Source organism: Scardinius erythrophthalmus (assembly GCF_964197995.2).
Source record: "Scardinius erythrophthalmus genome assembly, chromosome: 8".
NCBI classification, from domain to species: domain Eukaryota; kingdom Metazoa; phylum Chordata; class Actinopteri; order Cypriniformes; family Leuciscidae; genus Scardinius; species Scardinius erythrophthalmus.
In genome coordinates this window covers 1477803-1535302 of record NC_138228.1, presented here as the reverse complement: position 1 = coordinate 1535302, position 57500 = coordinate 1477803, and the positions used below count along the sequence as shown (strand labels likewise).

Here is a 57500-nt window from a genome sequence, read left to right as displayed (position 1 = left end):
CTCGCTCTCTCTGGGGGGTCTGAGGGCCTCCGCACTGGATCTGGGGCCCCAGGCGGGTCTGAGGGCCTCCACACTGGAGCATCTCAGAGAGAAGCTGGAGAACGAAGCGCCGGAGAGGAAGATGATCCGACTCGCTGAGGAGCAGCAGAGACTCATGCATCAGGCCTTCCAGCACAACCTGATGGCCATGGCCTCGCAGAACCTGCGGCTCGGGGCCCCGGCCAGGGGTCAGTGTGAGGGCCGAAGGGGGGTGTGTGTGTGTGTGTGTGTGTGTGTGTGTGACGCACTGGTGTGTGTGTTAATGAGTGTTTGTTTCTGCAGAAGAGAAGCAGGATCTGGCCATGAGTATTTCCTCCACTGGAGCAGCGAGTATCAGCGTGTCAGTGGAAGTGAACGGCATCATTTACTCAGGTTTGTGTGTGTGTGTGTGTCTGAGAGAGAGACTGAGACTGAGAGTGTGAGTGTGTGTCTGAGAGACAGTTTGAGCGTGTGAGTACGGCATAATTTACTCGTTCACTCCAGAATGCATTGTGTGTATATACACTCACCTAAAGGATTATTAGGAACACCTGTTCAATTTCTCATTAATGCAATTATCTAATCAACCAATCACATGGCAGTTGCTTCAATGCATTTAGGGGTGTGGTCCTGGTCAAGACAATCTCCTGAACTCCAAAGTGAATGTCAGAATGGGAAAGAAAGGTGATAAGCAATTTTGAGCGTGGCATGGTTGTTGGTGCCAGACGGGCCGGTCTGAGTATTTCACAATCTGCTCAGTTACTGGGATTTTCACGCACAAGCATTTCTAGGGTTTACAAAGAATAGTGTGAAAAGGGAAAAACATCCAGTATGCGACAGTCCTGTGGGCGAAAATGCCTTGTTGATGCTAGAGGTCAGAGGAGAATGGGCCGACTGATTCAAGCTGATAGAAGAGCAACTTTGACTGAAATAACCACTCTATACAACCGAGGTATGCAGCAAAGCATTTGTGAAGCCACAACACTCACAACCTTGAGGCGGGTGGGCTACAACAGCAGAAGACCCCACCGGGTACCACTCATCTCCACTACAAATAGGAAAAAGAGGCTACAATTTGCACAAGCTCACCAAAATTGGACAGCTGAAGACTGGAAAAATGTTTCCTGGTCTGATGAGTCTCGATTTCTGTTGAGACATTCAGATGGTAGAGTCAGAATTTGGCGTAAACAGAATGAGAACATGGATCCATCTAGGGATGGGACGGTATGAAAATTTAATATCACGATACTAGTGACCAAAATTATCGCGATTATCAATATTATCACGGTTTTGTTAAAACGAGATGAAAGTGTTCAAAAAGAGTTGATGCTCACACTGAAGACATTTCAACAAGTTTTATATTTGAAAATCAACAAACAACAAATAAAACAAGCAGCTTTGCACTTTTTAAAGCATTTCCTTCCTTATAATGACGGTCGTCAATAGCAACGCATTATAAGACCGCGCACATGCATTGTAACGGCCACCTAGTGTTAAGTAGTGTTCATGACATGAATGTGGATGTGCCTTTAAGATAACTTCTTCTATGGTGTACGTTATTGTATGCATGCTGTTTTTATGTGAGCGCGCACGCACAGTGAGAGTGAGATTGATCACGCAAAGAGGATGACCGTCCACTGCTGACCGTTGTTTTATTATAATGTGTTTACTTCCACTTTGATTTGTAACGTGTTTTAGAGTTTTCTTTTCCCTTTTAACATTCGCTCTTCGACATGTATGAAGAGTGTGCTTAACTGAGAGAAAACATCTATAAAAGTCTCGTGGAACTACCAGTTCATTTGCACTGTCTTGTATTCTTCATCTGGGCAGACTTCAAACTCTCTGACAGACGTTACAACATGTATCGCAACGGACGCGCTCTCTTGTTTCATTCAAATACAACTTGCCGTCTTGCGTCTCCGTTTGACATCTTACGCCCGTTTCACACATACTCCGTGTGCAGTGCATTTGCGGTGCGTGTTGCAGTGCGTATGCAGTGCAGGAGCAGCAGGCGCAATAGTGCTTTCACATATGCTGCGTTTGCAGTGCGTAACTGATTCGCTGCTGTTATACCACGAATACATACTCACTATTTGTAGCCTATTTCAAATCCAGAAGTTATCAGCAACTTTTATTTAAAAAAAGTTTTTTTTGTCAGCATTGCGATTCTCTTTGTACACATATACACTGTTTAATAGACGTATTCACGTTTAAACACAATTTAAACAACATATTATTAAAAGCATTACTTCTATATAATTATATAATAAGTTGCTCAAGCAAGTGGTAAAAATGTTTTACCATGTAGGATACTATTAAAATCGCATAGCCTACATTTTAAATTAAAACTTAAAATTGACAAAAACAGCAGACTCATACCCTTGCCTTTCTTTTGCATAATTTAAATCTTTATACAATAAATCTTGCATGTCACTAATAACTTGTTTTTCCACCTCCACGAATGAGACGAGTGTTGTTCATTATGTTGTCTTATTGAAGTAAATGGTATTTTCCCTTGATTTACCCCGGTCTTAACGTCTCAGCATTCCGATTGTCTTTGTACGCATATACACTCTTTAACAGACGCACGTTTATACACAATTTAAACAACGTCAGCCTATTATTCAATGGATTACTTTTACTTATATTAAGTTGCTCAAGCAAGTGGGCAAATATTTAACCATGTACTTTATATTAAATCGCAAACATTTTAAATTAAAACTTAAAATTGACAAAAACAGCCGACTCTCATGCCTTTTCTTTTTCATTTAAATTTGAATACAATAAATCTTGCATATCACTAAGAACTTGTTTTTCCACCTCCACGAATGAGACAAGTGTTGTTCATTATGTCACCTTGTTGAGGTAAATTGTAGCTTTCCTTGCTTTACCCCGGTCTTAAAGTGAAAAAAAAAAGTATTTAAATACATTTATGTTGAGATTACTAAATTTTATTTAATTAATCGCATTTATGGTGAAATTGCTACATTTTTAGGTCAATCTGCGTTCATTTTGACCACGAAACATGCACTGTCACTTTAATTCAGCGCGTGCAGCACAGCAAAAATAGACTCGGTGCGGAAACGATCGCTGCACTGCTGTATACGCACCGCAACTGGAACGGATCGCCGGACTGCATCCGTGTGCAGTGTGAAAGCTCTAACCTGTTAACATGGGTACGGAAAAAAATACGCACCGCATACGCACTGCAAATGGAGTATGTGTGAAACGGGCGTTAGACATCTTGTCTGAACGATTGTTTTGTACGCTGTACATGATTTAGGCTATAAAAAGGTAAGAAAACATTCATCTCAATTCAATATGCCCGTAATTATGTGGTAAAAAAAAAAATCGGTGTAATAAGTGTATAGTGAATATAAATTGTTATCCCTTAAATGTCACTCTTAATAGTCTTGAACTTGTTCGTTCGTCTTTGGCTAAGCCACTTGCTGCGAATATTTCTTTGCGGAAGCCTCACGTTTATTGATATAAAATAGTTCAGTTTAAAACAAAATTTCATTCCCAATTATTTCCCAGACGTAGTTTTGGTATTGAGGTCAAACTTGCCTTGCGTTCGCTACAACAGTCGGTGATGGTCACACAAGACGACTAGGCAGATCTGAAGTTATTGCAGCGACTTTTTCTTGTTCCCTCAGGACTTTTGTTAAAGCCAAAATATGACCACACCTCAGAATTGGTTCTTTTAAAAGGCTGAAAAATCTCCCGAGCACGGTCACTGCCTTCCGCAATTCCTTCTTGAATAAAAAAATAACATCGCGCCTGCGGCTGCGTCAGACTGTTGCTGGCTGAACAGGATCTAAAATCGCGATAATCAAACACGGTTTTAATGATAATTAAATTTTAAACGATATTACTAACCGTCAGTGCATTTTATCGTGGTTTATCGTGAAACCGGTAATCGTCCCATCCCTAGATCCATCATGCCTTGTTACCACTGTGCAGGCTGGTGGTGGTGGTGTAATGGTGTGGGGGATGTTTTCTTGGCACACTTTAGGCCCCTTAGTGCCAATTGGGCATCGTTTAAATGCCACGGCCTACCTGAGCATTGTTTCTGACCATGTCCATCCCTTTATGACCACCATGTACCCATCCTCTGATGGCTACTTCCAGCAGGATAAGGCACCATGTCACAAAGCTCGAATCATTTCAAATTAGTTTCTTGAACATGACAATGAGTTCACTGTACTAAAATGGCCCCCACAGTCACCAGATCTCAACCCAATAGAGCATCTTTGGGATGTGGTGGAACGGGAGCCTTGTGCCCTGGATGTGCATCCCACAAATCTCCATCAACTGCAAGATGCTATCCTATCAATACGGGCCAACATTTCTAAAGAATGCTTTCAGCACCTTGTTGAATCAATGCCACGTAGAATTAAGGCAGTTCTGAAGGCGAAAGGGGGTCAAACACAGTATTAGTGTGGTGTTCCTAATAATCCTTTAGGTGAGTGTATATTATATATATATTAAGTTCAGTACATCACTATTAATCTCATTTTTTGAATTGTGTATTTCTATGACAGGAACTCTGTTCGCGCAGAAGTCGGCGTCCGCGGGTGTGTGTGTGTCTCACGCTCCTCCAGCTCGACCCTTCTCTAGCTCCGCCCCCAGCCAAAGCCCCGCCTCCTCCTCCCCCAGGGGGCGGAGCTCCGCGGAACCATCCACCAGCGGCTCCCCGTAACCCGAGCCGACCGCAAACTGTTGCACAATCAGTACCTCATTCTCTCCTGTCGACTTCGGCTGTCCGCGTGTTTAGAAACATATTACGGTTTTCGCACACGTACATCGACACATATGCATAACATAACATCGCTGGGCCTCGTTCACGAATCACAAGTTAACCGTTCAGAAACACTCTTACTGTAAAACCTCACAATCAATTCAATGCAACGTAAGAATGGATGTGTGAACGGTTTATACTGAAGTTTGTGCTTGTGTTTCATGAACGACGCCCGGCGTTTAAGAGAACGCTAAATACAATCAGAACGTTCAGCCAAACGACGGGCAGGTTTTACAGAACTTGAAGATTTTTATTTAGAGTGTGTTTCGATCTGTCTTCTGATTGTTTTCGTGACTTTTTTTCCTGAATGAACTTTTTCTCTCAAGTTTTCCTCATTTTACATTCATACCTCAAGCATTCAACGTTACGGGAATGTCTTTTACCTCAGGATCTGTAGTTTAGGCCTTTTCTGAATGAGTTTTTATTTTGTTTTTGTTTTGTATCGATTTGAATTCGTCAGAATCAAAAATGCTGACGGGACCTCACTGACTCTCTGCTATGCATCCGTCTGGACCCGGGGACGGGGTCGCTAGGGAAGAGGAAAATCCCGGGATCTTATATAAGGTTCTCTCAAGCGTTTGATGATTTCAGAGCCGTCTGTCTCTCAGAACACAACAGTCTATACCTCAGAAACCAGCTGAATGTGTCAGTCGATGTTTGAACGAGCGATCGGCCCGCTGTGGATCTGCTCATGTTTATTTCATCTGCATCTCAGGGCAAGTTTTAAATATATATGGGTGAATCTCATGAAATCAACAACAACAACAAAAAAAATCAAATATTTTATAAATCATATATATATATATTAGTGCTGTCAAATCAATTCATCATGATTAATCACATCTGTGTATATACACAAACTTTTATGTTAGAGATGCGATTAATCGATTTGCCAGCAATAATATATATGTATGTGTTTGTGTGTGTATATGTATTAGTGCTGTATATGTATAAGTGCTGTCAAATACAACAATTGCAATTAATCACATCTAACATAAAAGTTTATGTATATACACAAACTTGTTAGATGTGATTGATTTGAAAGCAATTATATATATGTGTGTGTGTGTGTGTGTGTATATACACACACACACACACATATATATATATACACACACACACACATTATTTATTTACAAACTTTTATGTAAGATGTGATTAATCACAATTAATTTATTTGACTGCAATTATATATAAAAATATTCTATAAATTATATATATTTGTGTGTATGTGTGTATGTATATATATATACACACATACACGCACATAATTACAAACTTTTTTGTCAGATGTGATTAATCACGATTAATCGATGTGTCACAAATTATATATATATATATATATATATATTCACAAATACAGTATGTAATTTTATATATATATAATATATATTTGTGTGCATGTATGTGTGTGTGTGTGTATATATATATATATATATATATACACACACACACACACATATATTATATAATTACAAACTTTTATGTTAGATGTGATTAATCACGATTAATTGATTTGATAGCACTAATATAATATAATACATTTTTAAAGAAAATTCGTCTCATTTCATGTCATTGTCATGATAATAGCCTCACAATTTAAAAGTCCAACATTTTCCTTATGCAAAATATAATTTCTCATTTCTTTCCGCTGATTTTGGATCAAAATATCATGTTTTTCTCAGAGGTTTCATGAGATTCACCCATGAATGGTGTGATGAGGTTCTCCATCAAATCATTCCACAAACTGAAGCAGAATCTCTGCGTGAACATCCTCTTTATCATCCAACCTCACGTTTGCTCTCCGTAACTGGAGGGCGTCTCTCTCAGGAATACTGTGATGTTTTTAAGTGAACTCATTATTTTTAAGATGCTATGAATATAATCACTCATGAAGCGTTGTTGTGAAATGTGGAGATTTACACTACGTACCTCATGCTGCCATGATGACGGGAAGCAAACGCGCTTCCCGAATACTGTGCGGAATCTGGAATGCTGGACGTGAATCCCTCGATTCTTTCTTTTTGTGTCTTTGTTTTTTTTTTCTCGTGGCAAAACCAAACAAACGTGAACTGTTGCATTTGTACAATCAGGTGGCCAAACCTGCTCACCTTAACCAAACAAACTGCCTTCAGTTCCTGCACAGCTAGATACCAAAGACCAGGTCAAAGGTCACCTGCATTATATTATTGATGCGAGTGTTTCAGTGTCATGAACGTTTGTGATCGACTCCTTGAAGATCTTCTGGGGTGTGTTTCCCGAAAAAATTGTTAGCCAACTACGGTCGCAAGTCCCATCGTTATCGGCAGTTCAACGAGTCTGTGTTTCCCGAAACCATCGTTATAACCAGAGCCCGTCTACGGAGAGCCTGGCCACTCCCTATTAAGTCCTATTGTACCGAATTGTGGTTGTAGTTCCACCAGAGCTCCACTGGGGGCGATCGCCCATGAGTGCAGAATGAATGGGAGTCTATGGGGCTAGACGGCTAAATGTGTCTCTTTCACCCGATTGCCGTTGAGAAATCTCAGATTTGATTGTAGGTTTTGCAAGTTCAACATGGGTTATAGGTCGAAAGTTGAATGAACGAGTACTTGTGTCCTTTCGATTTCTTACAGGTTGAGTTGTTGTTGCCCATGACACGCTAGCATTCTGCTAATGAACGCTGATTGGTCAGTGAAGGACTGATTACGACCAGAGATACCGCTTGATGGCATCGTGTGTGTGTGTGTGTGTATTTTCGGTCTTTTTAAACAACAAAAGAAAAACTCTTCTAGCATGTGTGTTTGCATGTGTCGGCTGTGTTGTCGATGCCTCGAGAGAAAAGAAAGTGACTGAAGGATTGCCGTAAAGCAGTATCTCTGGTCGTACAATGTGTATGACGTCATTGACATTTTAAAAGACTTTTTAAAGCAAATAAGTGACTCTAAAAAATCTAACACCCAGCAGTGTGTAATTTCTTTGCATCTCCTTTCGAATACAACATTCAAATTACTAGACAAAAAATGATATCCTGAGGAAAGTGGATTTTGAGGGGTATAGCGCCATAGACCTCCATTCATTCTGCACTCGTCCTGTGAGCGCCCTCATGTGGAGCCAGAGTGGAACTGCACTCGTCCTGTGAGCGCCCTCATGTGGAGCCAGAGTGGAACTGCACTCGTCCTGTGAGCGCCCTCGTGTGGAGCCAGAGTGGAACTGCACTCGTCCTGTGAGCGCCCTCATGTGGAGCCAGAGTGGAACTGCACTCGTCCTGTGAGCGCCCTCGTGTGGAGCCAGAGTGGAACTGCACTCGTCCTGTGAGCGCCCTCATGTGGAGCCAGAGTGGAACTGCACTCGTCCTGTGAGCGCCCTCATGTGGAGCCAGAGTGGAACTGCACTCGTCCTGTGAGCGCCCTCGTGTGGAGCCAGAGTGGAACTGCACTCGTCCTGTGAGCGCCCTCATGTGGAGCCAGAGTGGAACTGCACTCGTCCTGTGAGCGCCCTCATGTGGAGCCAGAGTGGAACTGCACTCATCCTGTGAGCGCCCTCATGTGGAGCCAGAGTGGAACTGCACTCGTCCTGTGAGCGCCCTCATGTGGAGCCAGAGTGGAACTGCACTCGTCCTGTGAGCGCCCTCGTGTGGAGCCAGAGTGGAACTGCACTCGTCCTGTGAGTGCCCTCATGTGGAGCCAGAGTGGAACTGCAGCCAGTTCAGAAGCCGGAAGTTTACTGAGAGTGGAACTTCTCCCCTTATTAGACATTCTCTGATTATAACGAACATTCGCAAACAGCATCGCAGAGTTGTGTTTGGAGCGACAGATCTCGACCTGTGGTTAGGAGAAGAGTTAGAAGAAGAGACTCAAATCCTGATCTTGAGTCAAATAATCAAGCGGACTTTCAGTACAATCTGTTTCATCTAGAATACATACAAATGTCATTTACGTCTTTTAGTTTGTCAAGAGATTTGAAGTGTAGTTTCTGAAGAGTCTATGATCGAATCTGGAAATAAAGCAAAATAACTAAGAAAATGAGAAATATTCCTCAGATGAATGTCTGTAATTTATAGTAAAACATCTCGCATTAATTCGATCTCAAACAGATTCATTAACAGTAGTTATTACTCCAACACCTGCGTGACATCATTAACCAGCGCGGCTGAACAACCAATTTGAGACAATACGGTTTCGGGAAACAGTCGAGACTATAGTTGATTTCTTCAGCGAGTTACGCTCGTGTACGGGAAACATGCCCCTGATCGAGTCTGTTTTAACAGGTGTGTATCATGATGATGTAATGGGTGACCAGGGAATGACCAGTGCATTAAAACACACATACACGCGTGTCTGGTCAGATGATTGTGTCCGGTCTGGAAGAGGTTTGAAGGCCATAGTGATGTGCTCTCTCTCTATTCTCAGGACACTGATTCCTCTGTTCCAGCTCTGATTCTCCATGTTTGCTGCAGCTCTTCTTCTGTTTGAACTGGATTAAAAACCAGATTGTGCAGATTCTCTCTCCTGTTTTATTGTGACTGTGTCTGATTGCTTTAAAATGCTTCAGGTTTTGTAGAGCCATAACAGGTTTCCAGCGTCCAGTCAGTGGACCATCAGAACAGGTTTTTAACACCAGATTTGGTCTCTTCGTTGCTGAATATATGGCGACTCCCGAGGGTCAGAGACGAAACTATTCCTGTCAAACAAACAATGTTAAACTCAAGAGATACTGGTCCAAGAACAGGTCTAGAGTCTGAATCATCTACTTAGGGAATCGTCAAATTTAAGGGCTGTCTCAATCGTAAAATACTTAGTGTGCACTGAAACGTTTGCTCCCTAAAATATCCCACAATGCAGCATGAAAATCAGGGACCATTTATTCTCGCTATGTTCCCTTAATAGAATTTTTTAAGTGTGAGTCAGACATAAGAACTCAATACACTGCATGACACATGATTTTTGTTGTTGTTGTTCAATTATATTTTAGCATAAATATAAATAGCCTAATCATCCTCAGCTGATTGAGACGCAACCTTTAACGGTCAGGTCACGTGACGCCCGCAGCCATTTTATTAAGTGCACCTGCAAACGTTCACTCCACTTTATTTAAAATTTCTCGACATAAAAGTATTAGTCACATCAATTAATATAAAAACACAACAAACAAAAAAGTACCCATGTAAGGGCACATAATGCTGCGCCACTTAACGGGCTAAATAATGTTCACGTGATGTCAGGCAGATTTTCTGCGGCAAATTGGTTTGCACTCTTTCAGCTGTTTCCATTAACCGTGATGAAACACATTATTTTATATGACGCCGAGGGAGACTTTGAGCCATTACCAGTCGAAGAATGAGCTACAAATAGGTAGGACTATACTTTAAACATGTGTGTGGTGTTAGAAAATTATCTTGATTTTGCGCGCCAAAGCCGTGCAACATGGTCACGTGGTGGAAAAATAATTGTCCTCAGAAATTAAAATGGAATAAAAAAACTATTCTCATAACCTCAGAATATTTGAGAGTTTTAGTCTGGAAAGTGTGTAGATGATGCTAACTAAAGCCCAAATCAGAAATGAGGCTTTTGTAAATAATAATAACATAAGTCGAAATGACATGGACCTACTAATGTTTGAGAGGAAAAATCTAAATAGTTAAAATTTCACTTTTGTTTATTTCATAATTACTTGTATGTCATAACTTCGACTTTTTATGTCGTAATTGACCGATTCTTCGTCATTCTCAGAACTTCTGTCATTAACATTAAAAAGCTTTGAAATTTAGCCTTACCGGAAACAGTCAATCGGGGGGAAATTGGGGTAAGGAGCTTTTTATTTTTTCAAATGATGGATGTTGGACCTAGTTATGAGTTTCTTAAAGATATATTTTATTAATACGTCTATCTATATTTCTGTTATCGACTGCTTGAACTGAAAGAAATGAGAAATGTTCTGTGGTTTTCATGTGGAAACGAGTCGAGTGACTCAGTCCTGTTGAACCTCGAGGTGGCGCTCGTGCACAGCGAGAGACACGTGATGTTCAATCTGATTTTTGTGTGAAGTTGTTCAGCTGTAGTTTTTATAGATTGTATTTTTCTCTTGTGACAGCATCACTCAGGAGGAGATTTGTTGCACATTTTTAACTCCTCTTTTTTTTTTCTTTTTTTTTTACCGTATTTAACTCTTAAATATATAACTCGTTTGTCTTTTCTTGGTTTAAGTTCCTAAACCTTCTCTGTGACTTCACACATTGGGTTTGTGCATGTTTTCTATAATGTTGTGATCATGACTACAATGCAACCTTGTTTCATTTTAATTAAAAGTTAGGTCTATATTTAGGAGAAATCCCATGTAAATGCATGTGAACTTTGTGTATGTTAAAAGTTTAGCACTTTACCACAAAAACAAGGTAAACATTGAGTATGGGGCTTTAAACTTTAAGATAAAGGTTTACTTTATATCTTCAGTGTTTTTTTTTTTTTTTTTTTTTTCAATATGGCTTTTATTTTAGATTCATGTTTAGGTGTGTGTGTGTGTGTTTTGTGTGTGTGTTTTCTTTTTTCTATTTCAGTTTCATGAACTTCTTGACCACAGATTGTGAAACCCCATAAGGGAACCATAATAGCAAATCCATATGACTCCATAATCGGTCCGCTTTGTGCAAGGAACACAATCTTGACTTCAGCTTTTGTCCTCCAGTGACACTCTAGAAACTTCAGTACCAAAGGCTTTTCGATGTCAACCCTGGGACTGAATCCATGAAGCATTTTCAAAACAAACAAACAAAAAATTCTTATTTTATTGCATATTCTAGCTTAAAGTTAAGAGTATTTTGAATTCCTGCAAGGAAAGGCAAGTATATTTATATAGCACATTTCATACACTACGGCAATTCAAAGTGCTTTACATAGAAAATAAGTACAAAATAAAAGCAAGTGAAATTAAAATAGTTGAATTAGAGTAAAATGAATTAAAGTAGTAAAAAGATGAAACATAGAATAAACTTCTCATCTGTCAAAACCGGTGTATCTTATTTGGCGTCTTTCAGTTTCCCCAATGAAGTGGTTTATGTTTCTCTCTTCCCCAATCCTCAGAGCCATTCCAGTTCAGAGTCAAAACGAAGAATACAGTCAGTCGGACGTACAATGTTTTTATATAAAAGTACTTTTTTAGAAGATAAAACTGAGGAATTAAAATTCTTGAAAAGATTATTCTTAACTATCGTAAATCACTATTTAGTAATAACTTATATTAAAGTCCCCCAGTCAATCATTGTATCCCTTAAAACTCCAAAATTACATATTTAAAAATGTCTTAATGCCTTAAAATATCTTGAATTGTAACTCGACACCCTTGCCTCATTTAGTATGCGCGGTTCTATGAATATGCAAATGAGCCCCGCCTCCACTCAGGAATACTCAGCAATGCTGTCGACTTATGAATTTACACATGGTTTGTCTTAAAGCATATTAATAACACCACATAGACACATAAACAACATTAAAAGCTGGATTTACACCACAGGGGGACTTTAACTCTTGTGCTGAGAGTCCTTCTCCTACTTTGGTGTTCCTGTCTGCACAAACCGAAACAACTGCAAAAAGTGATCTTGAAACTGAAAGAGATGTGCCCGTCAGAACAGCGAATCTGAAGAGTCTCGGCGCGAGGAATAATCCATTATTTATCAGCTTTAATATATCGCCAAATTCTCTTATTGGGCTGATAACGATAACATTAAAAATTAACATATATCAGCCGATACCAATATAGTGACATATCGTATCGTGCAGAACACAACTTCAGCATTAATTAGGTAAAAAAAGAGATTGTATTCTACTAGCAGCAGATACACTGATGCCTGTCAAAAAAAAGAGGGAGGAGTCGACTAATCAGTGACACACACTCACACTCACACGCACACCAACACACATACACACACACACACACCAACACACACTCTCTCTCTCTCTCTCTCTCTCTCTCACACTCACATGCACACCAACACACATACACACACACACCAACACACACACACACACACAAAAAGTCAAAGTCAGCTTTATTGTCGATTCTTCACATGTTCCAGACATACAAAGCAATTGAAATTACGTTTCCCTCCATCCCACGGTGAAGACAAAAACATGTAGTTAAAACTAGACTAGTAAAAAAAAAAAACTAGACATAGCTAAAAACTATATAACTATCACTATATATAGGCATCAATAAAATAGACATTTAAATTACAGTTTTTCTCGATTGTTTACACACATTTTCTGAAAGCATGCCTCATATTCTCAGAACTCTACACACAAATCCAAAAACACACACACAATGGGCAAAACCCCTCAATTCTCCTGCAAAATGAAACTTTACATTCAAAACAATGTTATTTCTTCTCAAAATGGTATTTTGTTTTCAAATGACACACACAAACCATCATATGAATAGACATTTATAAGAACCAGTTGAACACTGATGTGCTCAGAGTAAAACACTTCTTCTCCATTCATCATAATGACTTAGGCTTTTTTTTGTTCAGTGTTACACTTTCTACAGACAGTACATACATAAGTGTGTTGTAAAATATCTGAGAATATTGTTTTTATACTCAGAACACACAAATACACGGTAATAAATATATTTTATTTTTCCCACAAAAACAATGCACACAGTGTACATCCCAACCAACACAAAGTTGTAGGGGAGAGCGGGGCTCAAAGTAACGCTTTTTGACTTTCTCAGTTTGTGTAAATCTACTTATGGTTCAGAGTATTTATTTTTTCCCACATTAATTTCCCACATGTCTAGTACAATTGTGGTTTTGTTTTATTAATACAGTATATACTTTTTTCTTGATATACCCTCAATCGGCCATAGTGATATACCCCGAAAGAATGGAAGTGAAATGTGACAACATGCCCCATAGGTGGGGTACATTGTAACATGTGTGGGGCACATTGTAACATGACATATGACAGCTTAAAATGTTATCTGATCTAATAAAAAAAAAATACAAAACAAACTAAAATATTTTCTAAATAAAATACAATTAAAAAACTTTTTCATATAAAATAATGGCATTTTTTAATAATTAAATATAAACTCATTTTTGAGTTTTGACTACGAACACAGGAAAACACAGCTATACAACACATAGTCCAAACCAAATAAATAATTAGTAATTTCTGAAAATTGACTCTCAGTCTTTATTCACCTTTTTCTCAATAGAATTAATAATAGTACAGAATATAATAGCATATTTCTAATAGGGGCACATTGTAACGCAGTGTGACAACATGCCCCCGCCTGCACAACTGGGATTTAAACCCTGCTAGTGTCTTCTGCTAGTTAGCGAAGCATTAAAGAACTATCTCAACTGTTAAATAACATATTGGAGATTAAAATAATATCAGATTTGTCTAATTTTAAATAAACACAAAAAATAGAGATGAAAAATTAACTTAAGTAAGAAATTTACTTTTGCTATGGTTTAATAAATGTCTATGGATATCTTCCAAAAAATAAATAATTTTGGCGCAATTTTTTCTCTATATAGTGTTGATATGGCAACTAGTAAATACACAGAGTTTCGTCATGCTAGCATGTGTGGAAGTATTTAAAACAAGCGTGTTACAACAACTAGCCCCGTGTTACGTTGTGCCACGCGCTCCCCTACCCACAGTGGTCTACATACAAAACAACAGAAGAATTTACTGTATACAGTTACAGTAAAAATAAAATCCAATGTTGGCCTCCATTGCTCCATTGAAGAGCTCACCTGTTGAAGAGCTCACCTGTTGAAGAGCTCACCTGTTGAAGAGCTGACCTGTTGAAGAGCTCACCTGTTGAAGAGCTCACCTGTTGAAGAGCTCACCTGTTGAAGAGCTGACCTGTTGAAGAGCTGACCTGTTGAAGAGCTCACCTGTTGAAGAGCTCACCTGTTGAAGAGCTGACCTGTTGAAGAGCTGACCTGTTGAAGAGCTGACCTGTTGAAGAGCTGACCTGTTGAAGAGCTGACCTGTTGAAGAGCTCACCTGTTGAAGAGCTCACCTGTTGAAGAGCTGACCTGTTGAAGAGCTGACCTGTTGAAGAGCTGACCTGTTGAAGAGCTCACCTGTTGAAGAGCTGACCTGTTGAAGAGCTGACCTGTTGAAGAGCTCACCTGTTGAAGAGCTCACCTGTTGAAGAGCTGACCTGTTGAAGAGCTGACCTGTTGAAGAGCTGACCTGTTGAAGAGCTCACCTGTTGAAGAGCTGACCTGTTGAAGAGCTGACCTGTTGAAGAGCTGACCTGTTGAAGAGCTGACCTGTTGAAGAGCTCACCTGTTGAAGAGCTGACCTGTTGAAGAGCTGACCTGTTGAAGAGCTGACCTGTTGAAGAGCTGACCTGTTGAAGAGCTGACCTGTTGAAGAGCTCACCTGTTGAAGAGCTCACCTGTTGAAGAGCTCACCTGTTGAAGAGCTCACCTGTTGAAGAGCTGACCTGTTGAAGAGCTGACCTGTTAAAGAGCTCACCTGTTGAAGAGCTGACCTGTTGAAGAGCTCACCTGTTGAAGAGCTGACCTGTTGAAGAGCTGACCTGTTGAAGAGCTGACCTGTTGAAGAGCTCACCTGTTGAAGAGCTGACCTGTTGAAGAGCTGACCTGTTGAAGAGCTCACCTGTTGAAGAGCTCACCTGTTGAAGAGCTCACCTGTTGAAGAGCTCACCTGTTGAAGAGCTCACCTGTTGAAGAGCTGACCTGTTGAAGAGCTCACCTGTTGAAGAGCTGACCTGTTGAAGAGCTGACCTGTTGAAGAGCTCACCTGTTGAAGAGCTCACCTGTTGAAGAGCTGACCTGTTGAAGAGCTCACCTGTTGAAGAGCTCACCTGTTGAAGAGCTCACCTGTTGAAGAGCTGACCTGTTGAAGAGCTGACCTGTTGAAGAGCTGACCTGTTGAAGAGCTGACCTGTTGAAGAGCTGACCTGTTGAAGAGCTGACCTGTTGAAGAGCTGACCTGTTGAAGAGCTGACCTGTTGAAGAGCTGACCTGTTGAAGAGCTGACCTGTTGAAGAGCTGACCTGTTGAAGAGCTGACCTGTTGAAGAGCTGACCTGTTGAAGAGCTGACCTGTTGAAGAGCTGACCTGTTGAAGAGCTCACCTGTTGAAGAGCTCACCTGTTGAAGAGCTGACCTGTTGAAGAGCTGACCTGTTGAAGAGCTGACCTGTTGAAGAGCTGACCTGTTGAAGAGCTGACCTGTTGAAGAGCTGACCTGTTGAAGAGCTCACCTGTTGAAGAGCTCACCTGTTGAAGAGCTCACCTGTTGAAGAGCTGACCTGTTGAAGAGCTCACCTGTTGAAGAGCTCACCTGTTGAAGAGCTGACCTGTTGAAGAGCTCACCTGTTGAAGAGCTCACCTGTTGAAGAGCTGACCTGTTGAAGAGCTCACCTGTTGAAGAGCTCACCTGTTGAAGAGCTCACCTGTTGAAGAGCTGACCTGTTGAAGAGCTGACCTGTTGAAGAGCTCACCTGTTGAAGAGCTCACCTGTTGAAGAGCTGACCTGTTGAAGAGCTGACCTGTTGAAGAGCTGACCTGTTGAAGAGCTGACCTGTTGAAGAGCTCACCTGTTGAAGAGATCACCTGTTGAAGAGCTCACCTGTTGAAGAGCTGACCTGTTGAAGAGCTCACCTGTTGAAGAGCTCACCTGTTGAAGAGCTGACCTGTTGAAGAGCTCACCTGTTGAAGAGCTCACCTGTTGAAGAGCTCACCTGTTGAAGAGCTCACCTGTTGAAGAGCTCACCTGTTGCCCTTTTATGCTAAAGCTCTGATTGCTAATTGTAAAACTGTGTGACGGGTGTTTGCCCATGTGAAGAGTCAGTGTGTGTATCTGAATGGCAGTGTGTTCCTTGAGAAAACGAGAGATTTTCTGCATCTTCTAGACGGCCTAGTGACTGAGGGGAGAGAGTTCAGCATCCTAACAGCCTGGTGGATGAAGCTGTTGTTGAGTCTGGTAGTGCGGAGTAGGGGCTCCTGTACCTCTTCCCAGATGGCAGGAGGCTGAACAGATTGTGAGCTGGATGACTTTCATCACTCACAATTGTGGTCGCTTTGCGGATGAGGCGGGTGGAGTATATATGTCTTTCAGGGAGGGGAGTGGCGCACCAATGATCTTTCCGGCTGTGTTAACTATAAACTCACTCACACACACACACACACACACACACACACACATACACACACACACACACACCAACACTCACTCTCTCTCTCTCTCTCTCACACACACACACACACACACACACACACACACACCAACACTCACTCTCTCTCTCTCTCTCACACACACACACACACACACACACACACACACACACACACACACACTGAATTCTAAATTTCTAAATTGTTCATAGAATTCTAAATGCTGATTGTTCTACTTTATTGTTCTGTATGCACATCTGTGATGATTCACGGTAAAAATCAGAAATGCTTTGTCTATACAGTGAAACAGCTGTCATGCCAATAAAGCAGAGTTAGAGCTGAACTGAATATATCGTGCATCTCTAGTCTCTGTAGAACAGAATTCCGCTCACAATCATGTGAACTACAGCTGGGCATTACTGTCAGTAAATGTGTGTGTCTGCGGTCAAAATGAACCGCAGCTTATAAAAAAAGGAAACGCATTGTGACAAGCGTTTCTGGAAACCCAGCAGATGGTGCATCACTGTTAAGAGTTCAGTGTGTTTAGACCCGCATCAGTGAAGAGAGACTCAGATGTTTAGTCACATCCTGTGTGTTCATGTGTCAGTTACTCCATAACCAGGGGTTAAAGTTGGCCGGAGCGGTCCGGGAAGCGTTCCGACACGTCAGATAAATTAATAAATAAATAGATTCAAATCAAATCATTCTCATCAAATTCAATAATAATCATCATTCACCAATTCAAAACTGAATATCACCCCCTGGCCCCGCATTCACAAACACGCGTTATGTTCTCAGTCACGGTTCTCCGTTTATATACTGTCTATGCGGTTCTCCTGTCTGATTGAGTGCGTCCGTATGAAGGACTAAAAATGACAGAACGAAAAATAAATAAATAAATAAATAAAAGTAGAAATAAATAAATAAATGCAGAAATAATTGTAAAAATAAATACATTTTGGTAATATAAATGGCTATTTCTGTATTTTTACATGTATTTATTTATTTATTTATGCATTTCTATATGTATTTATTTATGTATTTATACATTTATTTATATATTTATGTATTTATATATTTATTTATTTATATATTTATATATGTATTTATTTATACATTTATTTATTCCTACATTTATTTATTTCTGTATTTCCACATTTCTACATTTATTTATTTCTGTATTTCCACATTTCTACATTTATTTATTTCTCTATTTCCACATTTCTACATTTATTTTTCCCTGCGCATGTATGCTAATTGACCAATGGCTAACCACGCCCCCTCCACTCACTCAGTCAACATTCGGTAACAGGCGCTTTGGCAGCTGTCAGTAGGAAACATTTCACAGGAGGCAATTGATGATTTTTTGGAGACAGAAAGATTATATATCATCTCGATGTCACCAAAAGGGCCTTAAATATGCATCGGAGGGTTATATTAATAATTTTATTGTTGAGAAGGTCGATAAGCTTCAGCTCCAGAACAAAGATTTACAGTTCACAGTGTAAACGTTATAGTTTGGTGCTATTTCGCTTCAAATGCTCGCTTTATACGCGCGTCCTATTCGCTTTGGATTCAAAATGTTCAAGCGTCGAACTAGACGCGGATACGCGCGAATTTGACGCCCTATTCGCGTTTGGTGGGAGCGCAGAATAATGGACAGTGGAGGGGGCGTGGTTAGCCATTGGTCAATTAGCATACATGCGCAGGGAAAAATAAATGTAGAAATGTGGAAATAGAGAAATAAATAAATGTAGAAATGTGGAAATACAGAAATAAATAAATGTGGAAATACAGAAATAAATAAATGTAGGAATAAATAAATGTATAAATAAATACATATATAAATATATAAATAAATAAATATATAAATACATAAATATATAAATAAATGTATAAATACATAAATAAATACATATAGAAATGCATAAATAAATAAATAAATAAATAAATACATGTAAAAATACAGAAATAGCCATTTATATTACCAAAATGTATTTATTTTTACTATTATTTCTGCATTTATTTATTTATTTATTTCTACTTTTATTTATTTATTTATTTTTCGTTCTGTCATTTTTAGTCCTTCATACGTCCGGTTCACGCCAGCGATTACTAATGCGTGAATGCACTCGCGGGGGTTGAGGTTCGATATTCGCCGGACATTTGTTTTCCCTTGTAATATATTTTATTATTTATTATTATATTATATTTATACCTGAGAATGCTTTGACGCGTTTCCACAGCGCATGATGCCTAACCCTTGTGTTATGTTGCGGGTCAATTTGACCCGTTTCTTTTCTAGTTGTTGGAAATATTGGTTAACCTATGTTTTTTTTCTTGATATTCTGTGACTTTTTCTCATTTATCATCATGAACATGCATGCAAAGTTTCAACATGCTGGTGTTTTTTTACATATACAAACAAAATTACTATTAGTACGTTCGTGATGTTTGTGGTTCAATTTGACCCGCATATTTTAACGCTCTGAGGCAACTGTATGGACCCAAAATAATAACATTTCTTGGTTATATTTTATTTTATTTTTTTACTTCCTTATGAAGCTAAAAAATTAGGTTTTCCACACTTATTTCAATACAGAAAAATATTTTGTCAGCCACAGATGGTAAAAAATACCTATCATTTATTTTTTTCAAGCTACCTGAAATAATATTAAACCTTTTTTTTGTGTGTGTGTTTTTTTTTTCTCACATTTATCATCATGAACATGCATGCAAAGTTTCAACATGCTGGTGTTTTTTTTTTTTTTTTTTTGACATGTATACAAACAAAATTACTATTAGGTTTGTGATGCTCGCAGGTCAATTTGACCCCCATAGGCAGCTATTCAAAAGCAACTGTACAGACACAAAATAAAAACATTTATTTTATATATGTCATCAACTCCAGTTCTAAAGTGTAAGTGTATCTAAAAGTGCTCTAACCCAAACCAAACACAAATCTAAATCGTGGGGTTCAGAATTAATTGCAAATTACAAATGAAAATCTTTGACAGACACAGATTGTAAAATAAGCTCTCATTTATATATTCAAGATATCTGAAATATCTTGAGACTTCGACATAGACAGCAGGAAAAATGAGCTCAGATTAATTGTTTAATTGTTCAGTTATGATGTTCTAAGCAAAAAAAAAAAAAAAGTAAAAAAAAAATGGATATGCAAATATATATAAATATAATGTATATTCAAATTTTGTCAAAACAAAACAGTTTTAAAAAATGGTTAAAAAACATTTTCATCAAATCATATCTTCAGATATATATTTTTGGAATATTTGACAAATATTGATATTAAAAGTTTACAGTTTGTACCTGAATCTTTGTTTTTTTTTTCATAGTGTGATTTTTGAGGAATTGTATTGAATCCAATGCGGGTCAATTTGACCCGAACCATACGGGGAGTGCACAGAATTCCAACATAACACAAGGGTTAAGGAAATGATTCATAAAACATATAAATATCAGTTGAGATGTTTACTTCGCTGACAGATGAAAATGAAAAGACTATCAGTCAAAGTTCAGCTTTAGGAGGGGAAGAAATAGGGCAGGATGAGGAGACTGAGGGAAATAGAAAGATGAAGATGAGGAGAGAGCAGGTATTGACAAATAATCTAATGACAAGGTATGCCCCCGAACCCCCCTAACTACCGCACATTTGAGTCCGTTTTGGACTTCCCATTTTTGTTTAAATTTACATTGTGAAAAACAAGGTTGTGTTCCATATTGCGGTGATACTCGGTGCCACAGTGACACTCTTGTCCCAAAAAGTATTGCTATACCATCATACTCAATGTTGTCCCACGGTGAGTCATTTCCCCGTTGCACCGACACAAAATCTGAGGGTTCCCCCACCTGACAAATCCCACTTTAACCACTAGCCTAACATCTGAGCTTTTCAAGTCTCTATTCCGAGGCCTTTCACAGAAGCACTGATCATCATCACCACATGTGAAGACATTCATTCCAGTGGAAGTTCTGTTTCCAGTTTCGTGACCTTTAATGCTGGGTGTGTTTGACCTTCAGTTCCTCAATGCTCATGTGCAGTGACTCTGGTGTACAGGTTTCTCCAGTTATCTGGAACATTTCACATGAGGAAGTTCACAGTGCAATACACATATAAATATATCAGGAAGTATACAAGAGAGAAAACAAACATATGTGGCAAATTTACATGGTTCTATACAGTATATATATAAACCAAGTTAGTCACATCACAGTGGTTATTAATCCATTCATATCTTTCACTCACAATAAATATGACTATCAGTCGCATCTCTCCATACAGACACACTCGAGACATCAGTGTATGATTGAGCGAGGCGTCGCGTTACACACTGATCACCTGACTCTGGACAAACACAGAATAAAACTGAATAATTCAACAAGTATTTAAACACTTTACAATCAAAACATCTGAAGTGATGAAAAAGACGCGTGACACTAGTTGTGTGTCAATCTTCAACACTTTCTTTACAAAACCCGAGAGTTGAATTGATATTTCATAATGTATGACATTTAGACATTAGGAAATAATAAACACTTTAACTGCTGTCGATCTCTGACTGATCCAATCAAATCCTCTATAGTTTTATATACATTTAATCATCGTAAATGAAATTGTTAGTCTTAAGTTAACACAATAAATAACAACGCTACACATGGAGTCAAACGTTCAGACACATGATTGTTGATAAACTGGAATAACACAACTGGAATGATGCGATCAAAACATGAAAACTCTAATATTTGAGCTTTTTTGTCTAGATCTGAAAAGCTCAGTTATTTTTATTCATTTAATTTTAGTCATTTTAGTCATTTGTTTAGATAAAAAGGGTTTTTAAGATCAAGAGTATGGGGCGCCGTTTGTAAAGCGGCTCACGCTGAAAATAACAGCAACATTTTGTCACATTTAGCTTCAAACAATGTTTAAAAAACTGGTATGAATTTTTGACGGTCACTTTTTACCACATTTACAACAATATTTGTCAACTTAGAGATATTTTAAATAGTTAAATCTAAATATTAAATGTTACACCTAAATGTTAAATGTTAAATCTAAATGCTAAATCTAAATCTAAATGCTAAATCTAAATCTAAATGTTAAATCTAAATCTAAATGTTAAATATAAATCTAAATGTTAAATCTAAATATTAAATCTAAATCTAAATGTTAAATATAAATGTTAAATCTAAATCTAAATGTTAAATCTAAATATTAAATCTAAATCTAAATGTTAAATCTAAATGTTAAATCTAAATCTAAATGTTAAATCTAAATGTTAAATCTAAATCTAAATCTAAATGTTGAATCTAAATCTAAATGTTAAATCTAAATGTTAAATCTAAATCTAAATCTAAATGTTGAATCTAAATCTAAATGTTAAATCTAAATCTAAATGTTGAATCTAAATGTTTGGGGTGAAACTAAGGCTGCGTCCGAAATCGCATACTTTGTGAGTAGGTACTACATTTAAATTAGAACGTACTTCGCGACCGTTAAAAAAGTACGTTCTATATAGTATGAATACGGGTAGTATGAATGGAGTCCGGACGTACTACATGCGCCATGTTGGTATTGTCACGTAACATGCGCGGTCACATCAGCGCGAAAATTTAAAGAGCCCGTTCCACTGACTGCACCAGAGCAATGTTTTTAGTTGTTCTTTCCGCTTTCGTCTGCGTTTTTACGTCGTTCGTGCTCACAATTCAGAGTCGTCGCGGTCAGTTGCTCGCACACACACAAACCTGTGAACAATGAGAGAGGTTGATTTTTGGTAAGGAAAAAGTAATTTATTTGCTTGTGATATTGCCATCAATGAATAAACATGAATGAATCAATAATATGCGTGTGTTTATCTCTGTCGATTCATTCATAGATGGCAATATCACAGTGTGTGTGTGTGTGTGTGCATATATATATATATACACACACACACACACACACACAGTGAACAATAGGGTAACACACTCGAGGTCAGATACAATACACACACACATTCATTCATACATACATACATGTGTATATATGAAGACTTAAGACGTAAAAGAAAAGAATTCTTCTAAAATGAGCATTTTTATCAAACTTGTATTATTTAGGTTCAGTAATTTCACTTTAATGACAATTAATAGGTCCTTTTCATTGCCATTAAAGTGAAATAACTGAACATAAACATACAAGCTTGATAAAAATAATCAAACTAAAAGAAAATTCCAGATGGCACTTAGAGGCTTTTACATTAAGTATTCATATATATGTATGTGTGTGTGTGTATAATATATATATACACACACACACATATAAGAAATGGAGCATATACAGATATAATACATATAAATAATCCAACACCGAAAACAAGTGTCTTGTCGATTCAAATCGTATTCTAAAATAAACTATGAACACGTTTACAGATTGTGAGCCCTACAACGCCAATTCTTCATCTATATTTTAAAGATGGAGCTGACCTCCACCCCTCACGGTAGTCCATCCAGTCACTGATTGCGACCATGGGTGGAAAAAAAGGCCATCGAGGTGCTGGTGCTCTAGCTACACATCACATATTTGAGCTTAATTTTTTACAAATTATTTACTTTAAATTTAGGTAGGAAAAATTAATGTGGAAATCCAAAAATTGCCCAGGGTGTAAAGTTCTCATCTTGTACACATGCTTTTAAAGAAACAGATTTTAAATTATTTGAAAGTGATGCCCAACAAATGAGATTGTTAGTAAGAAAGTCCCTTTAGATCTTTAGAAACCTGTGAAGGTTAACTTACTGAAGCTGCTGACGTTGATTTTCTTCCCTCAAGATGACACTTTAATAAAAAAAGTTTTAAAACTTTTGCTTTTGGTGGTGCTTTAAGCTATATTATACTACTTTGTGCCAAAGTTTTGTGATTTTGTTTTAAACTTTTGTATTCTGTATCCATTTAAAAGTTAAATAATATACAAAAATAAAGCAAATACATTTTAAAGGTGTCTGGGGTGTGTGGATATTTCTCTTCAGTGTGGCACTATTTTTCAGATATACCTGCAATTTGCTTTTCAAAAACAAAAAGAAGAAAAAAACATCTGGAATCTGTCACAAAATAAGTGCACACACAACACCCTTTAAAAATATTAATTACTCCATGCCACATATTAAATACTTTACAACTGACCATCTAACTACCGGTACTGTAAATCCCTGGGAATTAAGTGTTTTGTAATAAAACTTGCTAAAACAGCATTACAAAATGAACTTACTAACAAATAAATGGAAAGAGAGTGTGTAACATTTGTTTTCTTTATTATAATTTTTTTTTAGCAATTTCTAAAAGCTGAAGGAATCTTTCCTCTCTCTCTCGTCGCTCTTTCTTTTCTTTCCTCCCTTTCATTAGCCACTCTATAAAGAACACAGGTGTGGTCATCAGCCCCTGCAAAATCAACACAGAATTTAACATTAGTGATGAACCATGCTCAATCTATATTATTAAATTAATATTAATGTTGGACAAGTTGAGGTACACTTGATTACAGTAGCTTGCTTTGTAGCCAACACATATTACATATCAACACTGGTAAAGAAGAAATAAAACCGTTGTAAAATTAAAAAAGAAAAGTTTTGTAACCCTCTCATTTATCTGAGAAACAACGTCGTTGTTTAAATAAAACAGTGTTAACTGACAGACATTAGCTCGTTCTGTTCGGCAATAATAATAATGATAAAATTGTCATTTTGCAGCCAATTCACAAACTTGTACCCTCAATTTACATTATTTAAACTTTTAACAAGTCAATCGTTTACTTGTATGACGTTAAACGAATACAATTTAACCACAAATAAACAAAAAGTGTGTTGTAAAGTACTTACACTTGAAAACAGCCGCGTCTCCGTTTTCCGCCATTTTCAAATATAACGACGACAACTCCTCTCCCGTGGCATCATGGGATAGTAAAGTGTCCATCGTATGCGCACTTCAGAATCTCGCCGGATGTAGTAGGTCATCCGGGTACTTCTCGCCTACTGTTTTTCGAATTCTATGATTTCGGACATACTACTCTGCTCGCGTACTGTTTTTCGCATACTATATAGTAGGGAAGTATTCGATTTCGGACGCAGCCTAAATATTTAACTAATATGCAAATTCAAAATGCCGGTAACAGGAAGTGCCAAAATAAAAGCACGAGGTGGTCAGTGTGTGTTTATAGCATGGTTTATAGTGTCAAATAACGAATAAAAACCATCTCATCCGAGGAAATGGACTCTTGGACATAGATTATCGTGATAATAACTACCTAAAATAATAAACACGTTTGGAGAAACTGTATTTGAAGAGTAGGCTAGTGTCACTTTTATGAAAAGTGCGGGACTTATGACCTGTAGCCATAATAGCCAGCCACTAGGGGGCTCACTTTGACTGAATGTCATGTCATTACTCTCATCACGATACTCTACAGTTTCTCCAAACGTGTTTATTATTTTAGGAAGTTATTATCGTTATATTATATTATATATATATATTATTATTATGAGATGGTTTTTATTCGTTATTTGACACTATAAACCATGCTATAAACACACACTGACCACCTCGAGCTTTTATTTTGGCACTTCCGGCATTTTGAATTTGCATATTAGTTAAATATTTAGTTTCACCCAAAACATTTAGATTCAACATTTAGATTTAGATTCAACATTTAGATTTAGATTTAGATTTAACATTTAGATTTAACATTAAGATTTAGATTTAACATTTAGATTTAGATTTAACATTTAGATTTAACATTTAGATTTAGATTTAATATTTAGATTTAACATTTAGATTTAGATTTAACATTTAGATTTAACATTTAGATTTAGATTTAATATTTAGATTTAACATTTAGATTTAGATTTAACATTTAGATTTAACATTTAGATTTAGATTTAATATTTAGATTTAACATTTAGATTTAGATTTAACATTTAACATTTAGATTTAACATTTAGATTTAGATTTAACATTTAGATTTATATTTAGCATTTAGATATAATATTTAACATTTAGGTGTAACATTTAATATTTAGATTTAACTATTTAAAATATCTCTAAGTTGACAAATATTGTTGTAAATGTGGTAAAAAGTGACCGTCAAAAATTCATACCAGTTTTTTAAACATTGTTTGAAGCTAAATGTGACAAAATGTTGCTGTTATTTTCAGCGTGAGCCACTTTACAAACGGCGCCCCATACAAGAGGAACACAAATTGAGTGTCCGAATGTTTGACTGGTAGATCACATGACCGAAACACTGCTGATCATGAACATAACAACAATAATCTCTCCACATCCTGTAAAAAATGATGTGGAATCATCAGATCCGAACGGATCCTCTCCCACATCAACCTTGTGTGTTCCCATACTCTTATGACTGATGATCAACTCGACTCTTATGATATTGCACATTTTATATACTGTATATCTGGTATATGTTGGAGTATTTACCCTGTTTACTTAGAAAAGTCCAGGGGTCTCATTTATAAAGCGTGCGTACACACAAAACGGGTCTGGAAACGTACGTACGCCAGTTCCCACGCAAAGGTTGTGCTCTATAAAAAACAAACTTGACGGGGGAATGTGCGAGTGAGCCGAGTGTACGCACATTCTGGAGACAAAGGGAATTGGCGACACCGATGGTGAGCTGGAGTTAAGTGTCTTTTTGGTCACTTTTAGACAGAAAATCTAAAGAAAATTAAACATATACAGAAAGATAATACAAATATAATTTCACTCACCAAGCCACTTGAAGCAAATATCCATCCCTTCTTAAATGTCCGCGGCAGCGAGCGTGTTGAGCCGTTTAGTGAAACTGACGCAAATAACAGTTTAAATAAATAAAATAATGATTTAAACTATGTTTTACTTCTGATATAAACATTTAGATTAAATATGCCATTCAAATTATGGAGTTAAACACTTAAACATGAAATCATTACTGAGAAGTTACAACATTTTTATATTCAAATTCAGTCAATAGAAATATTTGTTGTGGATGCGATTGTTTTTGAACACTTTTCCTCTGGCGTGTTTTAATGTTTTAACCACAGAGATAACTGCTTATCATGATAATACCAGATTGTCTGAGAAAATAGTTTCGTGCAAATAATGCCCAAGGCCTATCTGTTTCCATTAAAAATATAAATCAATTAAAAATACAATTCGGCAAGTGGAAAAGATGAAATGTATTTTACACTTTGATTTATGTATTCAAAAACAAGCCAAGGATAGGCAACTACTTGATTTTTATTAATGTAATGTGTCTTGTACCGTTAAACGTTATTACGTGGATGAATAATCATATGCAAATGATATGCAGATGAGGATCTGCATAGTAAAACTAGGCGTTGTAAGCTCCATATATGGTTATTTCGGGGAGGAGACGCTTGTACGCACAATCTTCCGCTGACTGGGATTTATAAAGTGAATTCAGCGCAGGTTCTGGTGTACGAACGCTTTTATAAATCTGAATTTTTTTTGCGTACGCCATTTTTGGCTTTCGGGCGCACGCACACTTTTAGTAAGGTTCCTACGCACAGTTTTATAAATGAGACCCCAGGTCACATGAGTGATTCATCAGTGCAAATTATTATAAATACAAAAATATTTAAAAATCTTTCATCAGAATGTAAGAATAGAAAAAGCTCTGGCAATAATAATCAATAAAATTAATATTATTAATCATTGTCCAGATGAACAATGGCACTTGTCTTTCTGGATCCGAGTTCTTGCGTCACTGATCACTGTATTCCTGTTCCTCAGCTTTTGAAACTCTATTGTATAAAGCGCTTTAGAAATGAAGGTGAGCCGATCTGACAGGAACTTCAGGCTGAGATGATACTGTCAAAGGTGTAAAACAGGAAGTGACATCACTATGAGCAGAAGTAACGGCACAGGAGTGAGGCGGTGAGCGTCTGAGCGGCTCATGCGCAGCTGGTATTGAGCGACGGTCCTGTTATAGACGTCCTCTGAAGACACGCACGTGTACCAGCCTTCGTGAGTCTCGTTCATGCGCTCGATGAGATACAAGCAGCCCTGATCCGAGCTAACACACTCCTCGCGCGCGCTCCCGTGCCGCCAGTGGTACGTGGCGTGATGTGATGTCATCGGGCACAGCAGGAAGTGTCTAGAGGACTCCGGGACACGAACCACTCGCGTCTCGCCACTTAATTCAGTCCTTGAAGGCTCGGCTGAAGGCATCTCTGTGGAACAGACGTCATGTGATTTAGCTTTCTGATGAATTGACATAAACGGATATTTCTGAAAACATTTCATTCTTTTACAAAACCTGTTAGCTGGCAATCTAGATAGCAATCCCAGAATGCACCACAGGTTCAGAGATCATATTCATAATTCTGAGATGATGAATGAAGCTTGTTGATTATAAATATAGTTCATTTAATACCACACGCAGAAATAGTTTAACTAAATGTTTTATTTGACTCATTATTGTGGCGTTAGCATGTCAGACTCGAATGCAGGGTTTCCCAAATCTAGATTTTGATTAATCGTTTTATAAAATGTGGTCGATTCCATATTGATTTTCAAAAGCCACAAATTGATTTTTATATATAGATTTATCCCATGTAGATTCAGCGCACGTGTATCAGTATATTAGATCTGTGCATTCGTCTTAAAGAGACAGCAGCCTAATATTCCTGCTGCCGTCTCTTCTGTTAATCAAACTAAAAAAGACAAAGTTTTTGTAACTTCAACAAGGATTAACCTTTATTTAATTTGTACAGTGAAGATTATATGCAAGGGTTAATGCCCTTCGAGGTGTCCATTGTCAGGTATTAATGAACCTCCGCCGAAGTCCATTAATACCTGACAGTGGACATAGATATCATATAAAGGCTAGATGTCTTAAGGCGGAGTCACTTCCGGCATCACCGGCGGCCATCTTAGGACAGGGCTCTGTGAATTAAGGTGAGTGAGCAGCACGCACACAAATCCTCTTATCTCGCTGAAATCTGGACGGATTTACAAACGGTTTGGTTTCTTACAAACGTTATTAACGTGGCTATAATTCTGAATGCTTAAACATTTTGAACATAATTATTCATATGGATGCAGTATAATAGCTACATCTCTGACGTTTATAACAAACCAAACAGTTTGAAAATCGGTAGAAAATTGAGCAAGTTATGGTTATTTAAAAGTACATGCACCATGTTATGAGTGAGCGAGCACCCTGTGGTAAGATGGCCGCCGTGTGAGGATGTCGAGCTCCATTGGCCAGCAGCGCGGACGAGACATCTAGCCTTTATATGATATCTATGACAGTGGACACCTCGAAGGGCATTAACCCGCTTATACCATGGTTACTTGCCAAATAACACATTTTTAAAACATTCGATTATATTTTAATTAGTTTTACAATCGAAATCTGAAGTTTTTACAAACAATAACTTGGTTTTCCTTGTTTTTTTTTTTATCTACTAGGTGTCCTATCACTTTTTAATGGACACCCTGCAGCCAATCAGAATCAAGTATTCACCCAGACCATGGTATAAACAGTGTTATTTTACATGTGATTACTTTACTCAGATTCTGTACCTGAAAACCACAATTAGATCTGCCTGGAAAAACCTTTAAAGCACTGATTATTTCAGTTGTTTATTTGTGCTATTGTTTGTAATTTAATTATCTGTCCTTTTTGTTTTTTAATAATCTTTGAAATTGATATTAGTAAGTTTTAGCTGTGGCATTGAAATTGGAATCGAGAATCATTCAATTTTGCTGGTATCTAAAATTCTGGGTGTCATAATCTTATTGCAATACAAGGATACATTATTTTATTCATTCATATTTTTTTTTGTGGCGGGGGTGAAAACTGACTCGGATTGAGATCTTGTGAATCGGAACATCTGAATCGATCCCCAGCCCTAATGGTTAGCATAAAACATTGGTTTAGCTGTGACGTAGACCACAGTCACGACCCCTAGACTTCCTGTAGGTGGGCTGAGTTCATTTGAAATTCATTTAAAAGTGAAAAGCAACTCATCATCAGCACCACAAATGTCATTACAGGGAAAATCCCAGAGCCAGACTTACTGCAGTCGTGGGGGTCTTTAGCTCGGCCTCTGTGGAAAACAAGAAACATCACTGATACTTCCATAAAAACTGTATTTTGCATAGATTTTAATGATGCCGTGTGGGTTTCAGTTGTGTGTGTGTGTGTGGGTGGGGGAGTTGTGTTTCAGTGGTAGAAAATATGGAAATGAGTGTAAATATATTAAAATATGTATTCTGTGGTTGAGTTGTCAGAGTAGGTGAAGCGCTGCAAACAGGTTAAGAGTTTTTTCAGTGGTTATAGTGTGGTTTCAGAATGATTCAGCGTCACTTGATCTGCACACTGCAAGTCAGACAGCATTTTCACTAGTGCTCATAATGATATGAACAAACCTCAAACACTAAGGATGAAACTTGAGTGTGTAACTTATTCTGCAGATCAGAGAAACCAGTATGAAACCACCGCACAACCACCCAGAACACTCATTACATTTCTTTCAATATATCATTGGACTACTATGAGTTTTATTAAAAGGTTTGTGGAGCTTTAGGTATGTGGCCATGCTAAGTGTTACATCTGTTATCAGAAAGGAAGCAGAAGTGTGTGTGTGTGTGTGTGTGGGTGTGGGTGTGTGTGTGTGGGGGGGGGGCTTACTTGGCCTTGATGCACTGCGAACCGTTCCAAACACAGTAGGGGTCTCGAGATAACATGCACTCGATACACTCCTCTCCGTACACACCACATGTCTGCAGGTCAATCTGAACAACCTCATTACTGGAACTCACGAACAGACGCTTCTGAGAAATTAAACAACGGATACATTAGTAACGCCAATGATACATTTATGAGATTAAAAAGAAAGAACCAAATTAAGACACTAACAGCTGAGCGCTCTTCAGGGATCTCTACTGGGGACGCAACAATACGTATATACAGTACGATATATTTGAAAGCCGATAACCGATATATTGGCCGATAAATCTATATCCAAATTTTATATAATTTTTGAGAGCCTGATTACAAAAACAAAAGTCTCCCCATTAAAAAGCCACGCCCCAAACACAATTATAATGTTCTCATGATAATTTTATGTAGCCGATATGATAGACTTGCACATGTTGCACTGAACTGTATTTTCCTTTTTTGAAGTGATTCCCAGGCCCGGAGTGGGTAATCGGGAGAATCGGGAGAATTCCCGGTGGGCCGCTTCACTTTTGGGCCGGTCGAGGAAAGGTTTTTTTTTTTTTTTTTTTTTTTACATTTCAATGTCACGTTAGTTACATAGGCTACACACGTTTCGCATTCTGACACCGCAGCGCGCAGCCTCTGCATGGGTTGTACCATGTGAGGGAGTTCTCCCCTCCTATAGAGTTGGTTGGTTCCATAGTCCGTCTTTCCCAAAACGTTTTCTCAGGTAGGCTACCGCGGCACCACCCGCGCCAACCGATAGCTGGGCCGGCCCTGCAGTAACGGAACACGTCAGGGAGGATGGATGGGAGGAAGAGGCCAGGAGGTATGGAAGCTTTGTTTCCGCCACAGAATAAAACATTTTAAAAGATAATTGTAACTTTTTATCTCACAATTGCGAGTTTACATCTCTCTGACTTTATTTCTCAGAATTGCGAGATATAAAGTCAAAATTGCGTGAAATAAAGTCGCAATTGCGTGTTATAAAGTCAGAATTGCGTGATATAAAGTCGCAATTGTGTGTTATAAAGTCAGAATTGCGAGATATAAAGTCAGAATTGTGTGAAATAAAGTCGCAATTGCTTCTTAAAAGTCAGAATTGCAAGATATAAAGTCAGAACTGCGTGAAATAAAGTTGCAATTGCTTATAAAGTCAGAACGGCAAGATATAGAGTCAGAATTGTGATATAAAGTCGCGTTATAAAGTCAGAATTGCGAAATATAAAGTCAGAATTGTGTGACATAAAGTCGCAATTGCTTATAAAGTCTAAGTGAATTATTATTTAACCTTTACATTATTTGTTATTAATACAAACTACACAATAGTAAGAGCTGAACTGTTGCTTCATTTATCCAATTTAGAAAAAGTGCTAATTTGGAATTCCAATAAAAGGAAAAAGTGGGCCGGTCTTGGGCCTGAAACTCCCGGGCTGAAAAGTGGCCCCACTCCGGCCCTGGTGATTCCAATCATAATTCAAGCCATTTAAACCCATCATGTTGAACAGTGCGCATCTGAAGTGTCTTAGCTGAAGGAAATAATCCATTATTTATCAACTTTACTATATATCAGCCAAATTTTCTCATCAGGCCGATAACGATAACATTAAAAATTAGCATATATCGGCTGATACCGATATATCATGCATCCCTAGTATCTGAATCTTCAGAGTTATTAAAAGCAAAATAAAACGGCTATATTATATTAACAGTGAGCTCAAAGTATTGGATGTTCGTACATCATATATACGGTATAATCACCTACAACAATCCACTGAATAACATTTTGTTCAAAGCAACTCGCATTGCATTCAAAATATGAATTTGATCAGATTATTCATCCCAAGACCTTGATGATGATCTATTGTTTGAGACTGTCATCATTCTCCTCCTCTTTTACTTCAGCATTTAGGTGCTTATGTCATGTGGAAGTGGTTGTTTTGTGTGTCGTACCTCAGAAGTGTCCAGAAGCATGCCGGTGATGTGTGTCCCGTGTGGAAACGGCTGATACTCCGCAATCACAAAAACAGGCTTTTCCAGGACTTTATGGACCCGTCCACTCTCTGTGAGAGAATAAGAACACTTTCAATATAACAACAGGACTGTTATCTAACCCATCTGTCACAAAAACATCACACACACATCTCTATATGGGAAGCATTCAAGATACCCGACTCCAAATCAGGTTTGAGGTTACATGTTGCTTTTGTATGAAATAATCGGTTGCCTAATTTTAGTCACAAGGCCGGAGTGACTGCGGTTACACACACTGTGTGGCAAAGCATCTGTTTTCAGCGTGAATGCCGCGAAAAACACACAAAACACATCTAAAACGAGCTTTGCGATTCACTGTACAAATAGATTTTACAAGAAATCTGAGGTATATTTTTACAGACTGACGAAAGATACAGAACAGAGAAGCAAATGAATTCACAGAAACTGGATCCCGGCAGAGAAAGCTGGATTTGCAGTTTCATTGTGTGTCAATATGCTGAATTAGGGGTAAAATCATACACTATATATTGTATTGTTAGATATTGTATTGACAACTCATCAATTAAATGTTTACCAGCGTATATTCTGCATAATTGGATGTTTTTAAATAAACACTGACAAAAACTACATAAGTTTTAGGGCTAGATGATATAATGATATATATAACATTGATATGAGTGATCACATGGATTTACACATATATTGTGTTTATATAAAGCGTTCACAGGCTAATTTGCTTTATGTATTTCCCCGGTGTGGAAATCAGGCTCATATAAATGTGAGGAAACACGATTCCTGCTGCATGTTAATATCCATGATCACTGGATCTTTGGTTAGCTGTAAGGAACACTATATCGAGTCCAACCTTTAATTTAAACTGATAATCGTTTGTTTTACACGCATTCTCTCAGTTTCTCCTCTATTAAATCCAGTCGCTCAGCAGCTCTTCTGCCACTAACTAACACCTAGTTAGACAGCTCACTAGGGTTTGAAACTATTAGACTGCATCACTTTGATAAATCATACTACACTCCTCACACACTTATTGTTTAGTCAGCCTCAGTCTTCTGACTAACACTACATTATCAATGATTCATTACATTTTTCTAGCATTTACATGTCCAAGCCTTTTCCAGTAGAGCTGGTCATAACTGTGAAACTGATATGAGTTTAAATCAACATGAGCTGCATTTACAAGCTATTTATCTGCTCAGGTGACACATGAACAGGATGTTCAACGGGAAGCAAGTCATAAAAATAAACCGTCTGATAGACTAATGACTCATGAGCCAAATCATCTTAAAATCCCCCCGTAGTCAAATCATTTTAAACTCATCTTTGATCACTAAAACTACATATTGAAATGTTTTTTCCTTGAAAAAAATGTCTTCATGCCTTAAATATCTTGAATGTAACTTGACACCCTTGCCTCATTTAGTATGCATGGTTCTATGAATATGTAAATTAGCCCCGCCTCCTCTCACTTCACTGTAGTTTGAAGGAGAAAATACAGTCTTTTCCACTCTTTTACTAGTAATTAAAATAATCTGACATTGATTTTGAGAATGTCTTCTTAAACAGGCGTGCTTCTTCTGAACCATTAAGATATGTTTGTGGGAGTTCTGTATGTGGAAATGATGCGCTTGTACACATTGCGCTGGAATTGTAAGATAAGCTGTGATTAATAAAGAGGAATGCATACTGAAGTTTTATAAATCGCTCATGGGAACATTTCGAAAACTGTTGCACGTTCACATTCAGGATCACTATATACACACACCTTTATACTTGAGGACCTTTGGCCGGTTGTATAAAATGCTTAGACTAGCCTTAAAAGTTATTCATCTATTTTTTCTTTCTTCAAAACTGGAGCTTCCTTTTTAAAGCCTTTTACATAAAAAGGAGATCGGTCTAATTTGAATTGGAAAAGTAAGACTGATTATCTCTTGTCTAACTGCTAGTTGGTCAAACTAGTTCTTAAGACACGGGGCCCTATTTTAACGATCTGAAACGCAAGTATCAAGCGCGAAACGCAAGTAACTTTGTGTGCGGATCTAAAATGTGTTGGTCTGAAGTCGCTTCATTACTCATAGGTGTGGTTTGGGCGTAACGTGAAATAAACCAATCAGAGCGTCATCTCACATTCCCTTTAAGAGCAGGCGCGCTTGTTCCATGGCGGATTGCTATTATAACGGCGGATTTGCCAGGAGCGGTTCACAGCCGAGGAGACCGACGTTCTCGTCAGGGCCGTAAAACACAGAGAAGTGACATTGGGGATGGAGAAACACACCCAGATTAGCTTCGGTTAAACAGGCGTATGATAATTTGGGTAAATGTGTAAGCTAGATTTATGACTATTTTTTCACATCTTCATGGACACAACAATGATTTCCCTCGTGTGGAATATTTTTCTTTGTAATTATGTATGGTTTGCAAACATGTGAACTGCTGCGTCTGTGTAGATGAGAGAAGCAAAGTGTGTGTGTGTTGTGTTGTGCACACGCTACATTATGGCCAAGCATGCGCCCTTAAAATAGCATCTGAACGCGCCACTGACTTTAGACGAGGTTTCTCCTGGTCAGTGGCGGAATTGTTTTCTGAAACTGCAAAATAGCACCAGGGAACGTTTGCGCTGGAACACGCCTCCTCTTTTCCCTGAACCGCCCCCGGGAGCGCAAGTTCATTCCCGAATTTACAGACGTGCGTCTGTGGAGGGAAAAGTCCGCTGTGCGTCGGGTGCAAAATAGGAATGAAACGTGCGTCGTGTACAAAGTCAATAGCGCTGTGTGCGAGATAGGGCCCACGGTCTTAACATAGAGTTTATGCTTCTGAATCGTAAAGGTTGTGTCATCTTAAGTGACAGATTCACGTACCTAGAGACAGAAGCAGGACGGTGTCGTGTTGTTCTCGGTCCACCTGGATGTGTGTGTAATGGTGGTGTCTGAACAGCAGGGGTCCGTTCTCTGGCATCACCCAATCCTTCATCTCGGGACGCACCGGCATGAACTTCAGCACCTCAGCGCTCAGACTAGCACTGTTATCCACACACTAAAAGAACGACGAGTAGTTAGTTAGAAGGAATGGGAAAGATAACCGTGACTGATATTTAATCAGAGCTCAACATTCGGTTCAAGACTGTCATTCAGAATCTCTAGCAAGAATTGAAGTGATGTATGCTATAAAACCCAGACTGACTGGATTACATCATTCAGTTTATGAGATGTGTAGTTCGTTCATTCCCTCATAAAAGACAGCACAGAGTCTTGTGGTTTGGTTTGGTTTATGTTTCAGAACTCTAGAATGAATCATGTACTGTAGTAAAGTTCCTACGGGGAAAGGACATGACAAATACTCTGTTGCTGAAGAAGAAAAGCAGATATTGTTGAGCTCGTGACAATATTATGGAAGCTTGTTTCCGCCACAGAATAAAACATTTCAAAAGATAATCGTGACTTTTTATCTTGCAATTCTGAGACAAAAAGTCGCAATTACCTTTTTATTTTTTATTTTCCGTGGTGGAAACAAGCTTCCACACAATATTGACAGTACAAGTCAAATTTAATTTGTATTGGCCTAGCGCTTTTCCCAATAAACATTCAGAAATTCAAGATGTTAATGTTTATTATACCCTAATATCTTCATGCCCTATAGTCGCATTTAGCAGATTAGAGTTGGGTGATAATATAGTTCTCTTTTTTTTTTGCGATTATACAAGCAGTATCGCTTCAGTGACGGCATAATCCTCACCGTTCCCGGCCGATGACCCGCAGGAACATTGGTGGAGTTGAATCCAGAGGAAGCGAAGATGGTGCCGATTTTGGTCATGTTATAAACGCACACAGCACTTATGTTCCTGTAAATAGAGATGCAGAGCTTCACACTTCACACACAACTTCTCTTTTCTTTCTCAGTGTTTGTGGAACTGTGTCAAATGACAGACATCAACATGTAAATGTCATGTGACTTCTCGTCAGTCATGTTAGCATTTTACACTGATGTGAAAGACTCGATTCTAATCAAAGTTGATTCATTTGGATATATATATATTTTAGGGACAGTACAGTAAAAATCTCAATTAATGTTGTAAACTTTACATTACTATAATATTAAAGGTTAAAATGAACAACTGATTTGTATATGACGTCACACGCATAACCTCTAGACCGCGAAGCATGCGATAGTGTTTGCCTTACCAATAGTTTCTGAAAAGCGCATATATTTTGATGTCGTCGTCTGTTTGTAGTGTGGCCACATCTATCAGCTGACTGAAGTCATGCCCTCTCCCACAGAGCAGACGGGCGTAGATCATCGAGGTCCAGCTGTTCTGAAGGTAAGCCTTCGGACCGCCACGGTCATTCTGAAACACATCGACTTCGGGTCAATATTCAGTGCATATGGACTTGTTTATGGTGTTTTGTGCTTACACTGTTTATAAAAAGCAATATGAACATTCAGTTAAATATCGGTTGTGTTGCACAGAAGAAATGGGATTGAGTCATATGGGATTGGACTGATGATGAGGGAGAGTAAATGACCACAATTAAAATAAGTTCTGTGTGTTTTTTTTTTTTTTTTGCAGCACTCTGTGATTGCCAAAAGGCCTGACTTGCACAATATTTCTCAAATGATCTAATGCAATCAATGCAATTGAAACGAGGACCATAAATCTACAGCAATACCCTGATTTCATACGGAACAAGATTTAAAGGGGTCATGTGACGTTTCTAAAAAGAACATTATTTTGTGTATTTGGTTTAATGTTTAATGTCTTTACGCGGCTTTAGGTTCAAAAAAGTCATTCTTTTACACATACTGTGCTCTTGTTGCTCCTCTATGCCCCGCCTTTCTGAAACGTGTCGATTTTTACAAAAGCTCATCGTTCTGAAAAAGGTGTGCTCTGATTGGCCAGCGATCCAGTGCATTGTGATTGGCCCAAAAATCTTAAGCGTTTGACTGAAATGTCACTCCCATTTCCATATTTGGAACATCAGCTCCCGAAGCAATAATGACAGGTGATGATGTCAATCCGAACCCGAATCTGAACTGGAAAATGTAGATGACCAACTTCGCCAGCGCGACCAGATCGTATCAGATTGGCAAGGTTTTGTTTTATTGGGGACATAATTACTTGATTTTAATGACTTGTACTGTATTTTATTGCATCGCGTCGCACTACGGGTGTGAGAACACCATGTAAACATGAAACTATGTCTGCATTTGTGATCGTAGAAACGACAAGCAAGCGCTACTCTATACTGCTCAAAACTCGCGTTTGAATAGTCATAGCAAATTCTTAAATTAAATACTTACAGGCAGTGTCTGTGAGTTAAAGCGCCAGAATGTATTCGCAAAGATGTATTGCCCCACTTTCTAACATCCGCCTTTGTGAACAGCTGGCCTTGTTCTCTCGCAGGATCTGGAAACAATCCTCCGAAAAATGCGCAGCACACAGTCGAATATTGTGGTTGTACTGTTCTGGGACAGTGTTATAAATAAAGCTTAACTACTGTTTTGTAATTGTGTCCTCTTTTGGAAGGGCAAACAAAGTAGTTTGGCTTTCGAAGCGAAAACCACAGCGTCTCCACGACATGGCGGCGCCGGCGGCAACAACACAGCGAGACGCGTCAAAATCGATCAAAACCCACAGCCAATCAGAACAGCGTGTGGGCGGAGTCAGCCAATCAGAACAGTGGGTGGGTGGAGTCAGCCAATCAGAACAGCGTATGGGCGGAGTCAGCCAATCAGAACAGTGTGTGTGCGGAGTCAGCCAATCAGAACAGTGTGTGTGCGGAGTCAGCCAATCAGAACAGTGTGTGGGTGGAGTCAGCCAATCAGAACAGCGTATGGGCGGAGTCAGCCAATCAGAACAGTGTGTGTGCGGAGTCAGCCAATCAGAACAGTGTGTGGGCGGAGTCAGCCAATCAGAACAGTGTGTGGGCGGAGTCAGCCAATCAGAACAGTGTGTGGGCGGAGTCAGCCAATCAGAACAGTGTGTGGGCGGAGTCTCGCGCCACCAGAGGGTAATCTTGACGGCACTTGCAAGAGCATGGATAAGTCGCTGCATAATCAAATTCACAAATATTACACCATTTAAACATTATTAAAAACACATAGGCGACTGAGTTACTAAAACAATCTTTGCCAAAGAAAACACTTGTTTGTTCACAGTTTGAACGTTCTTGATTCCATTTGTTTAATTTCAAGATCTGAGGTGAATTATCCACTGTTGCTTTTACAGCCACAAAGCTGGAGCACTAAATGATATTCAGAGTCACATGACACGCTTTTAACATTAAATAAAGCACATAAACAGCGCCTGAGATTATCATCGCCACACTTTGTGTTTGTTGTTCCAGCGCGACGTCAGAAAAATAGAAACCGTTTCTACAATAGAATCGTCGCGTGGATAGGACAAACTCTCTGATTAACATGGAGAAGAACCTTTATCGCATGTCGTTGCGTGTAGTTAGGACACTGTGTAAAAGTTCCGCCTTCTTTCTTTGCGTATACATCTGAAACTCTGCCCCACACACTGACGTAGATTTGCGGAGGCGTGTTTGAACGGAGCGTTTTAGGAAGGCGTTAACTTTTATAAAGCACATCTCTTTCGGTTTGACAGCTTTGTAACTCTGCAGATCTTATACTTGCACTAACAGCTACACAATTTTTTTTTTTTTTTTTTTTTTTTTTTTTTGTGTGATATAACACTTGACGTGTCATTAGCACCAGCGTTTATAATTAGGCTGTATAAAATTTCCCTTTAGCACAAATGTGGGTGTGAGATACTGAGAAACATCTTTACATGCAGGTGTCAGTTCGTCGTCTATTAAAATAGGTGAAAGGATACAGAGGACATCCAGATACACACACACACACACACACACACACACACACACACACACACACACACACACACCAACATCAGGCTGCATTTAATGCTGTTTACTGACTGATATCAAATCTGGCAAATCTGGGATTATTTATAAATGTGAATTTGACTGAGAAACTGAAGTGATACTTGCACTGTTCCATAACAATACTGGCAGCCTTTCTATAATTAATTTTTTATATATATCTTATGTACACTACGTCTACCAGTCAACAGTTTTGGATCGGTAAGATTTTTATAAACACAGCCTTGGTGAGCAGAATAGACAAAACATTAAAAAAACGTAGCAATCCAGAACTGTTGACTGGTAGTGAACATCTGAAGTCAATTTAAAGTGCAATAGTGTTCTGTAATCGGGACAGACAGATGTCATTGGGCGGTTTCTTTAGATTTTCTGTTAAAGGGATAGTCCCATCAAAAATAATTCTGTCATTATTTACTCACCATGACTATCTTTCTCCTGCAGAACACAAAAGGAGATGTTTTAAGAGTGTCACGTAAAGCCCCATGATTAGGGTCCACTGTGGTTTTGGATCATATCGACGCTCCTTTTATGGACAAATTATATTTTTCAAAATCTTTTGTGTTCCACTGAAGTCATACAAGTTTGGGAGAGTAAATAATGACCATTTTGGGTGGAGTTTCAATTAGATAAAGTTAGTAAGAATGCAGAGTTGTTATTTGTAATTATTGCGATAATCCAAGAGACATGATAAAAGGTTAACAAGAAATGCACTGTTGATTAAAATGCTAAATTTGATATTTCATTGTGACTGTAAATGAATATTCTTGGACTTGGTGCTGAAACCCAAAGCACAGGACAATAGAGACACCAGAATAACAATATTCATGATTCTGAAGCTGAAAATACTGAATTATTGTAGATGAATATGTTTGCACTCTTTCACTGACTAGATATATTTAAAATAATGTCGGCCACTTTTTACTGGTATCATCAGATATTTGGGATTATCAGGACCCACAAATATTCCCCCATTGCATTATTATACATTATATTCAACATTATATATAAATAATTTAATGTAGTACTGACACTAAAACTCTGAAAACTTTTCTCACAGTCATTTTAATTTGGGTGAACTAGCCTATACACAATACATGTTGCATTTTTGTATTGTGATATATTGTTAAACCCCTATTGAGATTCCTCATATGGTAGAAAAACCCTTAATGGAGTTATGTACAGGTCAGGGGGAATCTCTAATTGCATTATCACTAATAGTTGACAGCCTCTGTGTGACCCTGGACCACTAAACCAGTCACATGGCGCACAGGTATATCTGTGGCCAACAATACATTGTATGGGTCAAAATGATAGATTTTTCTTTTATGCCAAAAATCATGATATTAAGTAAAAATCATGTTCCATGAAGATATTTAGTACATTTCCTACCGTAAATATATAAAACATTTTTGCAGCACAAATGTGGACTTTAAAGGTGATTTTTTTCAATATTTAGATTTTTTTTTCACCCTCAGATTCCAGATTTTAATTTACTCAGCTTTCAAATGATGCATACATCTCAATTTCAAAACATTGAACATATGACTGGCTTTGTGGGCCAGGGTCATGGCTTTAAGCACGTCCGCTGTACAACTCGATCACACACAAATAAAACCAGATCTCGAGATGTTTCGCTGTGCGTTTCTGCTCACCTTGCAGCTCTGAGAGACTCGAGGAATCCACTGGTCAGATTCGCCATCTTTACCTTTGTGTTTCTCAGCGAAGAAGGAATAAACTTTGTCCTCGTATTGGCCTTTCCCGGAGATCAGCTTCAAGTACTTTAACTCTAAATGAAAGGAAATGAAAAACGGCACGTTTCAGAATGAATCTCGTTTCAGAATGAAACTCATTTCAGTGAGAAAGTGAAAGGCTCACTGTGGCAATGAAACCGTTTAGATATCAGTAGTATTGGGTTTAATCTGATTTCTCACCCGTTTGAGTCGGCTGAGACCAAATGTTAGAATTTTTGTCCTTGTTTACCCTGTACAATCCCATCTCAGACTTAGTGAAGTACAGCATATCACCTGAAAGGTAAAATAAAGACAGAACGTGACGTCACGTGTAGCATGTGATAAAAGCAAATAATGCATTACTGCCGCTAGTCAATCATATTGAAAACAAACTCTTTAAAACCAGTTTGAAAGTTGAGAGTTGTGTGAAAGTGATCTTGGACCGTTATACAGCGCATGTTACTCTAAGTCTAAACTTCATTTTCATCCACATAAAATTTTATATGGTGTCCACCCAGACTCCTTGGGCACAAAAATTATCCAATATTTACTCACCGTCGTCAAGTCATCCTAGGTGTCTAGACTATCTTCTTTCAGCCGAACACAATCAGAGTTATGTTAAATAATATCCTGGCTCTTCCCAGCTTTATAATGGGAGTGAATAGTGCATGAGTTTTTGAAGCTCCAGAAAACAATCCATCATAAAATTAATCCACACGACTACAGTGGGTTAATAAAGGCCTTCAAAAGCAAAGCAATGGGTTTTTACAAGAAAAATATCCATATTTAAAACTTTATAAGGTACAAAACCCATGGTTTCGCTCCAGAAGGCCTTTATTAACCCACTGGAGTCGTGTGGATTACTTTTATGATGGATGGATTTGTTTTTTGGAGCTTCAGAGAATTAGGGCACTATTCAATGTCATTACTGGGAAGACCCGGGATATTATTTAATATAACTCTGATTGTGTTCGGCTGAAAGAAGATAGTCTGGACACCTAGGCTGGCTTGAGGGTGAGTAAATTATGAGATCATTTTCATTTTTGGGCGAATTATTTCTTTAACACCAAGTATTAAACTTCAGTGTGTAACTCAAACCAAAATCAAATCCAGCTTTTAATGTTGTTTATGTGTCTATGTGGTGTTATTAATACACTTTAAGACAAAGCATGTGTAAGTTCATAAGTCGACAGCATTGCTGAGTATTTCCTCCTTAAAACTGCAGTGAACCAAAGACAGTCTCAAAAACACGCTTTGAAATCGCTGGCGTTTCTGACGTCACAAACTACCTTGTAACCAATCAGATCAACGTGTGATCGTCAACCTGTGGATCTCTGAGCTGAGCGAGGGGCGGGGCTCATTTGCAAATTCATAGAACCGTGCATACTAAATGAGGCGAGGGTGTCGAGTTACATTCAAGATATTTTAAGGCATGAAGACATTTTTTTTCAAGGCAAAAATGTTGGAAATCGTCATTTTGGTGATGAAAGATGAGTTTTAAGGGATAAAATTATTGATTACAGAAGGACTTTAAGAATATCTTATACTCTATGTGATGCGCCACAATTTTAAAATCTTGTAGTGTGTGCAGGTTTGAGATTTGAAAGAAAGTCTGTGAAGATTCTCCTTATGCGCTTGATGCAACCAGATTTAACAATCAGTTAAGATTTAATGTTAAGACGGCGCAGATCAAACCATCCTGTGTCGTTCCTATTGGTTAAACAAATTTACCGAAACACTAATCAAGGGTCAAACATCCATCTGTCAGATCTATATATGGAGATAAACTGTAGACCATCAGTGAACGGAAGCTCAAGTTCCTCTTTCAGTTCCTCTCTCAGAAGTTGTGATGAAAGAAACAAATGTGCAGAAATCACAATTTCTTCTCAGACGCATTCGTGACACTGTAGTTTAACCAAACGTGAGCATTTTGAATACTGTATGAATTTCCAGGGATATTTATAGCAAAATGTCCAAGCGCCTCTTTCTATTTTCAGTGAATAACATGTCAGTCTGTTCTTCACACAAAGCATCAAATGACTGCAGAAGACTTGTAAAGTCATATGACCTGCTGTTACATATTCATATCGTTTTTGGTGGTTTCTTGACAGCCATTGTATGAAATAGAGCAGCGTGAACATTCTCCTAAACTTCTCTATTTGTTTGGAACGACATGGATGTTATGTAACCCTACAATAAAAAATAAACATTCATCAACTTTCCAGTTAGTTTTCCAGAATATGAGTTGAACATTGACAGTTAGTTATATGTAGTATCAGCAATAAATGGTATTGCATGCAAATGCATGTTTAGTTGCAGCATGAGCTTCGGTAACAGCACAGCGTTTCAACACGTAGATGGCTTCCTGACCCACTGCTAGAACAAACACGCAACCCTGTGTGAAATCATATTGGAACGCTATTTCCTAATATAACCTTCTATACTAAAGATTAGTGCCTTGATACTTTCCTCAACACTGAATAATGGAGGAAAGGGAAAGTAGGAGTGTTTGAGAAACCGAACCAAGCACAATCCCCCCTGTATCCTCAAATTAATAATAATAATAATCCTCCTACTGTGCTCCGCTAAATGCCAAACAATGAACAAGCCATTTGGTTGTGAAGAATCTCTTGAAGAGTGGGTGTTTCAGAACATCATGTTCATCAGATGCATGCATGATGAATCCAGCCCTTCAATACCTCAAATATTCAACAAGATGTGAATGACCATTATTTTTGCAATTCTAATAAGTGCCACCAAAACTGCAACTCAAACTAATGCAAGCTTACTTCGTACATGAATACAAACGCATACACCAATACTCAAAACTGTGTGCAATACTCACCATCAAGTAATGACGGCTCATCAATAACTGGCACATAATTTTCTAATTTGAAGCAGTCAGTCAGGGAATAACTGGAGTTCTGGAACAAAACAGATCAGACTCAGCTTCATATGTTCACACCAGTTCAAACAGCGTACAGTAAAAACAGGACATACCAAGTTACAGCACTTTGTATTTTCGGCAGATCCGCAGAAAAACAGATTTCCATCAGCGTTCTGACTGAGCAGAGAGAGCCTGTACGGACACTTCTGAAAAATCAACAGTTCAACAGCCGTTAGTGACCTTTAACGGGACAAAAACACCAGAAGCTCCTGAAACAACACTGATAATGTTTACGATAATGTTTGATTAAACACTGTAACCGGCATTTATGTCGGCGTGTGTGTGTGTGTGTGTGTGTGTGAGAGAGAGACTTACTGATAAAGTTTCACAGAAATATATAGACTTCGATTTGAACTCAAGATATTACAGAAATGTTTTCCTCTTGTGCAGCCGAATGAAGAGGAGAAAACACTTTTTTGTTTGTTTTGTTAAGTCTACATATTTAAACCAGTAAAAATGGTTTTAAAACAAAAAATGTAATAAGCAGATTGGTAAATACCGGAGTCAGTAAAGTTTGATTCTCTAGGAAGTCTGAATATCAAAAATCTTGCATTAACATTTTCCTTAAACTCTCTTCTTAATACTTACTGGATTGGCTGAATCTTCACTTTCACCATTACAGAGACTCACATTTACCTAAATAAGGGTGCAAACAGTCTATTACAGCAAACATCTCATATTACAAGCCAAAAAAAGTTGACACTGCACAAACATAACCTTCAAACTTGATAATCACGTTACTCAAGCCATAAACTCTTAATGAGAAAAGGGATTTGAATGTATATCAATGTTTCAGATGATTTGCATCACAGCAGTTGCATATGGTTTTGCATTATCGTTTCAAGTAAAATACCAGTTTGGGTTTAAGGTCTTGTGCTGGTGTGATGGAATAAAGGGTCTCGTTTCTTCCAACCCAGATGATTTTGCTATCAGAGGTGCCGACCAGTTTAACCAAGCCACTATGGTGGTTTTCAAATGAAGACCTGGTTATACCTGAAAGAGAGAGAAAAACTGAAGATATAATATCCAAAAAGTGTGCATCCAGTTTATTAATGCACAACACCAGCTCTGGGTTGCGTTTCCCAAAAGCATCATTAGCCAACTAATATGGTCGCAAGTTCAGTTGAGGTCCTGAGGTCCAGTATGAGGTTCATAGTTGGGTCCGCACAACTCCACATAGTTGGAAACAAACTTTAAGTGGTTTGTGGGTAATTACCAAAGAGTTCACAAGAATACACGAGTTCATGAGAATACATGAGAACATGAAGTGAGGCTTTGACACAAGAAAATGTGAATATTTGACTATTAAATATTAGATTTGGATATAAAACACCGTTAACATATTTTCATGTAACATCCACCAATAAAATGTTTTTCAAACAATTTAAAGTCCCCCTTTGGTGAAAAATCCAGCTTTTAATGTTGTTTGTGTCTATGTGGTGGAAAAAAATATACTATGGAAGTCAATAGTACCAAAAACTGTCTGGTTACTGACATTCTTCTAAATATCTTCCTTTCTGTTCAGCAGAAGAAAGAAATTCATACAGGTTTGAAACAACATGAGGGTGAATATATGATGACAGAATTTTCATTATAAAGTGGAGTATCCCTTTAAGACAAACGATGTGTAAATTCATAAGTCGACACCATTGCTGAGTATTTCTCCTTAAAACTGCAGTGACCAAAGACAGTCTCAAAAACACGCTTTGAAATCGCTGGTTTCCCTTTCGAAAGGCAATCCTATTGGCCGACGACAGCCTATAACATCACTACTAGTGTTCTAACCCTAACCCGTATTCAGCACGCATTTATCACCATCAGCACACAAACTACGCTGATGTTGAGGGGATGCGCGAACACGGGTATGTGTCGATGCCCCAATTGATGAGATGTTTGCTAAGTATCTCGCGGCTGGAAAGACACCGACACTAAATGCTCCGGCCCTAAAAGGCAGGGCATACGCGGCGGCGGGTCTGGCTGGTGATGCCTTGCACACAATGGCGGTGTCGCAAGCATACCAGGCTGATCTGCAGACAGAGTTGGTCCGAATCTGCGCTTCCTCACCCCAAGCGCTTCTTGCATTAGCCCTGAGGCTGGACCTATGATGAGTTATCCCTTCAATGTACGAACCCGTCTGTGGGTCTGGCGTCGGGTGTGGTAGTAAGTGAGCCCATTCAAGCTCTTATGGCTATAAGCCTCCATTTGTAGTGTTGTTTAGGCCATCACTCAATGGGCAGCAGGTCTCCTCCGTTTAAGAGAGTTTTTAGTAAGGTTGAGCAGTAGACCACGGTTCCCTGTTAGAAAGTATCATGGGGGTGTTAGGTAGGGTTTTTATAGTTCCCTGAAGTGCCCATAGGTAGGCTATGCATACCCTTCCCAGAGGCCTCCTCTTATGTTAGAGTTGGCAGGCTTATATAGTGGGCAATGCCAATCTGTAGTAGGAAACAGGTTGGCTTTATTATATGGAAAATTCTCAAGTGAGGCCACCGTTCATCTGAGCATCAAACAGACATTCTGCGTGAGATGGCTTCCTCCTAAGCGGGGGTTATTCTACTGAGGCCAACGCTCCAGATATAACTACAGAGTCAAGCATTTGGCCCTCGTCAGGCCACCTTATACTAGAGCATCAGGTCTTCCCTCACTTTGAGAGTCGTTTTGAGATTATAGCTCTGAACTTCAGTCACATAGCATTCGTGTTGGGCTTAGTAACTAGGAAAATAGTGGCGGTCTGCTGAGCATTCTCACCTTGAGCATCTCAATATCTGAGAGTAGGTTCCTTACAATTAGATTGTTAGGCTATTCCTCTAAATCTACAGGAGTCGTCTAGCCAAGGCCTGCCTTTTGCACTAGGTGTACAAATGCTAATGGTGTTACAGGGTAGATTGCAGCATAGGTAGCATGCTATCTTCAACAAACAAAAAAAAAAGCCCCCCATGCAGATATCTCATTGGCGTTGTCAGGCCGTTGTGAGCCCCTTGAATAAAAGAATTCAAGTCATTAGGTTGAATGTTGTTGGTGGCCTCCATTTCCTTGGGTTTAGTAGAGAATGTAAAATCTGTCTTGTAAAAAATACAAGATAATAGGCCTCGACCCTGATACACTCCTCAGGGTCATACTGATAGTACTACCCTTGTTAGGGTCATTGTTTATAGTACTTTGCTACCCATAGCTCGTATGATATCACCCTTCACCACCCAAGCTCCGGTAGAGACAGATTAGTTACTCCCTCCCACTTGGGATGGTTGAGTACGCTCCCTTAGAGCCGAAGCACTGCCTGGGCTGACGCCCGTGACAGTCGAAGCTGTAGGCCTCACAGTAAGCCTCCTCGATAGTCCGGTAGCGTAAGACTACTCCCTTGCTTTAAAGGGTCGATGGCACTTCTGCTGAGTACACTGTCCTATTGGCAATGTAAACCCTAGAGCTGGAGGCGCTCCCCTTATTAGGGTCCCTTTAGAGTGCCCAGCTCCACAGGGCCCTGAAGCACTGTGTAGATCCAGGATCGAGTAGAGTTACTCCCCTCGTCTGCAAGGGATAGAAAGCGCTATGCTGAGTTCTACTCTTTAAGATGCCCGTCTCTTTGATCCGGTCTGTGAGCGATCACTGCCACTATCTGCAGTCCTCCCTATCGGATGCCTCCACTAGTGAGGCAAATAACGTTAGAGACTCTGTTTAGGAAACGGACAGGTTGTTGGTAAGACTAGGTCAGTAAATTAGACCAGGTCAGCCTCCCTGGTGGCATGTGGGGTTGACTTTATGTCCCCCTCAGAAAGTGACTGGGCTTTCGGACCCCCGGTCATATTCCCTTAAAGGAACCCCTTCCACGGAAGCTGTTGGTTCCAGGCCTTTGTGCGGGCTTGGCGTTCCCCATAGCGTCAAATCGACGCAGTGCGAGTTCCCTTTCGAAAGGGAACGTCTAGGTTACGACTGTAAGCTCTGTTCACTGAGAACAGGGAACGAGACACTGCGTCTTTCGCCATGCCTTGGGGACGCCTGCTGAACAGTCCCTTCAGACGATAAGTTGTTGACATGATCTCCAGGCTCCCCTTTTATACTTCCGGGTCGCACTAGTAGTGATGTCATAGGCTAATAGGATTGCCGTGATTAGATAAGCGTTTCAGACACCGGTTCACGTGGAGGCATTCCCCATAGTGTCAAATCGACAGTCGTAACCTAGACAGTTTCTGATGTCACAAACTGTAACCAATCAGGTCAATAGGGCTGGTCCGAATACCATTTTTTTTTAGCGTCGGTAGTAATGAACATGGAATATTCAAAGCTTTGGAGAGAGGGGGCTGAACATATTCTTCTCTCTAATAAAGGCAGGAATCTCTATGTGTCTGTCTGTGCGTTTGCATTTTGATTATTTCGAGAACCGTTCATCCAATCGACTTCACAAGGGAGTGCAGTGTCGCATTTGGTGCAATATAGATGGACACGCGAGACACATTCAGAATTAACAAACTTTTAGTAAACTACAGAACAGCGCGAGCGGGAAGCGGCGCACCTTACGCGGGCTGGGCTTATATGCTCCGAGAACGGACACTGCACTAGTGATATTAAACGCGCACACACAGGTCTGTTAGAAATACTTTTAAGGTAGTCTAATATTTTTCTGACTAACAAATTACTAACACAGTAAAGGGTAGAATTACATAAAGAAAAACGAAATTTAAATAAAGAAAAATGAAATTTAAATAAAGAAAAAGCAAAATTTAAATATAGAAAAATGAAATTTAAATATAGAAAAATGAAATTTAAATAAAGAAAAATAAAATTTAAATAAAGAAAAAAACTACATTTAAATTAAGAAAAACGAAATTAAGTTAAATTAAAAACGAGTTTAATTTAGATTGATAATAACGGGTAAAAAGCTTAATACATTTTGTTTCTATTATTCTATTTTCCACAATGTCAAAGCAACGCAGCTTAACCCAAAACACAAGCTCAGGCATGCACTTTTGTCCACACACACTCCGCTGTTCTCATGCATTCCTGTCCACACACACTCCGCTGTTCTCATGCATTCCTGTCCACACACACTCCGCTGTTCTCATGCACTTCTGTCCACACACACTCCGCTGTTCTCATGCACTTCTGTCCACACACACTCCGCTGTTCTCATGCACTTCTGTCCACACACACTCCGCTGTTCTAATGCACTTCTGTCCACACACACTCCGCTGTTCTCATGCACTTCTGTCCACACACACTCCGCTGTTCTGCACTTCGGTCCACACACACTCCGCTGTTCTGCACTTCGGTCCACACACACTCCGCTGTTCTGCACTTCGGTCCACACACACTCCGCTGTTCTCATGCGCTTCTGTCCACACACACTCCGCTGTTCTCATGCACTTCTCTGTCCACACACACTCCGCTGTTCTCATGCACTAGGGGTGGGCGATATCTCGATATTTACGATATATCGAGATATTTTTTAAACTCGATATGGATTTTGACATATCGTATATATCGATATATTGTTTATATTTAATTCTGATTTCGCCAATTTGCTTGTTTGCCTTCTCTGTGTTGTGCTCGCGCTCGCCCTCGCCCTCCTCCGCCTCCTTGCTTTTGTTCCCCCTCCCCTCGCGTGTTGTCTCATTCAACCAAGTCCCCCGAGTTCGGTCAGGCACATCAATCTTTCCCCCCCCAGCGAGTGCTTGAAGTGCATCAGAAACAGCGCGCGCGCGATCAGTTGTTGTTGGTAATTTTTTGTGTAGCGTCGCCTCTCGCCGCATTGCTTTTGTTTGAGGGCGCTTAAAACACTCACACTTAACATGCTCCCCTAGAAACGGGCCTGGCAGCTCGCGCCAGGTCTAGACACGGTGAAAGTTTCCTGATTGTGACGGATGGCCGAATTTACATGACACATTATAAATTAGCATTAGCCTAAGTTACCTATTCTGCTATATACAGTGTCAAAAAGAAGAGAAGAGGATAAAGGTGGATAAAGACAGAGGTAAAGTGATGTAATGAATGAACAGTTTATCTAATTGCATAGTAGTAAGATACTGTAATTTAATGGCAGTTATTTTTAGAGCCCGACCGATATATCGGCAGGCCGATATTATCGGCCGATATTAGACATTTTCAAAACTATCGGTATCGGCATTTATAACGGCCGATAAATGAATATTTCAAAAATAAAATAAAAACGGACGAAACACCCTTCAACCATGTTATGAGTGTTGGCGTTGTATAGTTTGTCCACCAGAGGGCACTCTACACCGTCCCTGTTGGCAACACTCGTGTATAACGCGCCACACATTCAGCAACCTGTTGATCCAGCCCGAGTCGGGCAGAGAGAACCGCGAGTGAGATCAGCGGTGAAGTGTGTTCATGGTGAGTTGGTAACGACTCACGAGACATACATTGCTTGAATAACAATTAAAAGAACATCCCTATCAGTTCTCTTAACTCAAATAAGGATGACAAAATTCGTGACTCATGTCCAGTTTTGCTGCGGTTAAATAGGCAGAGAGTGAAGCGGAACAACGCGACGTAGGCTATATTCACATAAAATGTTAACACTGCAGTTCACAAAAGTTCATAATGTGCATGTGCTTTAATGCTTTGTCGGTTAAACATTTAATTTTAAATGCTGATGCGCTGTTCTAACGTGTGCGTTTCTCAGCGCGTACATGTGAAGCTCACATGCACTAAAAGCCTTTCTAGTACCAGCGCCTGGATACTGGACTAAGTTATCTTTCGAGTATTATTGTGCTAATACTGTTAAATACACACAAGATTTACATAAACAATGTCGGTTGTCTAAAGTGAAGGCAAAATTGAGAGAAAATCTGCTTGTCAAATGCGTGTACATTAGACGTGTCGTGCTCAGCTCTTAAAGAGACAGTAGCAATTGTAAACACATTGCCGCTTGTCCTTAAAGGGATAGTTCACCCAATAATAAAAATGATCTCATTATTTACAGGCACTCTAATGTTGTTCCAACTGTATTAATTTCCTTCTAATATTTTTCTAATATTAATAGTTTGAAGAATGTGGGTAACCAAACAGTAGCTGGTCCCCATTGACTTCCAAAGGAGAAAAATATACTATGGAAGTCACTGGGGTAAATCAACTGTTTGGTTACCCACATTCATCCAAATAACTTATTTTCAACAGAAGAAAAAAACACAACTTGAGAGAGTAAATTATGACAATTTGAATTTGTTGTCAATTTGAATGTGAAATTGTTGTTTTTGTTCAAAGGACTAAACATTTAGTCTTAAAAAAAATCTTAAGTTTGTATTTTTATACATTTTAATTATCAGAACTTTAATATATTTTGATGTTCCTCTGTTCTGTTGTGACAATAAAAGAAACAAGTTTCTTTTTAAAATGCATTATCATATTATTTTAGTTAAAACTCATAAATAACTACAAATAACTAATGTTATGGAAATTTGTTAATGTTTTGTTTCTGAAAAAAAAATAAAAAATATCGTCCGATATATCGGAATATCGGATTTTAAAACCAACAAATATTTGTACCAGTATCAGCCTTCAAAATCCTTTATCAGTCAGGCTCTAGTACCCATCAAAAGTTTGTACACAACAATTGTAAAGTGTGTCCAAACTTACTGTACTATAATACACATAAATAATATTGCTACTGTATTATAATATACACATAAATAATATCGGCCGATATATCGGTATCTGGCTTTTTTTATCGGTATCGGCATCGGCGCCCAAAAATCCATATCGGTCGGGCTCTAGTTATTTTACCTTAAACTTTATGCTAGCAGTTGTTCTGAGTTCCCCAGAGGCCCCAGACAGTGTGATTTTGTAACAATCATGTCAATTTTTAGATGCATTTTTATCACTTTTTTTTAAATTAATGTTTTACTCTACAGTTGTGCAGTTTTGGGGGGATATGTGGCATTTTTTTTTATTTATTTGCCAAAATTAGTAATGATATTTCTATACAGGTTTATTAAAAATAGTGCAATATGTATTATTTCTTCCTTTATTTTACAGTTAAATTATTATTTTTGTATACAGGGATTTTTTTTTTTTTTTTAAATGTCGCAGAAGCACTTTGTTCCTACATGAACTGCCTACCTATTTGCACTTCAATAAAAAAAGACTTTGTGGTATTTGGCATATGTGTTTTTGCAGTAGTTTTCGGGGGGTTATATTTCCTGTAAAGATATCGAGATATATATCGTATATCGAGATATAGCAAAATATATCGAGATATATTTTTTGCTCCATATCGCCCAGCCCTATCATGCACTTCTGTCCACACACACTCCGCTGTTCTCATGCACTTCTGTCCACACACACTCCGCTGTTCTCATGCACTTCTGTCCACACACACTCCGCTGTTCTCATGCACTTCTGTCCACACACACTCCGCTGTTCTCATGCACTTCTGTCCACACACACTCCGCTGTTCTCATGCACTTCTGTCCACACACACTCCGCTGTTCTAATGCACTTCTGTCCACACACACTCCGCTGTTCTCATGCACTTCTGTCCACACACACTCCGCTGTTCTCATGCACTTCTGTCCACACACACTCCGCTGTTCTCATGCACTTCTGTCCACACACACTCCGCTGTTCTGCACTCTAGCCAGAGAATACTCCCGTTGCAGGAACACTTTAGTAGGCCAAGAAGAAGCAACTATATTTATTAAGTATAACGAAGTTGAGTTCCTTCAACTGTTCATCCTATTAAAAATGGCTAGGCTATATAAGACTAGATGAACCGCATGGCGGTACAAAATATGACCGCCGCTCAGGCCTGCACTGGCTTTCCACAAAAATAAATGACGTGGAGCAATTTGGCTGTATTGCGTGTTTATGTATATACCTTAAAAAAGTAGTAGTATATGCATGTCTTTGTGTGTGTGTGTGTGTCTGTGCGTGTATGTATGCGTGCGTACATGTGTGTGTGCGCGTGTGTGTTTGTGTGTCTGTGCATGTGGATTTGTATGTGTGTGTATGGGTGTGTGTCTGTGCGTGTGGATGTCAGTGTGTGTGCATGCTTGCGTTTGTTTGTATTCCTGCATGTGTGTGTGTGACAGTTAGGGTTGCCAACTTCAGAAAAGGAAAATGCGGGACAATCGTGGTTATTTATAGGAAAATGAGGGACACTCAAAATATTTGTACTGTATCACACAGTGTACGTCATTTCAGTGTCTGCAGTTAAGTATGTGTTTAAAAGGTTATCAGACATAAACATTTGTCTTGCTTAACCTATTTATGTATTTAATTCTAAAAATAATTTTAATGTCATACATGAAAAAAGTCACATTACAAACAAACCATAGTTCAAAATAACAGCATTTATCTAAAATAAAAAGCTTTTTTAACATTATACACTAGGCTTACAGTTCAAAAGTTTGGGGTTAGTAAGATTATTTTTTGGGAAAAAAAATAAAGTAATTGCCTACTTTTATTCAGCAAGGATGCATTACATTAATCAAAAGTGACAGTTAAGATAATGTTACAAAAGCTTTCTATGTACTTTCTAAAAACATTAATAATAATCAGAAATGTTTTTTGAGCATATTATTCCCTCAGGTAGATTACATGTTTTCTTGCGTGGCTGGATGTTAGACTCATGAACAATAATCACGTTGTTTGCATTCGCCAAAATTGATTAGCCGAAATCAAAACGTGGACAGTGAAAGGAAATTACCGTTAGCGCAAGACGAGTCAGGCTTGAAGCGGAAGCGACCAGACGGCAGAGGATGTTCGCAAATCAAACAATGATTTGTCTCAAAACAGTGATTAAAAAAAGCTGTGATTGGATGATGACAGGTGTCGGTGATCATTCTCAAGTGTCGTGGTCAGCACTGCTGCTGTTGCTGTTGTATCAGTCAGTGGTTTATCAGCTTGTCAAAAAACGGGACACGGGAGGTCACACACGGGACAAATAAATTAGGCCCAAAATACGGGACGTCCCGCCTAATTCGGGACAGTTGGCAACCTTAGTGACAGTATCATCCTAAACCAGCAACCCTTCGCTCAACAGCACCATCTACAGGCCGATGAGTGTACAGTCACTAAATGTGCACATAAATGAATTTATTTTATACCCCCCCATGGATGAAATTCTACGAAACTTAGCATACCCCCAGAGGATGTCAAGTTAATCATACACATGAAATATGGTGCAGTTCTGAACATCTCAACTGAAGATAGGGGCGATTAAAGCAGACAGGTCAACGTGTGATCGTCAATGAGTGGATCTCTGAGCTGCTGTGAGTGCGTGGAGGCGGGTTACATTTGCATATTCATAAAACCGCTAATAGGCTGACTAAATGAGGCACCGGTGTAGTAATAAAGTCAGAATTGCAAGATATAAACTCGCAATTCTGACTTTAACACAATTGCGAGTTTATATTCTTTCTATCCGAATTGTGAGATGTAAATAAGTGGCACTTATCTTTTGAATTGTTTTATTCCGTGACAGAAACAAGCTTCCGTATTATTATTTTATTATTAATATTAAGTTCCACTGGCCTTTAAACCAATCATCTCTTTCTCTTTACTACTAGTAGGCTAGTTACAGTGTTAAATAAACATGAATCAACATCAGTAGGAATGTTGAAAGATACAGAACAACTCACTGAAATCAATCACGTCTCAAGTAATCAGTGTTTCAATCGCAGAAAAATGACAATAAAACATCTTGTAAACTGTCACATTTACCTCAGAAAAGCCATTCAGTGAACATAGCATAGTGAGCTAGAAGCATTACTTTAGAGAGGAGCATTTTGCTATAGGCACTATATTACATATCATTATATTTTTACTCTTATATCGTTAGAAAAATATGTAAGAAAAACCACCTTATAGCCTATTAATTGTATAAAATCAGTTAATATCCTATTTTTATATTATAGCAATATTATAATATTAATATTATTTAAAAATAATTTAAATGATATTAAAATAAGTCTCCCTCCAAGCTGAACTCAAAAGTTGGCGTTATATATATATATATATATATATATATATATATATATATATATATATATATATATATATATATATATATATATGTATGTATGTATGTATGTATGTATGTATGTATGTATGTATGTATGTATGTATATATATATATATATATATATATATATATATATATATATATATATATATATATGTATGTGTATATATATATATATATATATATATATATATATATATATATATATATATATATATATATATAATATAAATTGTAACGGGTTGTAACAATACCCTAATTTCACGATTCGAGACATATCACGATACTGAACTCACGATACGTTATTATTGCGATACTCCAAGACATATAATAAAAGGTTAAGAAAAATTTTACTGTTGATTAAATGCTAAATTTGATATAACATTGTGGGTGTAAATGAATAGGCTTGGACAATGGTGACACCAGAATAAATATATTCATGATTCTGAACCTGAAAATACAGAATTATTTTAGACGAATATGCTTGCACTCTTTCACTGACTAGATATATTTAAAATAATGTAGGCCACTTTTAACTGGTAACATAAGACTAATAACATAAGCATTATCAAGACCCACTCATATTCCCCCATTATTATACATTATATTCAACATAATATATTGTAGCATAATGTAGTACTGACTCTGAAAACTTAAATTTTCTCACAGGGTAATTTTTATTTTGGGTGAACTATACACAATACATATTGTCACTATCCACAATACATATTGTCACTATCCACAATACATAGGCCTATTGTTGCATTTTTGTATTACGATATATTGTGACACCATATATTGTCATATATATATATATATATATATATATATTATACATACATAGTTGTATTATTACTGACTGTAATATAGCCTAAACAAACACACACACACACACACACACACACACACCCAAACTTTTTGACCACCGTGTGTGTGTGTGTGTGTGTGTGTGTGTGTGTGTGTGTGTGTGTGTGTGTGTGTGTGTGTTTGGTTGTTGTTGTTTTTTCATCACAGAACGATCTTTTTAAGAATACAAGAAAATGTTCGCTCACCTTCCTTTTTCACTGTCACTCGAGCATCATAATGCAGTTTTGTTGAACAAACACATGAAATCCACATCAACAGCACACAGAAACACATCCAGTCCATCTTTACTAGCGAGTTTTGACCAGGTTTTGAGAGACTGAGTGAGTTTTTAAAAGTGCGTCCGTTTAAACTTCCTCACAGAGTTAAAGCAGAAGGCGCGGTTATCTTCTCTCTCTCTGTGTGTGTGTGTGTGTGTGTGTGTGACACGCAATTGATAAGTGGGATGATGCTGTAGTTCTTCATCTGAATGCCAAGATAACTGTAATTATACACTCAGTTTTATAATAAATACAAGACAATGCTGCCTGACATACGCTACTGGTGTTCTCATTTAACTCGAAATGTGTGACGAGTGACGAGTAACAACCATCCGCGATATGGCAGTTAAACATTTATACAATTTACCGAATTAAAATAAATAAGAATTAGAATAAATTGAATTTAAGTAAGCTAAGAGCGCGAAATGACACCATCATCATACATGTCAGAGAAGACGCGTTATGTACGATATGTAAGTTACGAAATAGTTCATGTAGAAAGTAAACTTTCCCAACACTGGCTAAATCCATTATAAGTTACCAAATTTTAAAATGAACTAGTTCAGTTCATACTTCATACGTCAAAATTCCACACAGTTCCAAAAAGGAACTAGTTCATAGTTCGTTTTTCCATATGTTGCTACAATCAATTTTTTTCCCCAAAAAAATATTCCCACTGCCCATATAGAACCACAGACAGCAATTATTAAAAACGTGCTGCTTGAATGGTCTTTTTTTAATGAGGAATTATTAAAAGAAAAACAGGACAGTAGTTCTTAAGGTGCAAATGTTTTTCAATTTTAATAATTTTAGTAGGCCTACATACCTACTAAAAAGGAATACTGGAATCCTGGAAAAATATACCAGGCAGGTTCAACAATTGCGGATTGTCTTTTCCTTTCAAAGTTTGCACAGAAATGTAAGATTTTTCCCAATCCTCGCCGACCTTGTCATGAAACTCGTGTAAATGATCATACGACGCCTCCTCGCTGCTCTGTCGCCTATGTTTGTCGCCTATGCGGCTTCTTGTTTTGATTACGCGGCGGCGCGACACTGGTGGCTGTGTTGCCAGATTGGGTGTGTTTTCCGCTACATATTAAGGCCGGTTTACGGT

At 38.4% G+C, this 57500-nt stretch overlaps 2 protein-coding genes across 2 annotated transcripts in view; one reads left to right on the top strand and one right to left on the bottom strand.

Moving 5' to 3' along the window:
• The window catches only part of LOC308695020 (AT-rich interactive domain-containing protein 3B), a 73481-nt gene extending 67908 nt beyond the window's left edge, over nucleotides 1-5573 (top strand). The window contains exons 7-9 of the mRNA XM_081372921.1: nucleotides 1-227; nucleotides 322-411; nucleotides 4563-5573. The exon at nucleotides 1-227 is cut by the window's left edge and continues 37 nt beyond it. Coding sequence (XP_081229047.1) covers nucleotides 1-227; nucleotides 322-411; nucleotides 4563-4720 — 475 coding nt within the window. The 3' untranslated portion in view covers nucleotides 4721-5573. The remainder of the gene's footprint in view (nucleotides 228-321; nucleotides 412-4562) is intronic.
• A 20523-nt stretch (nucleotides 5574-26096) lies between these two features.
• On the bottom strand, nucleotides 26097-56534 carry LOC308694521 (semaphorin-7A). Its single transcript, XM_081372106.1, has 14 exons — nucleotides 56315-56534; nucleotides 45138-45277; nucleotides 44873-44920; nucleotides 44338-44430; nucleotides 44183-44261; nucleotides 41539-41631; nucleotides 41260-41393; nucleotides 36887-37050; nucleotides 36441-36546; nucleotides 35567-35741; nucleotides 32652-32761; nucleotides 30669-30811; nucleotides 30056-30084; nucleotides 26097-28200 (listed from the first exon to the last, which is right to left on the bottom strand). Exons 1-14 carry the CDS (start codon nucleotides 56409-56411, stop codon nucleotides 27842-27844), a joined length of 1770 nt encoding a protein of 589 aa, XP_081228232.1. The 5' UTR covers nucleotides 56412-56534; the 3' UTR covers nucleotides 26097-27841.
• Nucleotides 56535-57500: the final 966 nt, after the last annotated feature.

Bases quoted from the DNA above. Each gene is read 5' to 3' on its own strand.
- LOC308694521 (XM_081372106.1), bottom strand. From the start codon at position 56,411: ATGGACTGGATGTGTTTCTGTGTGCTGTTGATGTGGATTTCATGTGTT. The intron at 36,547-36,886 runs GTAAGGCAAACA...CTCTATTTACAG, and splicing joins GCGCTTTTCAGAAACTATTG to GAACATAAGTGCTGTGTGCG. The intron at 32,762-35,566 runs GTACGTGAATCT...ATTCTCTCACAG, and splicing joins CGTCCTGCTTCTGTCTCTAG to AGAGTGGACGGGTCCATAAA.